Source organism: Alosa sapidissima, chromosome 3 (assembly GCF_018492685.1).
Source record: "Alosa sapidissima isolate fAloSap1 chromosome 3, fAloSap1.pri, whole genome shotgun sequence".
Taxonomy (NCBI): domain Eukaryota; kingdom Metazoa; phylum Chordata; class Actinopteri; order Clupeiformes; family Clupeidae; genus Alosa; species Alosa sapidissima.
Window position 1 is genome coordinate 7,238,788 of NC_055959.1, and position 72,089 is coordinate 7,310,876.

At 41.3% G+C, this 72,089-nt stretch overlaps 1 protein-coding gene and 1 long non-coding RNA gene across 5 annotated transcripts; both read right to left on the bottom strand.

Annotated features, from left to right (window-relative positions):
• Positions 1 to 14,031: 14,031 nt before the first annotated feature.
• Positions 14,032 to 57,427, bottom strand: LOC121705904 (transmembrane protein 114). Of its 4 annotated transcripts, none has more exons than XR_006030916.1 (5): positions 27,689 to 27,710; positions 25,713 to 25,850; positions 19,252 to 19,669; positions 14,195 to 14,234; positions 14,032 to 14,117 (listed from the first exon to the last, which is right to left on the bottom strand). XR_006030916.1 is itself a non-coding variant. In XM_042087230.1 (5 exons), the coding sequence occupies exons 1-5, from the start codon at positions 56,991 to 56,993 to the stop codon at positions 19,661 to 19,663; spliced, it is 435 nt and encodes a 144-aa protein (XP_041943164.1). In that variant the 5' UTR covers positions 56,994 to 57,427; the 3' UTR covers positions 19,537 to 19,660. The 4 variants fall into 4 exon arrangements, 3 of the variants coding, with proteins under 3 accessions (XP_041943166.1, XP_041943165.1, XP_041943164.1); XM_042087230.1 differs by lacking the exons at positions 14,032 to 14,117; positions 14,195 to 14,234; positions 27,689 to 27,710 and adding exons at positions 25,534 to 25,555; positions 56,118 to 56,238; positions 56,849 to 57,427 and having other exon boundaries at positions 19,537 to 19,669; XM_042087232.1 differs by lacking the exons at positions 14,032 to 14,117; positions 14,195 to 14,234; positions 27,689 to 27,710 and adding an exon at positions 56,111 to 56,224 and having other exon boundaries at positions 18,565 to 19,669.
• LOC121705905 lies at positions 51,215 to 51,628 on the bottom strand. Its single transcript, XR_006030917.1, has 2 exons — positions 51,568 to 51,628; positions 51,215 to 51,353 (listed from the first exon to the last, which is right to left on the bottom strand). It is a non-coding gene; the product is annotated as an uncharacterized LOC121705905 (long non-coding RNA).
• Positions 57,428 to 72,089: the final 14,662 nt, after the last annotated feature.

Below are 72,089 nucleotides of genomic sequence, written 5' to 3' on the forward strand. Positions count from 1 at the left end.
TATCACAGTTTAGTTCTGAGCAAAAGCAAAAGATTATTCAGCTCCTTCATAAACATGAAAAGGTCTTTTCAAAACATGATGAGGATTATGGGTATACTGATAAGGTCTTGCATGTAACCCCAACAGGAGATTCAGCTCCAATCAGGGATCGTTATAGTCGAATTTCACCAAAACTTTATCAAGAAGTGAGGGGGCTTTTGAGTAACATGCTTGAGGGTGGAATCATTAGTGAGAGTTGCAGTCCATGGGCAGCTCCTGTAGTACTCGTAAGAAAGAAGGACGGCACCCTTCGTTTTTGCGTGGACTACAGGAAGCTTAATAGTGTCACTCATAAAGATGCCTACCCCCTTCCTAGAATTGAGGAATCATTAGCATCACTAAAGAAATCTCAAGTCTTCTCCACATTAGATTTGGCACACGGCTATTGGCAGGTGGGGGTGCACCCAGCTGATAAAGAAAAAACTGCTTTTGTGACCCCAATGGGCCTATATGAATTTAATCGGATGCCCATGGGTTTATGTAATGCACCTGGAACATTTCAGAGACTAGTTGAAAGTTGCCTACTGTAGGTGATCAGAACTTTGAGACTTTATTACTGTACTTGGACGACATAATTGTTTTTTCCCCTACATTTGAGGCCCACATTTCCCATCTGGACTTGGTTTTTAGTCGCCTTGGAACCTATGGATTAAAGGTAAAGCCTAATAAGTGTTGCCTTTTTCAGAGCAAAGTCCACTACTTGGGGCATGTAATTACAGAAGGGGGTGTGTCACCAGACCCGGGAAAACTACAAGCAGTGGAGGCCTGGCCAGCTCCTAAGAATATTACCCAGCTCCGTGCATTTCTTGGCCTGGCTGGATATTACAGACGGTTCATAAAAGACTTCGCCAGCCTTGCAGCCCCATTGAATTCCTTGCTGTGGGGTACATCAAAGCGGCGCACCCAAGCTGGCTCAGGTAACAACTTGTGGGCATGGGGGGAGGCACAAGAGACCGCATTCCGGAAACTGAAAGACTCCCTAATGGAAGCACCGGTGTTGGCGTACATGCAGATTTTCAGCTGCCATTCCTTTTGTACACTGATGCGGTGTCCTACGGATTACACTGTAAATGGGGAAGAACAAGAGACGGCTGCTCCTGCAGATGGGCTGGTGAGTGTGAAACCTGAGGTGGTCCAGGCGTGTATGCATGCTTTTGTTCCAGAGAGAGGTGAGCTGAAGGAGGATTTAAGTGCGGGAACACCAGTGCAGATAGAGCGGGGCGACTGGCTTGGTCCTAGCCTGCTCTTAAACTGGAGGAGGGCCCAGCGTGCTGACCCGGCTCTACCAGGACCGAGGAAAAGCACCCTCTCCAAAAGAGAGAGCAGCAGAAAGTCGGGGGACCCAAGCCCTGCTACAAGAATGGGATCGCCTCTGCCAGGAACGAGTACTGCTATGCAGAGGGATATGGGATGCTAAGACCTGAAAAAGTGAAGCAGGAGGTTGTACCTCAATGTCTGCAGAAGCAGGTCTTGGAGTGGCTGCATGACCAAGCAGGCCACTTGGGAGCAGAGAAGGTGCTGGGCGCTTTTTCTGGCGGGGTGTGGCCATGGACGTAAAGGAGTACTGCGCCAAATGCATGAGGTGTAATCTTCACAAGACTCCCAGCACCAAAGTCAGTGCCCCTCTTGTGTCCATACAAATTGTGTAAGTTGACTTTTTATCCCTAGAGGCTGCCCGAAGTGGAATGAGCATTGTGCTGGTCATAGTTGACCACTTCACCCGATACGCAGTTGCTGCACCCACAGTAGACCAGACTGCAGCGACAACTGCCGAGGTGCTTTGGAAGCACTTTATTCAGCCATATGGGGGCTTTGATCAGCTACATTCAGACCAGGGTCCCAATTTTGAATCTAGTGTCATCAAGGAATTATGCACATTGTATGGTATCAATAAGTCTCACACAACCCCTTACCATCCAGCTGGGAATGGCCAGTGTGAACGTTTTAACCGGACACTCTTGGGCATGTTGGGCACATTAAGCAATGTCCAGAAAGAAGATTGGGACAATCATGTGGCTGAATTAGTGCAGGCGTATAATAACACCCCCCACCCTTCTACGGGCTACAGCCCTTACTACTTGATGTTTGGTCGACATGCTAAACTGCCATTAGATGTAATGTTGGGCAATGGGGATGGGTTTGCAGGGACTACTGGCAGCTGGGTGCATCACCACCATAAGAGGTTGGCTACTGGTTATAAGCATGCCCAAGAACAGATTACTAAAGCCCAGGCCTCTCAGAAGAGAGGTTTTGATCGTAGGGTTGGAGGGGAGCCCTTGTTGCCAGGTCAGAGGGTGATTGTGTTGAATAAGAGATCTAGAGCACAGAGGAAATTGGAGGATGAATGGGAGCATGTCACATATGTGGTTGTTTCACAGCCTAGTTGATATACCTGTCTATGTGGTCAAGTCAGAGCGGGCTAAAGGGGAGGAAAGAGTTTTACATCGTAACAGGGCTGGAGCATGTGGGGATGGCAGTTGCAAACCCTGATGTCAATAAGGACAATAACTGGTGCATGTATCCGTTTGTCTGGGGTTGTCATTCAGGTCCAGTAGCTCCACCACAGGCAGAGGGAGAACTGTAGAACTGTTTTAGGTGCAATGTCAGTGTTGCCATAAACAAGCACAGGAGGTGTTTTTTTGTCAGCTGGGGCCTGTACTACGAAGGGAGCTTAACCTACCCAGATGTAACCCAGGGTTACTTTGTTAAACCAGGGTTGACAAAACCTGGTTATCTTAAGTGGTGTTAATCGGTACTACGACGCTGATTATGAAGTTGATTTGTTGAGCCGGGGTTAACCTGTGCGCATTCACATAAAAGGGGCGGGTTGCAGCGCAAGTCACCACTTTCAATGATGACGTGATCACCTTATTTTACGGATGAGGAATGCACAATTATTATGACAAGTTATGAGGAATTAAAACCCACTCTACGACAAAAATCAAATACGTCGGCAGTGAGCAAAGCAAGGCTGTTGGCAACGTATTACAGATCGGGTAGCCTAAATGCCTAAAAGTAAAGTTTTATTCCCACATGTTCTTCAAATATGTGTTACGGAGGATTAGTAGCTTGCGGAATGTTTGAAATGAGTTGAAATAATTAAATGGCCTAATTTGAGTTCATAGAAAGGCCTACAGATGCACACAATTCAGAAGTGGGCATATAGATTACAGTAATAAGGATAATTGAATGTTTAAGTAGCCCCCATTGACTGATTTAGTGTATGCCTAATCCTGTGAACATTTCAGATGCAACACCATTGCCAAACGCACATGGCAGCAGGTGAAAATGAAACACAAAAACATTATTCAGGCCATCCTTAAAAATATTTTTGTTTGCAGTAACAGCCAAAAAAAAATAAAAATGGGTCGGTAGGTAGGTCAATATTTTTTTTTTTCAAGATTCAAAGTAAAAAAAAAAGTACAATTTTGGTCATGGTGATTACGTAGGAATGAATTTACACAAATGTGTATATCGTGACGTAACTGACTGGGTCTTCAACCCGTGCCTTCAGGCGCACCATTGCAAACCTCATTCTGATGCAGGTTATATAGACCAGCCTTTCTCAAACTTCTTTGACCTGAGGCCCGGTCATGGCAGACTTTTGGGTCATAAGGCTCATCTACATGTACCCAGAAAGAAGGCTACAATAGCTCTTGGCCACGTTATATTGAAATTTGACTATACAATACTCAATGCTATACAGTGTATTATACAGTCTCTGCTCTGTTTCTAAGGAAGTTCCAAAAAACAACGTCGTTCTATTAAGTTTCGTTAAATAAATAAATAGCCTTCCAACAGGTTGAAGCGGAGCTTTGATACCAACGTTATCGATTAGTTTCAGTTTCTCTCGCGCAGACGCGCATTGAATGAATGCTCATACCACCACTTAATTGTAGGGCTCCATGTTTAATGACATCGATAGCAGAAACGTTTGTTTTCTTTTTTCGTCGATCCGCGGTTTCTTGATCAACTGCGCAGCAAATTATCAGATGAAGCACCGGGCCTAATTTCACTCCACGACTCCGCGGACCAGCAGTCTCCATGTTGTGGACCCATATTTTGAGAAATGCTGAATAGACCACAACCAATTTCAATACTCCGACACGGTCACCGTTAGACTAGGGGGAGAAGGGATGAGAAAAGATCTGGCCACAGTTCTTCCAGAACTTCGTGCCAAGTAAAAGCGTTATCAGTTTGTGTGAATGAAACGAAGCGTAGGCCATAGTGTGACATGCGTAAAACCAATGGTGTAGAGATGACGCCACAGGTTTTTTTTTTTAAGTGAGCCACGTTTGCATGTAGGCAATTTATATTCACAATACTTGGGCCTACTAAAATAAATATTATTTTATTGCATTTGTATTTGTTGTTTAGAGTAAAAAAAACAATCGGTCGGTATTAACGCAAGTTTACAACCGGCAAGTCGGTCGGACTAAAAGGGGGAAAAAAATAATATTTGGGTCGGTTCTAAATTGACAGGGTCGGTCGGGTTACGGCAAACGAAAATATTTTTAAGGATGGCCTCAGAATAGTAGGTTTATATAGGCCTAGTTATAGCTAATTATGAAATCATGTAGGCCTAGCTTATAGCCTTCACTTGGCCTCTGTTTTACAGCTAACAAGAAACAGGTGTCTTCGAACACTACTGTAGGAGGAAAGGCACCAGAGTGTTTTACAGTAGCAGAGGAGTTGGCCATAGCAAATAATAGTGGAAGGCCGATTATGGAGGGGGTTGAGGGAGGCATTCGGTCGGATTCTGGTGCTGTGGAAATGTGTAGCCTTTATGTGCAGGGTACAGTAATATGACATTCAATTCAACAAGTTTGTTAAAATGGTGATTTTTATTTATTAGGCCTACTGTAGGCTATGTCCGATTTATTTTAGGCTATTCTTGTTCAGATGTTCAGCATACTGTAGGCCTATGTCCGATTTATTTTCGGACATACAGTATTCTTGCATCACCGATTGAATACATGAATGTCCACGTACGGGCATTGCTATGAGACGTCTTCCTAGATCATCTGACAAAGATAACGAATTCCCTCGGCTGACAATCTATATCTTCATAGAGAATATCGTCCGGGTAGGCTATATATATTATCTGGCGGTCTCTAAAACCCCTCGCCCTGCGAAGAGAGTCCCTCACGATTTGTGCTCCAATGTCGTATGGATCATCCAGGTACGCCGACATGTCTCGGGAGAAATTGTTAGTGGAGGGGTGGTATAAAGGGTGTGGTTAACGGAAACCTCGGGTTAACCAAGAACATAACCTGGTCGGAGCAGGTTTGAGATGCAGCGTAAATTGCCATGGCAGCATACCTCGGTTAAAACCTATCCACCTTTCGTAGTACGGGTTAATCGGGAAGTTACGCCACACGTGATCAAGTTACTCTCGAAGTTACCCAGATAAGCCAGAAACCCTGCTTCGTAGTACAGGCCCCTGCTCTCCACAGAAAGACTTGCAGCCATGCATGCTTGATGTGTTCCGCTGCATATTCTCTTGTTGGAGGAAGACTCTTTTATTTTAAGGAGGGTCTCTTTTCTTGGTGAATAGCATGCATCTCAAGTTACTGAGGCTTTCAACAGTCTTTCCATAGTAGAGGCAAGAAAGGAAATCCATTCCTGCCTTCATGCTCATCAGCTTCTACAGTACATCTGTAAAATTCTTCAAATCAAGATTCCTCTTGCGCATCAAATTGATTGCTGAGGTTTTCCCTTTGCCATATGGATATGACGGTCACAACCAAACAATACTAGCCTGCGTGCCATTCCGAACTTAGTCCCAACCACAACATTTGAGGTCGGGAAGTTCGGTCTGGCATTGCTTCATTGTGGTGGAAGTATGCTCGCCCTATATCGGGCGGACCGATCAAATCAGGCTTTACGATGATGGACAGGTGAGCAACAGCGCCTGGTCTATCACGTCATCTGAGCACGCTTAGATTAGGCTTATGTTTGAAACAAAAACGCTGTGGCTAGAAGGATACAGGGCTTTTAAGACCCCATATTGAAAATTCATATTATTTAATGAGATTGTATCACTGAAAATGATTATTTCTGAAAACTTTGGCCAAAAAACTTTCATCAAGGGAAAACAGCGCTGTTGCATTGCGACATGTTCCCTTGTTCGTTTGAAATCTCTGATTGACCACCTGTTCGAGGGATTTGCGACAGCCTTTCCCAGCTGTTTAACATGTTTGTAGCATATCACTGTTCAACAGAATTATTTTTAAAAACGGAGGGGATATAGGAGAAGGATGGTTCGTGTGTTTTCTTCCTACACCTCACGGTAAGCTATTTTGTTGCTCTGATTGGTTAGGTCTATCCAATTGAGTGCAGAGGCATTCCCCCCCTGTATCAGTTGAAAAACGCCCCATAATTACGTCCCAATGGAGCAGTATCAGACTCATATTCAGACTAGAATTGAGTATGACTACGTCAGGCTAAAACGATACATGAACAGCCAACAAATCATAACATTTGTCTCCTAATTTGTCAGCCATAGCATTAATGTCAATTACTCTGGGCATCCATGGCCTACTGGTTAGGGAATTGGACTTGTGACTGAAGGGTGGCCAGCGATCCCCGACTGGTAGGAAAAATAAAGGTGGGGGGAGTGACTTAACAGCGCTCTCCCACATCCATATCCATGGATGAGGTGCCCTTGAGCCCTGCTCCCTGTGTGCCGGATCAAGGGCTGCCCACTGCTCCGGGTGTGTATGTGTACTCCTAGTGTGCTCACTGCTCTAGGGTGTGTGTTTGAATGGGTGTACACTGTTTGTGTGGGTGTGTTGTACACTACCCCTGAATGGGTAAAATGCAGAGCACAAAATCCAAATTTCTAGGATTAGGGTTAGGGTTAGGCCTGAGGTGTGGGTTAGGGGAAATAGGGCTGTGGGAACATAGGCATGCTCCCGTACTGGTATATGTAAGCAGCCGTGGCCTACTGGTTAGGGCTTTGGGCCTGAAACCAAAGGGTTGCCAGTTCTATCCCTGACCAGTAGGAGAAATGTTGGGGGGGGTTGAAGAGCACTGCTCTCCCATGCCCACAACCACAGTTGAAGTGCCCTTGAGCAAGGCACCTTTACTCTTATAAACAAGGGTACACTTTGAAATTGGTCTTACATTTTCCTTTTTTGGGGGTGACTCTGCACTGACTCTGCCGTGATACACTGAACTGATTTAGTTTGGGAGAAAAGAGATTAAAAGCCCGCCTACACTGAAAACTGATTGGTTGATTTAGCGAAACAGGCCAATCAGGATGCTCTATGTCTTGGATGCGCTCAGACACACACGCGCCACCCCTCTCTCTCTCCCCTGTCGTGTGCGCGCTACACTCAGATGCACACGCGATTTTAGGTCTCCCTCTCGCGTGCGCGCTCTTGATCGCTCGCTCTAGATTCCGGGAGATTTTATCTAATTTGCGGGCGTCAGGGAGCCGCTATCGATATGCGGGAGACTTGGAATGTCTGTATGCACTATATGTGTACATTTAGTGACTGTACTGTAGACTATGGATGCACACACACACAATCATGAACAAACACAAACACACACATAAAGATACATGTACATGCAGGCACACACACACAAATAAATGTGCACACACATAAACACACACAAAAGCACAGACACACACACACAGAGGTATGCACACACACACGCATAAACACACATACATGCATACTAAACACACATTAGTTTTCTTATCTTTCTTATCTTCTACTGTCTTTATTGTACAGTGGAGTTTAGTTATATGTTTATACTTATATTTATGTTTACCATTTCTGCTGTAAGTGCATGTTGTGTGTGATGTCTATATGCTACTGAGACCCTTGAATTTCCCCTTGGGGATCAATAAAGTATCTATCTATCTATCTATCTACATACACACACAGTAGATTTGTAGGCATCTGTAGGCATGTGTGCTGCTGTGGGGATGTGTCAGCGTACCATTAAAGACCTCAAGCATAAATGGAGAGATCTGCGGACCGCCGTGAAGAACAGGCTCTTCAGATACTACAAACACATACAAGAGACTGAAGGTGGGTCAGCATCGTCTCCGCTAAATCTCACATCGTTGAAGAAGGAAGTGGCATCCACGCTCTCCATAGTGGACATGCTTGACGCTTGGAGGTGACACAGATGCATGTATGTACAGTGGGCATCGCTTTCAAATGGCCACTTCAGTCGCGCATTACGAGGCGTGAAGCTGCGTGAAGCTTTAGTACCACTTTCAGCCACTGTACATCGCTCTGCCTGCCGCCCCTTCTGAAAAAGCTTGATTTACCTCGATTTAGGCTACTTGGGTATGGCATAAGGCTTGACTACACGGTGGTAACGAAAATCGAAATCTAAATTTGCTGTCTACATTATTGTCAGTGTTGGGGTAACGCAACTACGCAAATCAAAACAGTGGTGTGATAATTGAGCCAGTAGAGAAATAACTGTTCAGAATTAATCTGTAGCCTTGGGTAGGCTTCTGCGACGTTTTTTTAACAGGCTACTCTATAGAGGCTTAGACAACTACTGTATTACCCACGTTTTGGTTTCGTAAATTAATTTGCCCTACTTCTTGACTGCAATGTAGTCAATTGACTGTTTGACATGTCATTTTTATTTTTCTGTACAATAAACAAATACATCTGCTTTATGCCGCAGAATTACATTCATATTTGGAACTTACATAGTCCAATGCATCGTTACACTACATTAGTGTTTCACAAAACCATAGTAGGAACGAACGTTCGCAACCACTATCGTAAAGTTGTGTAGTTACAACTACACCTCTCGACCTGTGGTAGAATGCTAGTAGAAGCATAGTTCCAGGGATCTTCATGTCAAAGACGTCACTGACGCCAGTTATTTGTTTGCAAATTAATAATTATAAATATATTTAGGTTTCTAATTGATATTTACACTTCTAACTACCATACATCCATATTTTAAAATGCCCAAGGCAGAAAATATATAAATTAAAAGTAAATTTGCAGCCATGTGCACGTAAGTAAAAGTCACACACCTGCAGATAATAATAAGGTGGTGCGCACTTTTTGACGAGTCAGCTGAGAATATGTAGCCTTTGATTTTCATGGAGAGGGGGGGGTCCTTGTTAGTTTACGCAAACCAAGCCAAGAAGGCTGATTCTGGTTTTGATAATATGATCTGCACAAAAGATAAACTTAGGTAAACAACGATGTCAATATTGTTGTCAAAATCTTAACCCAGATTTGAACTCTTGGACAGGGGACTGGTAACTGCTGTGCAACGGCGGCTGTCATCTGCCGGCCTCAACGCAATGCGCCACAGAAGTGCCCATTTACGTGCTACTAAACGTCATTAACTACCTTAGTCCAGACTACTGAAGTTTGGAAACTATCATGGTCCAAACTTACAGTACTATGTAAGTACGACAGTTTTGGGAAACAGTCGTAACTTACATGTTGGTTAGTTGAACGATGCATCCTGTTAGTAAAAAGCTAACCTCCGTAGTACGGGAAACGCACCCCAGATCAGCTTGTAGGCCATTAGCAATCTGTTTATTTTATTTTATGAAGCCTACACAGTAGATCACATGCCACATTTTCACTTTCAATGGACAGATGCAATAGCCATTGGTCAAGTATTGAGTATAAAGCAATTAAGATAGTACCCTATACAAAAAGTACTTCATACTATCATAAAAATTCGTTAAAACGAATAGCATTTTGCAACTTGACAAAACACTGGATTAAATATCGTAGGCACAGAAGAAAACTTGTACATCCATTGGCCCGTGGGGAGATCACATGCCAGTTGCCTCTCCCATCAGTGCTATGACTCGTTCGGCTGTGAGCTTGTTTCGCCAAAATCAACTCTATTGCAGATATCAGTGCATCTTTGTTCATGGGTTTGGCCTCACAGCAGAGGCTTAGACAACTATGACCCACGTTTTGGTTTCGTAATTTGCCCTACTTATTGACTGCAATGTAGTCAATTGACTGCTTGACAGGTTATTTTTATTTTTCTGTACAATAAACAAATACATCTGCTTTATGCCGCAGAATTACGCACTTGGCCAGTCTATAGAACGGGCACATTTTGGAGAGAATAGAGAATGTACGCACGCAAGAATCTGTAGGCTAGTTGTGGCTGGTTACCAGCAAACAATGTTTAATGCATTAACTCAAGACGTCAAACATTTTCTAAACAATACAAACAGAAAGGATGCAGCAGGCAGCAAATGTAGAAGAGTCATTTCCAGTGGAAGAACAAAATGCTGAATGAAGCCCAAAGATATGAAGGCATATCTGGCAAGTTGTTATTTTTTGGAGACGTAAATGGTTGGGCTATAGGCCTAGTTTGCAAGGAGACATAAAGCGTGAACATGCCACACTATCCACAGCTGTGGTAGCGGGGGTATGAGGATTACTGTTAGCGCAGGATTTATATAAAATTCTTCAACAGCCTGCCTCGAACGCAGGCTTGCCCAAAAAAAAGGCCTGTGGTTTGCGCAGCCTAAGTCTTAGTGAGTTAGGAGTCCTCTAGACTTCTTTTAAGCTGTCTCAGAGGTGGAAAGTTGCGTTTGTTGGGGGCAGGGCCGGATTAACAATTCATAGACCCTTGGGAACAAATGTCTGATGGCCCCCCCTGCCCCCCAGCCAACGTGAATCGGGCGGTCAGTTAATAGGCCCATTTAAGGCACGAGCGCATCTGTGAGGCCAAGCCTCACCAAGTAGCCCGTTTGTTTACAACTAACATTGCATTTAATTAGGGTGATCAGATGTCCTCTTTTGCCCGGACATGTCCACATCAGTCCCCATCAACAAAACTGTTTTCATAGGTCAGGACTATTAAGCTCTAAAACAGATTGTTCAAAATTATAGAGCTACTGTAAAAGATTCATGTATTTTCAGAAACACCTTGGATCAAATTTAGAGATAGGCTTATCCAAATGTATCTTGCGAGTATAGAGCTCAACAGCCCCGCTGTTATTGTAATTATTGTTTTTGCACCCCCCCCGGTAGTCGCTCAGACAAGGAGTTATAAGATAAAGGCAATACCATTTGTGTCACCTAATGCAGTTCAGTGAATTAGCAAGATACCATCAGAAGCTAGATTTGCGTGAGTTCTTTCTATCTGCTTTACTTTTGTGAGTTGCGACCACCTAGGCTATGTTATAGACGTTCTATGAGGTACCAGTGTTTAGCTGTGTCACAAAACGATAAGCTTTGTTAGACTACTTTTAAAATGATATTCATACATTTTAAACATTGTAGCTGATGGGACTGTAAGCTGGCACATGTGTGTGCTCGATGTTTTCAGTGGGTGCCCGAGAGACGGAGCACCCACAGTATCGGCGCCTATGACAAGCGTATCTCGCGGTTGCATCCATTACAAACAAACATGCAATGTGAATGTCTGGGATTGGGGAGAGCACTAAATGCTCTTCTGAATAAGCACGAAGTCAAGCCTTTAAATGAAAAACACTCTTTAATAATCAAAAAAATAAACGCTAATGAAGTAAACTTGTGACCATCAAAAATCGTTTATCGCCTGTAACTCCGTGATAACAGGACGTAACAGGAAGGCATTTGGCTGAGCAACGGAGGTTAATATGCTCTATATGTTGTCCAAATGATGTCTGTCTATCATCGTTGCACTCTGAGAAAACCAGAATGTTTAATTTGTCCTGCGTTTCTTCTATACGGCTGCAAACGGGATTCACTCGCCGTTAACCAAATATTTCTTTATTAGGGCAGGGCAGGCATATTTCTGGCTATTACATTATTTCTAAACCAGTCTGCTAAAGTCTATAGTGAAGTCTGTGTAGGGTTTTCCAGCTCCATTTCTTTTTACGAGACACCCTGCTCACTTGAGACCTCTGCCGGTTGTTGCAGCAGCGTCACTGGAAAAATACAAATTAAAGTCGCGTGATGTCGCGTGATCCCGCGCGCGGACCGCGAGGGAAGCTGGCCAAGTCGAAGCACTGCCCACTGTAAATAGCACTTCGGCAACTTCTAATTCTGTAGTAAAATGTATAATAAACAACCTCAACTTGACAGTTGACAGTTTATGAAGTGACTTGACAGTTGACAGTTTATGAAGTTTCTCTGTCAAAGGTAGAACGGTTGGAAAAAATGATAGTCTCCGAGCCATTTTCTGACAAAGGAGTTGGAGTCGAACGCTGCTTAAGCAGTGTAGCCTTGTATGGGAAGGGCATTGTAGAGTTGCCAATATCAAGTCTGACAGAGGAATTTAAGTGCGCTAAGGCTAGATTGGAAATTACTGATCCTCAGTCCAAGGACCCAGTGGTGAGGAGAGTTGCACCCACAGTTAATGCAGGGAGGAAGTGAAACCCAGAACAGGCAGTTAAGCAAGCTCAATCAGCATTGAGGCATAGGGATATCATGGGCCATGTGCAGCATGGGTGGGGGGGTCTAGGGGTGGGCGTAAGTAAACCCTTGTGGAGCAAGGCTTCTGCAGGAGAAAAGAGGATAATGGTAGTGGAGGAAATGCATAGACAGGAGGAGACTGTAAGATGTACTAAGGCAGTGTCGCAGGCAAAACAAGGGCAGTGGGTGAACTGGGAAGGGGTGGAAAAAAGACTGATTAGATGGAAAAAGATCTATGGGACATGAAAGCAGGTAGGATCAGATTTATGTTAGGTTAGGTGTTCGATGCTAGGTGCAGTCTCACCCAGGGGCGGTATACGTGGCGTCACAACCAGGTATTGAAATGTTTGGCAGCGGCAATTGAGGATAAAAAGAGAGAAGTCAATTCATTAGCAGCTAGTAAAGGGGTTAGGCAAATTAACTTTGTACGTCAGGGGGATAAACCTCGTTCCGCGAAGGCCAGGTGTAAAACTGGGCAGCTGGAAAATGGAGTGGGCTGGGAAATGAAGGTTGATCTTGGCCAGCAGATGGCTGTACCTCCACATATTGTGAGTACTAGATTAAGACCCGATTTACTTCTGTGGTCGGATTCAGAGTAGATAGTTTATTTCATTGAACTTACTGTTCCTTGGGAAGACAGAGTGGAAGAGGCCAAGAGTACACTGAAATAGCAGAGGAGGCAGCCCAGCAAGGTTGGAGTGTGCGATTTAAGGCCTATTGAAATCATGGAGAAACATGGGGCGTAAGCTAAGGTAAGCTAACTGGCTCATTTGTTTTGTGTTTGTGACGGACTGTGCCTAGGTTGATAGTGGTTGGTTAGGGTTTTTAGGGTTATGGTTCAGTCCACATCAACGGGACGGACCAACCTAGACCATGCCTAGGCTAATTAGGAGTATCTTGCAATCTATCAGTATCTATCAATGTGGTAATATGGTGGCAGCATGGAGGGGAGTGTCTCCAGGACGCTGGTTTCACTGTTAAGCCTTCATGAGGTGTCGTGGGCCTAACTTAACGAAACATCGGTGAATGAGGGTGCCCACTTGATAAACCCAATGACTTGCTGCACTCTGTAGTTAGATGGGCCATTTGTCTTGTGTTTGTGACCATTGGTTGGCAGATTGGTGGTTAGCCTGCTTTTTTAAGTTAATTTGGGTAGGGGCTTCTGAATGTGTTTTCACCTTGGACTTTGGCACAAGGGATTATAACATATAATCCTGTGTATTAATGTAATAATTGAAACCAAAATCGTTTAGGAAATATTTATTGTATTTTTTTGTTTTAAACAGTGCCAGGACCAAGCCATGCGATGCCAGGCCGTGTAGTGTCCTCTCCACAGTTCACCAGAGGTGACCATACGATGTTGATTGCAGTGCTCAGTCTGTGGAGAACAAAATGCAGATAACCCTTATTATTTAATTGTATTACAGAGCTACACTCTGTAGATTTGTCTCGGGGGACTGGGATGACCCAGGAGGGGAGCACAACTGCTGAGGAATCTGTTGCAGCACACAACCTTTTCTAGCCTTAAAAGCATGCAGCCATTAGATTCATCCAGACATCTGAACCGACTCTTTAGAAGGCCAAACGTGCGCTCGATGACACTTCTGGTGACTGCGTGCGCATGATTACCATCCCTGGCTAACGGTGTTTGGGTTGTGTACAGGGTCATCAGCCAGGGTAGGAGAGGGTATCCCCAGTCTCCTGTGTAGAGGTAATATTGGGGTTAGTATGTTGCACAGGGAAATACATGAACATAAATCGTTGTTGCCTGTACTTACCAACCAGCCAGGTATGTTCATCAGCCAACTGGGTCATTTTCTGCCACAGAGAAGAATTTCGCAATATAAATGCATCATGGGCTAAACCAGGTCACACAAGACTTTAATATTCATACTGTGATTCTGTCTTCTGTCTCTGTACACGTTCTCGTTGATGGATGGAGTGTGTTTTGTGACGTGAACTTTGAAATTAATTCATTGCCTCTGAAGCCCACTCATGCAACTGATGATTTAATATTCACTCTAGTATGGTAAGAAATAATCAATAGTTTGTCCCCAGTTTGATTTTAAACTTCTACTGACTGTCTACAAATCCCTCCATGGTTTGGCCCCCACGTACCTATCTGATCTTCTCCACCACATCCCCTCCAGAGCACTACGGTCAGCTGACCAATTGCTGTTGGAAGTGCCCAGGTCAAAGATGGTTGATTACGAAGATACTTCCTGAGAGGCCATTTCCTGTCCCTGGAAATGTATGCAAATAGGGTAGCAGTAGTACACGCCCCGCACGAGGGGGGGCCACTATCCCCCATTTATGCAGTGATCGGGCTCCCTTTTAACATTGAGGTCTATGACAGAATCCAAGAATTTCCCAGAATTTGTCAAAGCCTTATTTTTCTAAGCAATGGATGCACATTTTGGACATGTTATCATGATCTCCAAACCCTCCTCCCCATTTCAGGAGAATGTCGTGACAGTATGACCCTCCAGTCGGGAGAAAATCAACATTAATGAAGGTGTACACCAAGTTTGTTTTGTACTCCGGCTTTTGTCTGGCGTGGAACCGAGGCGTTCAAACGTCAGCCATACGTCAGTGACACGCCCCTGTGCAGGCGGGGACTGAACCAGAGCCCGTCTCTGACTGAACTCCTTTGCCCTCATAGACATGAACTAGGACGACCCATCTTGATACGCATTAATTATCTTTGCCCAGGTCCAGGGACAGAGCCTTTGCAGTAGCAGCCCCCAGACTCTGGAACTAGAAAGTATATTATTTTTCTTGTTTGTTAAGCAATTCTATTATGTTTACATTCTTGTCTTTTCATAGTCATACTGTAGTTAATATTTAATAACAAGCAAAGTTGTGTGTATGTGTGTTTGTTGTGTTATGGTTGTATAAGCTTTACTGGATACCTAATATTTCCTTCAGGATGAATAAAGTATCTATCTATATATCTATTAGAGTATTCAACCTCTACAGCACTAAAACTGTGGAAATCAAGGGTCAATTGTATTATCTACCTGAAGCTGGAAGAGGTAGACAATTAAGCGATTAATGTTGAAACAGCTGTTGCCCTGGTTTGTTTTTCATTTGATGTGTACGTGCCCATATTAGCCACGTCATCTTTTTCATTATACCTTCAAAGGGTTGTCCGAGCTGTGACGTCTATGGAACCAAATGTGTGCTTAATCGCTATTCTTTGGACTGCTCCACGACTGTAGGCTTTTTGATAAGAACAAGTCAGGTAACCAAAGGTGCGTCACTCAGAAACTCCTGCAACAGGTGGTGATTATCCTTGTCAGACGGTTTCTCAATCAGCCTGATGTGTAGCCTAAGTATTGATCCCCCCCCCTGCCCCCTGCGAAATCATACTTATAGGCTACACATCAGGCTGACAAGGATAATCACCACCTGTTGCATTAGTAGTACAATACCAATGCATGCAGCACAGATAGAATCCGTTGTAATTATGAAGCTCCTCAATTTGTTAAATTAGGTGTGCTCTGTCAATCGTGTGAAGCGAGGCTGTGTGTGAGAGAGAGAGTGAGTGTGTGTGTGTGTATTCCCTAGAGTAGGTTCAACCTTTGTGCCTCACAAGCCTTGAATATTAATTGAAGCTTGTGCACGCATCACCTTTTTCAAGTCGATTATTTTTTTTCTTAGAGCTCACAAAATGTAACTGGATTCATTATTTGAATCCTGGTGTTTCCTATGAGAGGTGGAACTGAAATGTGTTAAATATTTAAAAAGGACCAACAGCAACTTCCGGAAAGAAACCTCCCTGGAGGCAATCTCTGCAGCCAAAGGGATCGCAGACAAAGCAATCACTTGTAGTCATATTAAGGCTTTCTTATCTCAAAGAAAATATTTGTTTCTTCTACCGTCTCTACCACATGTAACGGTTGATCCTTGGAGACACTGGGGCCTGAATTTATTCTATGGTGATATGATGGGCTGCTCTGAGGTGTCTGATTTAATGTTGATGTCTTGGTCCTAAAAGACTGCCAGAAAGCATATATTATTATGCTGAGGCTATGCAAAGGGCATAGACACACGTCAAAAAGAAACTCTATTTTACACCACTGACAATGTTTAAAATAGAATGACACATCTGAGGTAGTGTGGTGAGGTTCTGTACAGAAAAATCAAAGTATTGTAAACTTTGTAAGGGTTTCGAAAGGTTATAAAAATGTTATTTTCGGAGGGGTGTGTTTTTTAGCCTACTTTAGCTGTCTTCCTGTTGCTGCCATCTTGAAGGAAAGGCCTAACAAGTCGATTAACGAATGCAGTGCAAACCACAGTCGATGAATGCTATAGAGAAGAGTAGCCATCTGCGTTCAAACAAATGCATGCGTTCGTTCAAACAAACTAATCTGTGACATAGGCTAGTATCAATATTAACATTGATAAGGAGACCCAAACACACCCTTCAGAAAATAACATTTTTATAACCTTTCAAAACACTTTCAGTGTTTACAATACTTCGATTTGTCTGTAGACATAGTTTGTTTTTGAAGTGTCTATGCCCTTTGTACTTGCATTGTAAGACAATTTAGTGTTAATGCAAACGACAGCCTTGCTCAAAACTGCACCAATTAACGTAATTATGTTCTCAAACAACTGTTTGAACCTTTTAGCTTCTGGAAATAGACCCTAGGTTGTCGAAATACTAGACTCTAACGAAGACGTGGCAGAACGTCAAAACGTTAGTCCCTTATGTTGGCACTTTAAAATAAAATCTGAAGTTTATACATCTGTGTTGCTCTGGTAAAAGTCCTCTCTCAGACCCTCGGTTGTTTTTGCTCCGGAACATTCCTTTAAGGGTTATAATGTTAAGGGTTGTTTTAAGGACATGTTTATGCATGCCTGTAGCCAGCCACTCTGAAGCAGTCAAAGGCGATTCTAAACGAGTCAAAAAGTCAAGACAGGTTACAAGTCCGAAGCGCTAACCAGTAGGCCACGGCTGCCCAATGATTATTTTGACTTCAAGAAGAAATGGGAATACATTTCACATGAAAATCATCCTACCATGAATACACAAGCCACAAAGCTATAAAACCATAAGCTATACTGGAAAGGCAGCCTAAATGAAGGATCAATATGCAGGGTTTCCTTTACTGAATTTAAAATTATTCATCGGCCATTATATTTGGGGACCAAACTAAATTTTACCGTAAAAGTCTAGTGGGGCTACATGCCCACCAAGTTTCATGTGCCCCGGTGTTTCGGTGTCCTGGGAATCGTTGACCAAAAATTCAGGGATTCAGCCCATTCCAAACTCCTGATCCATTTGGTAGACCTCTCTAATTCAAGAGGCACTCATCTTATTAAACTTTAATTAACATTCCAGAAATATCATAATCTGTTGTTTTTGTATTACACTAATGTGACATGAACATCAAGTACATCCTGATCCATTTGGTAGACCTCTCTAATTCAAGAGGCACTCATCTTATTAAACTTTAATTAACATTCCAGAAATATCATAATCTGTTGTTTTTGTATTACACTAATGTGACATGAACATCAAGTACATCCTGATCCATTTGGTAGACCTCTCTAATTCAAGAGGCACTCATCTTATTAACTCATTGAGTGCCAAAAACGTAATATTACGTTTTTAGCTTTTTTTAAAAAAAATTACGAAACTAGACACTCTAACACACCTTATATGTGATTTTGGGAACTCTGTGATGAATGGAAATTAAATATATGACGATCAAAAACTCATGAAAACGCACAATCTGGACATTTTATCTGGACATTTTATGATAACTCGGTTGCCGCTTTGGGTCGAATCAGTGACGCTTGCACGTCAGCTCAAAACCAGGCCATTTTCGTGGGTCTATCACTAGGTGGCAGTCTCACCAGGTCTCGCTGATCACTTCCCGGAAAGTTTACAGGCAACACTTCATATTTCATGAAAGACGTTTTATCTCCATTTCTAGAAAAAAAACAGCGATTTTGATGAAAACTAGCCACTGTTTAGCTTGGGATTTCTCAGGGGGCGTGTAGAAATACACAGTTTGCACCCACTGAGAGCTTAAAGTCTCACCTTTTAAACAAGCCATTGTATGTGTTCATAGCTATAACACAGAATATGCTGTGGCTGTACAAAGATCATCAACAATGGTCTAGATTGCTGGCACTCTAGGACAAAGCTTCCGAAAACAGCTTGGCATTCAATGAGTTAAACTGTAATTAACATTCCAGAAATATCACAATCTGTTGTTTTTTGTATTACACTAATGTGACATGAACATCAAGTACATCCTGATCCATTTGGTAGACCTCTCTAATTCAAGAGGCACTCATCTTATTAAACTGTAATTAACATTCCAGAAATATCACAATCTGTTGTTTTTGTATTACACTAATGTGACATGAACATCAAGTACATTTTAGGGTACCGGTGACATGTCATGAATATTACATATTTGAAAGTCGTGAATGTATTGTCATAAAAAGGAATACATATGTATGTACATATGGGTGCATGTGTGAATATATGAGTATGCGTGTGATGTGTCTATGTGTAAGTGTGTGTGTGTGTGCCTGTGTCTGTTTAAGTGTGTGTGTCTGTGTTTGTGTGTGTGTTTGTATTCATGTGTCTGTGTAACACCATGTGACTGCATGTGCATGCACTGACAGAATGTGTGTTTGTGTTTGAGTGATTACACCTCTCCCAACACCCATATAATTAATCTCTGTAGCCTCCTTGGAGCTGCGCTAACAGATACATGAAATGCCTAAGAGCTATGACGCCGGAGTTGCTATATCCAGAAAAAGTTCAGAATCTATTTACAGTATGTGACCCAGGGCTTCATTTGTGTACCTTGCTGAAATCCCACATAATGGAGTTTCTTCTTTGCTGTCCTTGGGGTTGCCTTTAGGGCTGAGGTCCGTATCTGGCATTGCCAGACAGTCAGGAGCCATTTGGTCTAATCGAATGTTCAGATGATGGCGTGTCATCTTTGATTTGATTGGTGGTTATTTGATTTCGATGCCCTGGTCCTCTCCCGTCCTCTGGTGGCTCAGCATCCAGGCAGTGGCCAGGAAGGCGACACCGGTGAGGGCTTCACCCACCAGAGACACGCAGGCCAGGGCCAGAGACCAGCCGAAGCGGATTTCAATGCCATCCTCGAGGGACTTGGAGCCGTCGGCGCCGGTGGACAGGAGGAGCCTAATCGCCTCCCTGTAGGCCGCGGCGCAGTAGGCCACATAGACGCACACGCCGCACATGGTCACCAGGGCTACAACACAAACATGGACGCAGGTAAAGAAAGAGTAATGTAACCATTACACCATTACAGTCCCTTTGAGATCAAGCCATTAATGCTTTCCAGGGCTGTAGTCAAGACCACCTTTGTCGAGTCCAAGACAAGTCCAAGACCAGGACTAGTCGAGACCGAGTCCAAAGAGGTTCGAGTCCAAGACAAGACCGAGTCCAAAAAGGTTCGAGTCCGAGTCAAGACCGAGTCCAGGATAGGAAAAAAAGTCTTGTGCATGACAGTATCAAGACAATCATTTTGGTTTATTATTATTATTATTATCTAAAAGCAAAAACAGTGTGAACACACCCAGGATTTGTAAGTGTAGCCATTCCCCTTCTCCAATATTATTATAGGGCTGTCAAACGATTCAAAATATATATTTTGAAATGAATTAATCTCGATTAACCGCAATTAAAAAGTTCCTAAAGACTAAAGCTTCAACATAAATCACAAAATTAATGAGTAACCACAAAGGTAAAAGTAAAACACTTTTATATTATTTAAATGATAATACTGACACAGTAATTGTGTTTTAAAGTATTCATTTCTTAAGAAATACTACACATATGATGCTGTTTAACTCATTTGTAAATGGTGCACTGTTACTTTAAGCCCATTGTGGCCACGTTCTCATAATGATCTTTTTTTTACCAGCTCCATTGAAATATAGCCTATAGCTAGTCCACAAGCTCTAATATTGTTTGTACCACATGTATTGTACAATATTAACAATGATAAGCATGATATTAAGTTGGTATAAACAGTTTTCATTCCTTTGGAAATAGAAGCATGTAATGACATGATGCTAGCTAGACATTTTCTGTTTGCAATTAAAAGTGAATGATGAGCCTGAGCCAGTCACCTAGCTATCTGAATGGAATGTGTTTCAATCGGCATAATATGTGCTTCATGTAAACAAATTATTGAAGACTTCAAGACTCACCAGTTCCATTACACAAAGGCAAAGACAACTCTTCATATTTTTGTCCATTTTTCAAATCACAGTGAGTGCAGCCTACATACATGTTTATAACTGGTCAGTAGTGGAAATCGGATAAATCGGCAATCTCCTCTAACCTCGTCTTTGTTGCCTTCCTTTTATAAGTTTCTTATATTAAAAAGGAGATATCAATTATCATCAACAACGACAAGCCAGCTGGAGCCTGCCAATCGTTTTCTCTCCTTCTCGTGTGCGTTCAGACGCGCTCTTAATTAAATGGAGTAGCATACGTTCAAGTTGGATCTTAATGGAGAGGAGCCGAAAAGTATCATCTTTATGTAACTGTTGCAGTTGGTGCATTTTGACATTGTAAACGTTATCTAACAAGAGTGAAAAGCAGTTTGCAGTAAAGCTACTATTTGGCTAAATGTTGGTTCCTCTTTATCTTCAGCTAACTCCACAGACAGTAAAATAAACTCTCAGGCTTGCGGTTTTAGGTTTTGCGGCTTCTGTTACGTGACATCAGCCCCCCACAAAGGTAAACACTATTGAGTTAATATTTTGTAACGCATTATGTATTTCAATGAATCGCGGCGATTAACACGTTAATTTTGATGGCCCTAAAGACACCTGGACTCGGTCGAGACCAAAAGCCATATTTGGCAAGACCAGTGGCCGAGACCGAGACAAGATCAAGTCCAAATACTAGCGAGTCCGAGACAAGTCCGAGACCATAGAAAAACGGTCTCGAGTCCGGACTCGAGTCCAAGACTGGACTCGAGTACTACAGCCCTGATGCTTTCATTAGCAGTGGCCAGGTCAGAAGTCACCTATGGCTTTTAAGGCTTAATGCTCCTTAATGGACCAATAGCTTCCTCCACTAGGAACCGTGCTTGGCATTTCCAACTCACTGCAGCAGAAGAGGGCTTTTTTTTTTTACTTTTTTTTTATTGGTAACAACAAATACATACATAGAGAAAGAACAAAAAGCAAATAAACAGACACAAAAAAAATAAAAATAAAAAAAATATAAGGGGGCCTATAACAAGAGGGTACATTCATACTCTACATTTTTGTTTTAACTTATGTCTACCTTCAATTCATTTTGTAACCACTTTCCCCAGTTCTTTTCATATGATTCTTCTTTCATTTTTAATTTGTATGTTAACATTTCCATCCCTTGGATTTCCTCAATGATAGTACACCACTATTTACGATTTGGTATGTTTGCTTTCAGCCAGTTCTTAGTGATAGCCTTCTTACTCGCTGTAAGCAAAATCTTTACTAGATATTGGTCATCTTTGGATACATATTCTTCCAAATCATGTATAGGACCTTACATGTAAATGGAATTGCATAACCCAAGATCTCACTTAAAGCGACGTGTACCTCTCTCCAAAAAGGCTCTATATTCTTACAGCTCCAAAAAATGTGTGTATGGTTTGGTGCCATATCGCCACATTGTCTCCAGCATGTTTGTTGCGTTGATAGTTGTTTACTTTTAATTAAAGGGGTGATAAAGTAGCGGATCTGGTTCTTCCAAGCAAACTCTCTCCACCTTTGGTCTGCTGACATCTCCACATGTCATAACAGGTCTCGACTTTCTCACCTAGCTCTTTCTCCCATTTGGTCTTTATATATAGTGTTGAATATTGTTTGGATTCCATTAAACAAGAATAAAGAATTGAAATTGCTCTAGGGATTTCTCTATAGTAAGACATCGCAAATACTTTGATGAGGGGATGCACCTCTCCCTCCTTCTTTTTAACTTTTTTTTCATAGTAGTCCCTCATCTGTAAATATCTGAATAAATCTGTGTTTCTTAAACTAAAAGTATCTTTTATTTCTTGGAAACTCCTAATTTCTCCTTCCTTGATAATTGTACATATAGCAGTTATGCCTGCAGCTACCCAATTTCTGTATGTAGTGTCGATTTTCCCTGGTTTGAATTCTCCGTCAAATGCAATCCATCTTAGAAGACTGAGCTCCCTCCCTATCCTCAGCTGTTTAACTACAGACTGCCATGTGTCTAGCGTAAAAGATGTTACTGGGTCAACTTGATCCTTGATCTTTAAAGGAGTTTCCCTTTCGCCAATGTATGTTTGGATCGGGTAGGAACAGGTATTCATTTCTATATCTTTCCAGCGGGTTACAGCGTCATTACTACACCAACACAGAAGCGGACGAATTTGTGCTGCATAGAAGTATTCCCTCAAACTTGGGAGTGCCTTTATCTTTAGGTAGTTGGAGAGTAGTAAATCGCACTCTAGGTCTTTTACCCTCCCATATAAATCTTGATATTAATTTCTCCCATTTTGTGAACTGTGCTGAAGGCACCTCTACTGGGAGCGACTGGAATAAATACAAGAGCCTAGGTTGTATATTCATCTTAAATGCATTTATCCTGTCTGTAAAATCGATGGAATAGGTAGACCATCTTTCAATATCTGCTCTTATCATATTATCCACTTCTTCATAATTACTGCTATATAGTTCAGAAAGATTTTTGGTTATGTTTAATCCCAAATATTTAAGAGATTTTGCTTCCCATTTTAGTTTGTACTCTGTCAACCCCTGCGTCGGTACCGCATGGAACATGATTGTCTGAGTCTTTGATATGTTTAGTTTATATCCAGAGTATTGACTGTATTTTGCCAGGGTCTGCGTTAATCTATCAAAAGATTTCATTGGATCATTTAAGTAGATCATCACGTCATCTGCAAAAAGGCTTATTATATGTTTTTTGTTGTTCATGTCTACTCCATTTAAAAGAGAATCTTGTCTGATCATTTGGGCCAAAGGTTCAATATATATGGCAAATAAGATGGGACTTAAGCAGCATCCTTGTCTAGTTCCTCTCTCTAATATGAATTTGTCAGATAGAGAACCATTTACGTTTACTCTTGCTGTAGGTTCATTGTAAATAGATTTAATACACTGTATAGTTTTCTTTTTAAAACCAAATTTCTCCAATGTCATACATAAATACTCCCAATTAACCATGTCAAATGCTTTTTCGGCGTCAAGACTAATCAATGCTGTTGGTGACTTGCTTTTTTGAATTCTATTTATAATAAGCAACGTTCTTCTAATATTATCTTGGGTTTGACGTCCTCTAACAAAACCTGTTTGGTCCTCATCTATAATATCCGGTATAATCGTCTGTAATCTACTAGCTATAATTGAAGTATAAATCTTATAGTCAACATTTAAAATTGATATAGGCCTATAATTGTGACATAATTCCTTATTTTTTTGTGGTTTGGGGAGCACTGTGATGATCGCTTCCTTCTATGATGGGGGGTATACAGCTTTTTTCCAAAATCCAGTTGAAGGTAGTGAGAAGAAGTGGAGTCAACTCTTGGTTGAGTTTTTTATACCACTCAGGTGGAAATCCATCACTACCTGGTGCCTTAGATGTTTTTAATTTCCCTAATTTCCCTATAGCTGTGTATATATATGTTTTTTTTTTTTTTTTTAAACGGCGACGAAATTGTGAATTTCCAGAGCACACTTTGCAATCGACTCCTACGGACTTTCCCCTAAAGATGGCAGCAAAGATGGCAACATTTCCGGAAAGGTACTGGCTTGATGAAATTCATTCTGGACTCTCTATCCGACCACATAAAGACCTCGAGATACTTCGGTTTGGCTTTAGGGACCCTCTACTCACTACCACGTAAGTGCAATGTTGTTTGGAACTGTAGAAGAGGTATAAAAATAGCGTTTTGTAGCGGCGAAATAATATGCCCTTCTCACTTCCACGCTAATGAGCTTTGACTACTTGACCACTAGATGGCGCATCGTTGCAGTGAGACGTAATTTTGTTGGAAGTTAAAAGTGGGTTGGAAAAACAATGGACGCTTCCTACAAGGACTGTAGTTTACCGGATGATGGTCACATGAAATGTAATTAGAGGGCATGAAAATGCACTCTACTGTTATCCGATTTCTTCTTATATTTGTGCGTTTAATTCAGCTTCAACCGTTTGAGGTAGAAACTTTCAGCTATGTATTTTTCAATTTTGTAACATTTATACTTTTTGAACTATTAATTAAAAACTACTAAAAATGTCCCCATAGACTTAACATTGGCGATTATGACATCACAGTAGGGCACTTAGAATCCTATGCCAAGTGTTCCGGCCACCTCCAGCAACTGTCTGTCTCAGGCTTTAAGCATACAACCTGGCTCTATTAAGACTACAGATCCTGTTTAACTGCTTCCTCTGCCCACAACTGTTTTAAAATAAAAGTCTCCACTACAATAATTCCCTATTAAATAATTTGACCATTTAAACTATCCAACTATTTAACTTTTCAACTATTCCAACTGTCATTTATCATCAACTATGCCTCTAGCCCATAGACTGTTCTATATATACAGTCTATGGTGTGTAGCATATATTTCCACTCACATACCCAACAACTGCTGAACAGCACTCTCTCGCCTGTACTACTGTAACTGAAGTTCTCAAACTTGCGAAGAGACCAGCGGATCCTCTAATGTGTGTCGCCACCTTAGTGCTACTATCTCTGACTGACTGACTCGACCAACGACCTGACAAAAAAAACATAGGCGCCAATCAGAGCTAATGCGAGGCTACAGATTAGCGTTAGGTGTCGCTAAAGAACTCCCGTAACTCTCGCTACTTAACAGTAATTGCGCATGACATTAATTAATACGCACACGAGTTTTATGTTTTTTTTATACCGTGTATTCTCCGTGTAAATTCATGCACCGAACCGTGACCCCCGTACCGTTTCGGTTCAATACGAATACATGAACCGTTACACCCCTAGTAGGCCTAGTATTGAACTACAAGCATAGCTGGTCCCTGCTATTGACAAATAAGTGTGCGCTTGACATACCAGATTGATTGAAAGCTCAAAATAATACCAACCTTCAGAGTGTGGCAGTCCTTCCTGCAGAACAAAAATATAGGGAAGATATTGATTGCCGCACTGGGTACCAGTCACTGACCCCTCTCTAATGTGAACACTAGCTCAGTAAGATTTGTGGAGCCATTAGATCTGTGGATGGGGAGGAGGAGGGGTAGTGTCAGAGGTGAGGAAAGCTTACCACCAAACATTAGCAAGATCCCGGTCACCACCAGGAGCCATTGTGCCCGTGCCAACAGGTTGACGATCCCCAGCACGGCGCTCACCATCATGATGATAACACTCAGAGGCAGCAGCACCAGGAACGTGACGTGCAGGTCTGCAGGAAGAGAGAGAGAGAGAGACGATCATGGCCACATTTTCGATTCCCCTCGTTAGCACCGCTGCTTTCTTCATGCCTTCTACAACACTAGAGTTTTAGCTTGTCTGCACTCAAACTATTGTTATTTTTCTATCAATCTTATTAAATAATACAGCTTAGATGACATACCCATATAATAGTGAAGTTCAGTTAAAAGAGGTATTTTAAAATCACCATTTGGTTATTTATCACAATGATAAATGGCCAAATTACAAATATTTAGCAATAGAATAGAATATAATATACTTTATTATTATCATGCCTGCATGAAAATTATCTTTGGTTTCAGGTATTATCTTTGGTCACTGGTAAGAGTAGTATAAAACACATAGGAAACATAGAGTAGACACATTAATTCCATTACACATAGACATATATCCACAGGATTGACACAGCACATCACATGTACCTCCTCTCTCTAGACCACACACACATGCATACACATCAGAAACAAGGCAGAAAGCACCAGTTTCAGCCTATTTAGTGCTCTTGGCTACTTCTGTCTAGCTTTTCCATTGTTTGTTGACCATGGTAATTGCATTTGGAATAAAATAGTTTTTGTATATATTTTTTAGAGTGGAGGGGGTGGGTATCATCATTTAGTATGTTCATGGTTTTTCTGTGTACTGCAGTGCTGTGTAGATTATCTGGTGTTTTGTTGAGGTCGCCCTATGATTTTCCCTGCCATTTTAACAATTCTGGACAGCTTGTTCTTATTGTGTAAAGCCAAGTGACCATACCAGACAGAAATGTTATAGGTAAGGGCGCTCTCTATTAAACTGACATATGTCCTCTCAAGAATATTACAGCTGACTCCAAATCCCTTTAATTTCCTAATTAAAAGTCTTTGGCTGGTCTTTTTGCATATAGCATCAGCATTTTCAGTGAAGTTCAGCTTATCATCAATGTATGTTCTCAAATACTTAAAACAGTTAACAATTTCAACAGTTTGATTGGTTAATATCAGTGGTGTTGGAGCACCTGTTTGATTAAGAATTAGTTCCTTTGTTTTACCTGCATTGAGTAAAAGTGAGCTGGTCTTACACCACTGTTCTAGCTTAAAAACATGTTTAACATAGTCAGATACTGTCATCCTTGTGAAACAGTCCCGCTAGTGCCATATCATCTGCATAATTTGAATCATTTTAAAGTACTATGATGACCTTTGCTGCACATCTGAAAGTATTTGGTAAGAGTTTAATTTCACTGCTAGTAACGCCCATGCTGGAAGTTGTATTTTTCCAGACCCACTCTCAATCTCAATTGGTGTCACCGAGGCTATAACGTGCGATGAAATGTGATGGCTTTATTGTCTGTTCAGAGAGGTAGGTCACTTTAAAGTGAATATTTTAAAAATGATCACCAATACCCAAACTCCTCATTCATGTTAATTGCCTGGACATGTGTAGGTGGATTGTACTTGACTTGACTTTCTCTCTCTCAAATTCAAATTCAAAAAGAGCTTTATTGGCATGACCATGTGGTATAGTGTTGCCAAAGCAGACACACAAACAAAAACAACACCATCTAAGAAAAGTTATGACTGCTAAACTTCAACAATAAGACTTTTTGTCCTTTTTTTCTTTTTTTCACAGAGGAAGGAAATATATCTATAAACATATTTATCTATGTATCTATAAGCATATTTCATATCATATTTCATTTCATTTTCATTTTAATTAATAAATAAATTGTTAACACTTTACTTGACGGGTGATTCATAACACATTCATAGCAGCTGTCATAAACTGCACATAAAGCATTCATGACTGTTTCATGAGACATTCATACCAAACCTTTCATGAGTGTGGAAGACAGAATGACGACAACTTGTCAAAATAAAAGTCCAACAATCGCAAAGGTAAACTAGCCATTCAGCTGACCCGTATTAGTGTAACCTAGATACCATTAATTTAATCTCTCCAGCCTTTGTAAATATTTCATGAATATCTTATGAAGTCTACATCGAATGTCACTTTACTATACAAGTTGTGAAGTATTCGTAATCACTGAGTTTAACGCTGGGAGGTAAACTACTGTAGCCTACATTAAGCTGACCCGTATTTGTGTATCCTGGAACGGTTAGACCAAAGATCCTTGATTACTAGCAAGATAGAGCAACGTAATTCGTTACTATGGGAGCAAAACGGGACAGTTCCGGTCTGCATAAGTGGGAGTGTCACCCTACGTCACTAAATAAACTTTCTCTCTTAATAAGCAATAACAACAGATAAACATAATTGTGTTCACAGTATTATTGTCCATAATCATGTATGATACCAATGAATCATTCTTAAGGAAATGATATGAATAATTTAATTAGTCATGTGAACCGAGCTAGCTAGCTAGCTAACGCTAGCTTAAAATGCTATACAAGTGGATGGGAGTAGCTATGGCAATACAGCTATGCGCTAACAAGTGACTAGTAGTTGAAGGACTTCGCTTAAACTTAATATACTGTTGCAAATTCACTTGAGTATAAACTATCCACTTTAACTAATGTCAGTAATGTTATTCAGCTAGTTGTCATTTCAAAGAAATTACACTTCTCCGTTTAAAATGTTACCTTAGCTAAGAGGCTAGCTAGCATGCTAACAACCGGACAGTAACTGGCAGCAGCATGGTCTGATATTAAGTTATTTTATTACAAATCCGAATCACTAAAAATTACACTTTTAGGCTTGAAATGATCCCAAACACTTACAGATTATGACAACATTTTCCAAAGAAACCTCAACAAATCCAAAAAGACATAATGACCAATTTATTGGTAAAATTCCACAAGTCTCCATTGACATTAGTGCAGCGAGGGTTTACTCTGGTCTGCATAAAGGGGGATTCCCCCCCCTCCCCCTTGCAATAATCGAACGCGGAAATTGTCGAACGTTTGCGCCTCTCGCTCCGCTTTAACCCTCTCTGGTTAGACATTCCCAGTAGCAAAAGATGAGAAATCATCTGCAAAGGTTACATCATAAAACAAATACATTTTTATGAAATAAAAATTATTTGCTTGACCATGTTCTGTCTTTTTGGCACTGGAGTGGAGTTTGGCACTCCCTGCTCTACAAGATATCTATTCCAGAAGAGTACTCCTAAGAGCCCAAAAGATTCTGAAGGACTCCTCTCATCCTAACAATGGATTATTCCTACCGCTGAAATCAATAAGACGCCTATGTAGTCACAAAGCCAGAACTGAGAGACTCAGGAGAAGTTTTTATCCCCAGGCCATCCGAACTCTGAACTAACACTATACTGACTTTGCACTCATTCACTCCTCAGCACTCATGCCACCCCCCACACACACACACACCACACACACCACACACACACACCTACATGACTTTTAGCACTTTTACATCCCTCTCCCTATGCTACAGACCTTTTATTTATTTTCTTATTTCATCACACGTCAAAACACACACACACACACACACACACACACACACACACATCTGACTTTCTCCAACTTTTGCACATCTCCATAGAACTTTTTTTCCATCCTCCATCTATCTACCCATGTCCTTGATTGCCTAGCCTTTCTGCCCCCCCACCCCCATCCCCAACACACACACAGAAAACACACACACTTACATCATCACTGTCATCACCTCACATACATACAGCACACTGCTTGCTACAGTAAGGGTTTCTACATACTCGATGCACCCGACTGGTAGCGCGACACCGTGACCACCACAGGTAGTGCACCACTCATTTTTTTTCAGACGAGCGCGACAAAGCGGAAACAGGAAGATGGACTAGTTCGAGGGCAAGCGAGAGTTGCAGTGTTTTGATACAGTCGTGAATTTTTAATAGTTTGCTGGTTAAGTTAACAAAGTAACCAGCGAGAGTTGCAACACATGGAATTAAGAGGAAAGAATAGAAGCGATTTATTTTCAAACAAAGGATATCTATTAAGGCCTGAACAAAATCTCTTTCCACTTCAGGAAATTACACAAACTCAGCCAGCTGCTAGCTAGCTAGCCAGCTAACTAAACTGTTTAAATTATTACAATTTCCCTCGGGATGACTAAAGTATCTATCCATATATATATCCATCTATCTATCTACCTGTGCGCACACCTTGGAAACTAAATGATAAGTCTGAAGTACCATCACAGAGGCTAGCTAATAGCAGAGCCCGTTTACATTCTCTGCTACTAGTGTTTCTTAATGCAGCTTCTTCTGCTGTGTAACGTAGTTAGCGTTCATCTTTTCACAACAGCGACACCTCTGTTCAGGAGAATATTGCAACTAGTGTCGTGACTACGACGCGCGAGTATAAATGGTTACGGCGCTTCTGTGACGTCACATTGTCGCGCTACCGGTTGGGTGCGTCGAGTATGTGGAACGTTTAAGCCTCCTCTACATACTTTCTGCACACTGCCCCCCCCCCCCCCTCCCTACATACACAGCACATTGTCTTCAGGATCTTCTCCAACACACATCCTCTACATTCTTACAGCACACTGCCCCCACCTACCCACACACACACTACACACACACAGTCACTGCTCCACTCCCCTCCCGCCCACACACACATCCCCCCCCAATACACAGCACAGTGTCTCATGAGGAAGCTTCTCCAACACACATATTGCACACTGCCCTCTCCCCACATACACAGCACACTATCCCATCTCCCCTGTCATCCCCCCAACACACACACCAAGACCCCTGGCAGTTGGGTTAGCCCCTTGAGCCGTGGATCTGCCCAAGGTTTCTTCCTTGGTAAGGGAGTTTTTTAGCCTAGAAATCTAGACGCACCCTAGCGGCGGCAAATTAATTTGCTCAGCCTGTACGTCTAGTATCAAACCATAGGGATTTCTATTGGCTGACGCCGTGGACCTCATCCAATCACAGCGCTCTATTTTGTTAGAGAGTCTTAAGGCGCGCTTAACAGGATAACGACAGTCCTGCGACAGTGAACAACAAGGAAGGTGGCTATGGCGAACGAAGAGCGGTTGTTTGAATCGGCGTTGGCGTCAACTTTGGAGAAGTTGGACTTGTGCTTTTCTTTGAAAGTTGAGCAACACAATGCACTTAAGTCATTCCTTTCGAAGAAGGATGTATTTGCCGTTTTGCCGACCGGATACGGATATGGTCGTAGCGCTGGCCTATTGCATGCCTAGGCAGTTTGAAAGACAATTCTCTGCCCGCCCCTTGGATTAAGCGAGGTGAATGGTTCGATGCCAGACTATACATTTCAATGATATAGAATGGCCCGCCAGGCTAGGAGTTTTTCCTTGCGCCTGTTGCTCTTGGGTGCTCCTTGTTGGTGCCCCCCCCCATCCCAATTCTCCCCCCCCTTTCTTATGTAGCCCTTGCCACTTAATCTAAACCCGTCTTCTACTGCACTTTTTACCCCCCCCCCCCCCCCCCCCCCCCCCGCCCATAAATGCGCAAATAGGCTGACACCAGACATAATTTCACTGCATTTTTTACTTCCAGTAATTATATGCATGTGACAATAAGCTTCCTTGTATCCTTGAGTAGCCCATTGACTCAGATGTGACGTGATCAAGTAAGAGGTTTGGAACAAAAACGCCAATGCTGCTTTGCAATTGTTGGACTTTTATTTTGACAAATTGTCGTCGTTCTGTCTTCCATATTCATGAAAGGTTTGGTATGAATGTTGAGACATGTCTCATGAAACATGCTTTATGTGCAGTTTATGACAGCTGCTATGAATGTGTTATGAACTCACCCGTCAAGTAAAGTGTTACCAATAAATTCATACATAAAATGAAACTAGTAACTAAGATTCACCATTTTTTTGTTAATATCAAAATGAAAAGGAAACATACATTTGTATGTCAAAATTGAGCTATGATAAAAAAAAAGTAAACTTATTAATGTACCTAAATAAAACAGAAAACTATAAATAAATTAACCTACATTATCTCTCTCTCTGTGTTTCCTTTAATTTAGCTACTGACAATGGATTGCTTCTGAAACAACAGGCTTGGCTCTATCAAGCTAAGCTGCACAAAATCCACCTGAGGCTCTGCTTTACAAATGTTACAATTAGAACTGGGAGGCCATGGGCTGAAAGTCCAATTTTGTGCCTCAGGAATAGCATATTTTTAACTAGAAATGCAATTCCAAGGAATTACCAGTGCATGAAAATGCAAAAGTTGTGATGTAAAATATCATGTATAGTTAAAATAGATAATACAGAGATAGTTACTATGGTGATGCTAGGATAGACATGATGGTTGCATAGCTTAATAAAAGTTGATAGTTTAAGTTGAAGTCTAACTATGCTAACCATGTTACTTAGCTATCTTAGCTAATCATTTTTAGCAGTTTTGCTAAAAATGCTAACTAGCATGCTAACTATGTTACTTAGCTAACTTAGCTAATAATTTTTAACAGTTTTGCTAAAAATGCTAACAATGCTAGCAATGTTAACTATGCTAACCATGCTAACTATCTACAGTGGGTAGGAGTCATAGTTGATGACAAGTAACAGTTACAATGGCTGAACAGTTAAAAAGTTCAGTAGTTTAAAGGGTTACATTGTTTAACAGTGAAACATTGTAGTGAGGACTTTTATTTTGAAACAGTTTTTGGCAGAGGAAACAGTTGAACAGGATGTGTAGTCTTAATAGGGCCAGTTTGTATGCTTAAAGCCTGAGACTGGCAGTTGATCCAGGTGGCCTGAACACCTGCCATAGGATTCTAATTGCTTAACGGCTGTATTATGATGTCACAATCGGCAATGTTAAGTCTATGGGGATTTTTTTCTTTAACCCTTAAAGGAGTACCAAATGTTGAGAAATGAACGTTCTAAAGAATATCTGGGTTCACTGAATTCAACATAGAATTTTAGAACCTTCAATTGTTGCGGAACTTAGAACGTTCAAAAACCTACACCTTTAAGGGTTAATAGTTTAAAAAGTATAAAAGTTTCAAAGTTGAAAAGACATAGCAGCTTGGTCCGTTTGAATACCTACGTTACAAAGTTTGAATAAAGTTTCTAAGTTAAACTGTTCAAGAGAAATTGCGTACGGAAAAAGTGGTAAGCGGAATAATAATAAGAAGTTGCCTAGGAAGAACAGTACAGTGCATTTTCATGCACTGTAACTAGAAAACGCAATTCCAGGGAATTACCAGTGCATGAAAATGCAAAACATATGGTGTGAAATATATTGTTAAAACAGATGATGTGCTAATTGGCAACCAACATGATGAGGTTTAATATAGTTGGAATGACTGAACTAGGTAGATGAGGTTTAATATAGTTGGAATGACTGAACAGTTAAATAGGTGGATAGTTTAAAAGGTTAAATTATTTGCTAGGTAGATGAGGTTTAATGTAGTTGGATTGACTGAACTAGGTAGATGATGTTTAATATAGTTGGAATGACTGAACTAGGTAGATGAGATTTAATATAGTTGGAATGACTGAACAGTAAGTGGATAGTTTAAAAGGTTAAATTATTTGCTAGGTAGATGATGTTTAATATAGTTGGAATGACTGAACTAGGTAGATGAGGTTTAATATAGTTGGAATGACTGAAAAGTTAAATAGATGGATGGTTTAAAAGGTTAAATTATTTGCTAGGTAGATGAGGTTTAATATAGTTGGAATGACTGAACTAGGTAGATGAGGTTTAATATAGTTGGAATGACTGAACAGTTAAATAGGTGGATGGTTTAAATGGTTAAATGATTTGCTAGGTAAATGAGGTTTAATATAGTTGGAATGACTGAACAGTTAAATAGGTGGATAGTTTAAATGGTTAAATTATGTTGTGGACAGAGGAAACAGTTGAACAAGATGTGTAGTCTTATTAAGAGAATGAGACTGTATGCTTAAAGCCTGAGAAACTGACAGTTGATGCAGGTGGCCGGAACACCTGGCCTAGGATTCTAATTGCTTAAGTGCTCTATTATCATCAGCCCATGTTAAGTCTATGGGGAAATTTTGAATAGTTTTTAATTAATAGTTTAAAAAGTATAAAAGTTACAAAGATGAAAAATACAAAGCCCCCATGTCCTAAGTAAGACCTACGTAACATAGTTTAAATGAACGGTTGAAGCTGCATTAAATGCGTTAGTGGAAGAATAAGAATAAAATGCCTAGGAAGAACAGTACAGTGCATTTTCATGCACTGTAATAAGCTCCTATTTGTTGGAGATGGCTGCCTTACCCCATTCTTCAAAAATGTTATGGAAGCAGGGTGTACTTTTCCTTAACAATGGAAGGGAACACTTTGATGGCAATTAGAGGTGACCTGAGTTCAGCAAAAAGCACTCTCCTCACTCTCACTCTCAGACTCCACTACTTTCACGATGTAACAGCAGTCCTCAAAAGATCTGCCGAATTAAAAGACCTCTCCTACGACGGGCAGAAAATTCGCATTTTCCCGGATTTTACTCCTGAAGTGGCAAAGCGTAGAGCTGCATTTAATAAAACCAGGGAGATGCTTCGAGATCAACAAGGAGTCCGATACGGAATGCTGTACCCAGCGAAGTTGAGAGTGACATTTAAAGATGAACTGAACTTAAATAATCAACATTGATAATGTGTTGATTATGACAATTAAAAATAAATGATGCTAAAAAATGTAATTAAAAAAATCAATACGTAGCCTTTTTTAAGCAACACCAAAATTGCGTTTGTTAGTATTAGAACGCTGCCCGTTTCAATGATGTCACTGGCATGGTAGGACCTGAGAAGTTCTATAGGCAACAGCTGAACAATGGAAAGACTCCAGGTCCTGACGGATATCCCTGTGAGTTCTACAAAGAATTCAGTGACCTTCTCTCACCGTATCTACTAAAAATTTATGTACAAGCAAGCAAGGATGGCAGCCTACCCCCCTCTTTAAATGAAGCTATTATAACTGTACTTCCCAAAAAAGGAAAGAATCCAATAGAAGTGAGTAGTTATAGACCAATCTCATTATTGACATCTGATCAAAAAATACTTGCCAAAACACTGTCTCTCGGACTTAACTCTTTAGTTAGTAAATTCATTCATCCTGACCAGACAGGTTTTATACCAAACAGACACTCCTTTTTTAATATTAGACGTCTCTTCAATATAACCTTTTCCCAGAGCAAGAACTCAGATGACCTAGCTATCCTCTCCTTAGATGCTGAGAAAGCCTTTGATCAATTGGAATGGCCTTATTTATTTTCAACTTTGAAGAGATACAATGTTGGTGACCGTTTTGAAAACTGGTTGAAGGTTCTTTATAACAAATCCTGTGCCAGAATCTTAACCAATAGGATGCTCTCTCCACCTTTCATATTACACAGAGGCACTAGACAGGGTTGTCCCTTGTCCCCGCTACTTTTTGCCTTAGCCCTTGAACCGCTGGCACAGACCATTCGCTCTGATGAGCCCATACATGGATGCGGTTTAAATGACACCTTAAGTAAGATTTCTCTGTATGCGGACAACATTTTGCTGTATGTTACCAAACCTTTGTCTACAATTCCAGCCGTACTGGACATAATATCTAAATTTGGAACATTTTCAGGTTAGAGGATCAACTGGCCAAAAAGCGAACTTCTGCCTGTAAAGATCCAAAACATCTCAGCTTTGCAGAGATTTCCCTTCAAAATAGTATTACAGGAATTTACATATTTAGGCATTAATGTCCCTAAAGACTTTCAGTCGTTGTATTAAGCTAACTTCCCCCCTTTGGTATCTAAATTACAGAAGAGTTAATGCAATAAAAATGGTTTTCCTACCTGTATCTTTTTCAGAACATTCCCATATTCCTTTTCATTTTCATCTCCTTAGACTTTTTTTAAACAATTGGATTCAATTATAGTTCCTTTTTTGTGGGATTATAAGACCCCTAGAATCAGGAAAGCCCATCTTTGCAAACCTAAGTCAGATGGTGGACTGGCCCTCCCAGATTTTTTTCTTTATTACCAGGCTTGTGCTCTTCGCACAGTGATAATGTGGCTAGATCATACTTTTACTGATCCAGTTTGGATCAAAATGGAGAGAGAGGAGTGTGTTCCACATGACATTGGCGCTTTGGTGCTTGCACCGACACGAGTTGATAAGTCATGCTACAATCATAACTGTATAATTCATAGCATAATCCGCACCTGGAAACAGATTAAAGCTAAATTCAATCTGAAGTCCTTATCCTTTGCCCTACCGGTCGTAGGAAATCCATCCTTTGTCCCATCATAATTTTTTCAGATACCTACAGATCAGAGACTTTGTGAGAAAACACACACACAAACTTGATAATGTGGAACCTGCCACATTTGATGGACTTCTTGGACTTGGAGGCAGGGTTAGACATTTAATATCTCTACTTTATACCTCACTGTTAAATACATCGTTACCGTCTACACAAGGTATTAAAACACTCTGGGAACAGGAATTGGGGGTGGAGATTAGAGCCGAGCTCTGGGATGATGTTTATTCAGTTTAAGGTGATCCATAGACCACCTTGAAAACGAAACTACACAGAATTTTCCCAGACATCTCCCCCATGTGTGATAAATGTAGGATTGAAGAGGCCTCTCTTATTCATAGCTATGTTTTATGCCCTAAATTGATTTTGTTTTGGTCTGGGATATTCAGAACCATATCAGATATGCTGGAGACAATACTGGATCCAGACCCACTCCTGGTGGTGCTTGGAGTCTCTGATAAAGTGTATATGCTATCACCTTGTCAACAGAAACTGTTGACATATGCTTTGGTTGTGGCAAAGAAACTTATTTTGCAGTTTTGGAAAAAAACTGAGATCCCATCAGAAATGGTTGAACTCTTACACTTGGAAAGGATACGGTTTGTCCTGTCAGACAGATTGGAATACTTTAATAAGAGCTGGTCTCCCCTTCTTCAATATCTTGACCGAGTAGGCTAAGTTTTATTATGATACTAATTGTATGCCTCAGTGCCATTACATATCGGGAAGTCCCAGGAGGGGTGGGATGTGATATTTGTGTTGTTGTTTATTTTTGTGTATTTTGTTTGTCTTTCTCTGTATTCAAACTTGAGAATGTTTTGAAAAATGTATGAATACGGATGATTCCTCAATAAAAAAAGATTTGAAATATTAACATAATGTGAAAAAACACTCCCAAGCTTTTTCTCATAATGCTTATAATTTTTTTTATTGAAATGGTGACACCTGTTAAACTCCTAAGCATGACACGTGTGTGTGTGTGTGTGTGTGTGAAATAGACTGCATAGCTTTCGCAAAAGAGACTACAGCTACATGACTACATGCAGATACTATATATTCCCATTAGCATATTAGCTGGTTTGATGCTTATTGAGCTCAATGCAAATCAAACCAGGCTAACTGAAATAAAATCATGCCAATCTCTAGGTATGGTGAAGGGTATGTGATGATGTGGGGCTATTTTAATTCCAAAAGCCAAGGGAACTTTATCAGGATGCATAGTATCCTGGATCCATGAAATAACTTGGAAAGAAGAGTAGTTGTCCGCACACTGCAATCTCCCAGAAGAACTAAATTTACATAATGTTTTTAACGTTTTGACCTACCAAGGTCTTCATCAGGCATCAAGGCCTCAGTGAGGTGGGACGTGCATACAACCACTTTGAAGAAAACTCCATGAAATAACTGGCCTTTAAAAATAAAAATCTGCCTGCCTCTATTGGAATTTAACATAGGGGTGCCAATCCTTATGACCCCTGTATTTTAAGGAAGAACATTTATTTATTATGACCGCCGCGCAGCGAAGCGGCGGTCATATAGGTTTAGTCAGATTTTTTTCTTTTTTTTTTTCTCTTTTTCGCATGTCCAAATTTCCGTCAAGGATTCCCGGGACACTGAAAGACCGGGGTAGACGAAACTTGGTGGGCATGTAACCCCACATGGATAGCATGGAACCATCGTTTTTCGTTTTGATCTGTAGCCCCCCCGCTGGACTGCACCCCCCCGAAAGGAGGGTAGGGCAGACACAGTTTTCTGTGAATATCTCGAGAACCGTAAGGTTTTTTTTTTTCCTCAAGGGGCCATGTCAACCCATTCCATAACCACTCATTTCATGTACAGTATAGCGCCACCTAGTTAAACACAAAAAAGTAAAAATGATAAGTGTTGTAATCGCAGGTATCTGTGACCTAACATAGTCAAAACTGCACGAAATTGGAAGTGTAGGATCATTATGACACCCTCTGAATGCACGTCAATTTTCGTGGAATTCCGTTCATGGGGGGCAGCACAATAAATGAATTTATGTTACTATACACCAACTGGCCTGTAGGTGGCCGGAGACAGTTTTCTGTGAATATCACGAGAACCGTAGGGCCTAGGAGGTCCACCTTTTTTTTGTATGTTGGTCTTAAGGGGGCATGTCAACCCCATCCCATTACCACTTATTTCATCTATAGCGCCACCTAGTTAAAAATTAAAAAGCAAAAAATTAGGTGTTTTCATTACAATATCTCTGGCTGACATGGTCAAAACTGCACGAAATTGAAAGTGTAGGATCATTATGACACCCTCCGAATGCATGCCAAGTTTTGTGAACTTTCGTTCATGGGGGGCCTTACAATAAAATAATGTATGTGTACATTTAGCGACCGTACACCAACAAGAATTCGCGGGACACTGAAAGACCGGGATACACGAAACTTGGTGGGCATGTAACCCCACATGGATAGCATGGAACCATCGTTTTTCGTTTTGATCTGTAGCCCCCCCCCCCGCTGTACTGGACCCCCCCCCCCGAAAGGAGGGTAGGGCAGATACAGTTTTCTGTGAATATCTTGAGAACCGTAGGGCCTAGGATGACCAATTTTTTCCATGTTTGCCTCCAGGGGTCATGTTAACCCATTCCATGTGCACACATGTGCATAAACAGATACACACGCACACACATACATTCACAGTAATCATACGTATGACACATACTCACACAGTAGACATATGTACGCATGCATGCACATGTCCAAACACACATACGCAGGCAAACACACAAGCACGCACACACACACACCCACACACATAAACATAAACATGTACACGCACACATGCACACAATTCAAGAATTTCTCAGAATTATGAACAGGCAAGATGGGGGTGGGGTTGTATAAAATCAATTTTACATGTGAAATCTATGAACTAATCATGTTTTGGTACTTGTTGTCTAGCAGATACCAGTGAGAATTGAGTGTGAATAATGCAATTTAGTGAGACAGTTAGAATCATATAGGCCTTTCAGCGTGATTTATTTTTGTGGAAAAAATGTGCTGGACTGGGCGGCGGTCATATTTTGTACCGCTCTGTGGTACACCTAGTTTATTATACATTATTCATTCACAAAGAAAATTGGTGTTCTTAAAGGTTGGATATTTTCCTCTTTTTTTACTTTAGGCATTAAGATCAATTTCCAAAAGATGATTTTATATTCCTCTTTTGAGTCAACTTTAGCAGAGGTGCCAATAATTCTGGAGAGTATATAATCCTCGCCACATTTACACTTGCAAATAGACAAAATACAAGCAACTTAAAAAAACATCTTCATCAATTTGACAACAATAAAAAGTGAATAGCCTACCTATCATCCTGCAGGCGGAATAAACCATTTTGCGCTTTAGCAAGGGGTGAGTGTGACCTTTACAAAATTCAGTCAGTCAATCAATCAACCAAGTTATTCAGCAAATACACTCTTACATTCAAAATGGCATTTAATTTTGAAATGAAAATATTCAGGAAAAATAAAATATATTTTTGAGACTTTTCAAGGGCAATGCCCCTGCACACACATGCGTGCGCACGCACACATACAAAAACACACTCAGAGGCATGCACACACACAAGCACGCATATGAACACACACACACACACACACCCCATTATCCCCCCACACACTCACAAGTGAACACACACACTATGCGGTAGCACTAGTTTTTTAATGGACAACTTCAAAACCCACCGCTTCTGTAACAACAGGCTTGGCTCAAGCAACCAAGCTGCACATACAGTAATCCACCTGAGGCTCTGCTTCTGCACATTACTCATCTCATCGATCGAGCACATGTTACAATTAGGACTGGGAGGCAATGGACTGAAAGCTCCTATTTTGTGCTTCAGGAATAGCATACATTTCTAATAAGCTCCTATTTGTTAAAGCCATCAGGTAGGAAAAAAGAGCAAAGGAGAGGAGAAACAAGCAAAAGATGCATCTATTGCGTCTGTTTATGAGTAGGCCTAATATATTAGTCTATATACAGTAGGCCTACATGTAATGAAATAGGCTAACATTAATTATATGGTTGTTAGCCTCTCGCTATGTCACAGTGCTATTATAGAACAGTAGTTTTATGTCGACCATAATTTGCGGTGTACATTGCAACCGGAACGTTTTCAGACCCTTTCAAGTTTTCCACATTTTGTTTTGTTTCAGACTCATCTTAAAATAGATTCAATTCATTTTTTTCCTCATCAGTCTACACACAATACCCCAACACTCCACAAAAAGCAGGTGTTTGGAGTATTTTGTAACACTGGACATTGAAGAGAGTTGCTTAATCACTCTCAAGTCCACTACCATCTCCTTACTCCTTAGTCTTAGTCACATTTAAGGTGGTTAGTTATTTCCACACCTCACCACAAAGCTGTCCACCAGTTTAACATCCCACAACTGCAGTCACCTGAAAAATTCTGGCAGATGACAGGTCTGCATAGTGTAAAGAGAAGAGGTCAGTGCTCCTGACGACCCCCCTCAGCATGGACAGAGGTGGGCAATGCTTTGTAGAATCGACCACATCACTTTTATTCTGCCTTTTGAAACTGCCACATCAATTGTGAATTCCGGTTCGAACCCCGACCAGTAGGCACGGCTGAAGTGCCCTTGAGCAAGGCACCTAACCCCACACTGCTCCCCGAGCGCCGCTGTTGATGCAGGCAGCTCACTGCACCGGGATTAGTGTGTGCTTCACCTCACTGTGTGTACACTGTGTGCTTACAGCCCGTCCGGCCGCAACGACAGCACCCCACATTTCTGGAACCGGCAATCAGCGGAAGCGGAGAGAGAGCGAGAGAGCTTGAAGCAGGCTCCCGGGACCCGCTTATATTCTGCCCTAATCGCTGGCGCAATTAGCCCACACCATTCTGCAGAGCTCCCCCTGTAGGCCACACACAGAACAGCAGCAGAGCCAACACAAACAAAGAGCAAGAAGTGCGACAAGACCCAGCACTGACCAGCTGGGGCGTCACACCTCCCCCCTAAGAGAACCGAGGCCCACATTTATGGGACCGGTTACCCATAATATCCAAAAATCAACAATAAATCAGTAATCAATAACAAACTCAATAAAGAAATTTCAAATAATAATGAACTCATTCACTCTGGAAGACCACGCACACCCACAACCCAAACACCCACGCTCACACCTGTGACCAGGCACTCATGGTGGCACTACCATAAACCAAGACTGGACTTGCACCCCCAGCCTCCTCCATATTCCACTCTCCAGCAGATCCTGGCGCCTGGACAGCAAATTAAGGACAGACAGAAATAGAGAAGACAACAGGGAGAGATGTTACAAATCACACAGACTCATCCGGAGCCCGTGATAGCGCATCGGCCATCACGTTCTCAACACCGCGGATGTGTCGGATAGACAGTCGGTAAGGTTGTAAAAAGAGTGCCCAACGCATGAGACGTTGGTTAGAATTCTGAAGTGACTGAAGAAATGTTAAAGGGTTGTGGTCAGAAAAGACCACCACAGGATGATACCCACCCCCAACATAGACATCAAAGTGCTGGAGGGCCCAAATTAATGCCAGGGCCTCCTCAATTGTTGAGTAATTCAACTGGTGTTTATTGAATTTGCGTGAGAAATACCCAACAGGACGATCCACCCCACTCTCGTCACCTTGAAGAAGAACAGCCCCAGCCCCCACGTGGCTTGCATCCACCTGCAATTTAAACGCCTGGTCCAAACGCGGTGCAGCTAGAACTGGAGCAGAACTTAACAAGAGTTTAGCATTTTCAAATACCTGTTGGCATGATTCAGACCACACAAACTTCACTGAATTCTTCAGTAAATTGGTTAGAGGAGCAACAACGGTGGAGAAATTACAACAAAAATTCCTATAGAACCCAATCATCCCTAAAAATCTCATCAACTCTTTCTTCGTAGATGGCGGTGGAAATGCGTCGATGGCCAAAACCTTAGCTCTTACTGGTTTAACCTGGCCCTGACCAACCACTTTGCCTAAATAGACAACAGTGGCCTTGGCGAACTCGCATTTCGCCAAATTAACTGTTAAGTTTGCTGCCACCAAACTTTCAAACAAGGCGCGAATGCGAGCCAGATGTTGTTCCCAGGTATCCGCGTAAGACACCACATCATCAATGTACACTGCACACCCCTCCAACCCTGCAACAACCCGATTCATTAGCCGTTGAAATGTGGAGGGGGCGTTGCGTAACCCAAAACTCATTCTCCTGTATGAGTAGAGACCTGAAGGTGTGATAAAAGCAGAGATCTCTTGGGCTCTTACCGTAAGGGGCACTTGGTAGTAGCCCTTTAATAAATCAAAAGTGCTTACAAAATGAGCAGAACCAACTTGGTCCACACAGTCTTCGATCCTAGGTAAAGGGAAACAGTCTGCCTTTGTAACCGTGTTCACCTTCCTGTAATCTGTACAAAACCTATAGGTGTCGTCAGGTTTCTTAACCAACAAGCATGGCGACGCCCAACTGGAGTAAGATGGTGTAGCTAAACCATTATCAACAAGGTACTGAACGCTTGCCTCCAAGCTCTTACGTTTATCTGGAGAAACGCGATAAAACCTCTGTCGAATAGGCTGAGCATCCCCCACGTCTATGTCATGCTCAATCAGTGTGGTACACGTCGGTGTGTCTGAAAATAAAGCAGGATATTCCAAAATTAAAGACTTAAGCTGTTCTCGTTGCTCCCCTCCCAAATGACCCAACAAACTGTCCAAGTCAGCTAATGTCTCAGTGTTGTTCAACCGCCCATGCAAGACTGCATCATCCGGACAACGTACCCCATCTTCAGCTGCCACCTGAGATGTGGCCACACCAACCTCAGAGACAGACAGCCCCACCGGTTTAACTTCACCCTTACCTCCCTCCCCCTGAGAGGCTGAGGAGTAGTAAGGTTTGAGCAGATTGACATGACACCGCTGTACAGACCTCCTACGCTCAGGCGTAGACACCAAATAATTAGTGTCTGAGACCTGCCGCACAACAGAATAGGGACCTGAAAACCTAGCCCCAAATGGTGAACCGGGGATGGGCAATAAGGCTACTACCTGATCCCCTGGGCTAAACACCCTCTCTTCTGTCTTACGATCATAGAGTCGTTTCATCTTCTTTTGAGCTGCGGTTAGATTCTCACTGGCCATCTTCCAGGCCAGGAACAGCCTCCTGCGAAAACCAAGCACATAATCAGACAGATTCTCAGGTGGCTCTGAGACATCCAAGTCACCTTTCAAAACAGACAAGGGAGTGCGCACTTCATGTGCAAACACCAGCTCATTGGGTGAAAACCCTGTACTTTCTTGGACAACAGCCCTAGCTGCCAACAACAACCATGGTAGCCCCTCTTCCCAGTCTTCCTTTAACGCCACACAATATGCCCGTAACAACGCTTTCAATGATGAATGGAAACGTTCAAGCGCCCCCTGGGACTGCGCATGATAGGCACTACTCAGATTGTGCTTTATACGTAGCTGCCTCAATGCCTCGGCAAAAGCCGTGGATGTAAAGTTGGACCCACGGTCGCTTTGGATTACCTTCGGAATACCAAAGATGGATATAAATTGAGCTAATGACTTCACAACAGACTTTGTGTTAATGCTCCTTAAAGCATACGCAGCTGGATAGCGTGTAGCCTGGCACATGATGGTAACCATATACAAACAGCCAGATTTGGAGGGCGTCAATGGACCAACACGATTAATGATTAAATGGTCAAAAGGAGTACCTACAGATTGAATCGGATGTAGGGGTGCCGGTTTAAGAGATGTGTTTGGTTTACCTGCAATTTGACACACATGACAAGCTTTAACAAAACTCGCTACATCCCTTTTGATTCGCGGCCAATAGAAATGTTCAAGTAGCCGATTGTAGGTCTTCTTTACACCAAAATGTCCATCCACCTCCCCATGAGCAGTTTTTAATACCACACCACGATATTCTTCAGGCACTACAACCTGCAACACTGAATCTGCCACCTCCGTGCATGCATGTGGCAGCCACCTGCGAAGCAATAAGCCATCTCGAACACGGTAATTACTAGACTCATCTGAGGCCAAATCAAAATACTTTGCAAGATCTTTATCTTTACTCTGGGCATGCACCACTTCACTACGAGAAAGAGGAGTTGGTAGTTTTGGAACAAACAATTTCACGCTAGACTTGGATACTTTAGATGTGTCCTCAGCCTGTGTACGAGCCATGGCCCGCGTCACAGCACAGGCCGTGAACACTTCTGGAAACTGTTTGAGACACTCGTCAGGCTCAGCCAATGGCTTAACCTCCATTTTAACCACAGGAGGCGGTGCTGGCGCCCCCTCTGGCCAAACACAATGACCCGCAATATTGTTTCCCACAATAATGTCCACACCATCTACGGGCAAAGATGGACGAACAGCAATGGTGACCTCCCCATTAACAAACCCAGAGTACAAGCAGATTTTATGCAATGGCACCGACAAAGATTGAAGCCCAATACCACGGATTAACACAACACTCCCTGTATCTGAGACCGATGAAAAAGGCAGAACAGACTGGCTAATGAAAGACTCTGAAGCCCCTGTGTCGCGGAGAATTTTCACTGAAGTCCTCTGAGCATCGCCTAACAGGGAGACAAAACCATCAGAAACAAATGGACTGTAATCAACATCTGATACACCTGTTCCCACCATCTCCACTGGTACATTTGGACGCTCAGAATCCAAAGCCTTGGACACAGACTTAGAATCAGGAGACACATCAGCTTTAACAGACTCAACATGCTTATCAACAGCAGGCCTACTTTTAGCCACACAACCAGCAAATTTCCCACTTGCCCTTGACTTGTTGCGTGCTTTTAACAACGGGCAGTCCCTCTTCCAATGCCCTTGCTCAAAACAATAATTGCAATTATCTTGTACATCACAATCACGAGCCCTGCTCGACTTACCTGGTTGAGACTTGAAATTACCAGGTTGAGACATTGAATGACCAGGTGAAAAGCGATGAGGCGGGCGATCCTGCCGACTATACGCGTTATTACGCGGAACAAAACCACGCAGATGAGTCTTGTGTATTAACGCATATCCATCGGCAAGCGCAGCTGCGTCTGACACGGTTTTCACTCTATGTTCATTGACATATACAGCTACCTGCTCTGGCAAGATGTTTTTGAACTGTTCAATGACCAGAAGCTCAGTTAAAGCTTCAAAAGTATCAACCCCTTCAGATGACAGCCAGCGCTGAAAAAATGTAACAAGTTCCCTAGCCACCTCTGCGTGCGTTTGCTTGTCAGTTTTTTTCCAACTACGAAAACGTTGGCGATACGCTTCGGGGACTAACTCATAACACTTTAAGACTGCCTCTTTAACACACCGATAAACTTTCCTCTCACCAGGAGACAAAGCAACAAAGGCCTCCTGCGCTTTACCAACCAAAACTGTTTGTAAAAGGAGAGTCTTATCTTCATCAGACCAACTTTTATCCGCAGCAACATTCTCGAACAGGGAGAAAAAGACGTCTGGGTCACGCTCGTTAAATTTTGGGAGAAACTTAATCATTGACGATAACCTAGAAGACGGAGATAAATTTCCACCATTGCCACTAGCAGACATTTTACCGTCAGCAATCAACCTAAGCCGCTTATTTTCAGTTTCCCTTTCCAGCTCTTTATGCTTAAGCTTTTCAAGTTCTAAAAGCTCATTGCTTTTCAGTTTTTCCATTTCTAATAATTCACTGTGTTTAAGCTTTTCCCTTTCCAATAAACAATCTTTTTCCCTTTCTTGAAGTTCTAATTTCTTTTGTTCAAGCTGAGCTTCCAGTCTTTTTTGTTCGAGTTGGGTTTGCATTTTTATTTCCTGCGCTTCTAACTTCTTTTGCTCGAGCTGCATTTTCAGCAACTCTGCTTGTTGTTCGAACGTCAGATGGCTAGAAAGCTGCGTGCTTGAATCCAATGATGTATTTAACTGTGTTGCCGTCTGATGTTCGTCTGATGTTACTAACGTTACAGGAGATACGGATTTCTCGGTGTCGCTTGGTGAAGCAGGCAACACCCGACTCCCTTTCAACTTGTTAAGGATGAAAACAAACACTTGCTCTTTTTTAGTTTTAGCAATCGTAATTTCCCATTCATAATGCTCTGCTACGCTGAACAGCTGATCTTTTGTCAATTTAGACAACAACTCCTCCGACGGAGCTTGTAAAAATTCTTCCAACACATTCATGATACCGTTACATGTAGGCTACTTTCACATAAACCATAACGTTTAACCAACACTCATTAAAAAAAAAACAGATCTTCCAAACTGCCATAACTTATATCCAAATAACTAAATCATGATGCACAAAGTTCATGAAACCGGACAAACTACGGAGCTTCCTCGTTTCTAAACATTTACCCACCATATACTAACCTATCTTCACACTGTGCCCAAGAACCGAGTTCTTTACTCACCAAATACCGCTGGAGTCGAGCTGCCCCGACCGAAGTCAATTCAACCCGGATCTCCACGGCGATGTCCTCGGCCCAGACACAGTGGCACACCAGCCTAAGGCCCCAGCGCACAGGCGCTCTAAGCCGAGGAAAGACGACAGCTCCAAACTCGTTTAATCCAGCCACATGAATTGCTCAAACACATCACGACAAAACAAAAGGAAACAAATAAACACAACTGAAAGTAAATTACCGGTAACTAGGTCTCCTTACCAATTACGTTCACAAAAGCCCCAAACAAAAGAAGCAACATGCGGTTTCCCCCAACCACTACCACTCTTACACCTGTGCGTTTCATTAGGCTACTCCAACGTCATAGGCCCACATATCGTTAACCCACTGTAAACGCCGCAGCTTACTTACCCATAGGCGCATCAAAAACGCACGGAAAAAGGGTCCAGATTGTAATTATAGGACGAAGCCCCCATATGTTGTGCCTGCCCGGCTCAAGGCAAACACAACATAAAAGGGGAGACCACACGCTGCTCAAAATTAAGAAAATATTTATTAAATAAATGAACTATGTACAAAAGTCAGTGAATGAAGAGTAAAGCAAGACTGTAGTGTATGTCAGCATAGTGAGGTGAAGTGCAAAACCAAAAGAAACGAACAGGGCGCAGCCCGTCCGGCCGCAACGACAGCACCCTGCAACTCTGGAACCGGCAATCAGCGGAAGCGGAGAGAGAGCGAGAGAGCTTGAAGCAGGCTCCCGGGACCCGCTTATATTCTGCCCTAATCGCTGGCGCAATTAGCCCACGCCATTCTGCAGAGCTCCCCCTGTAGGCCACACACAGAACAGCAGCAGAGCCAACACAAACAAAGAGCAAGAAGTGCGACAAGACCCAGCACTGACCAGCTGGGGCGTCACACCGGTCATACAAACTGTGGTAAAAGCACTCTAAAAGCAGGAGTTTCAAGAGATTTCGGATTTCTAACCTAAAACATATATTAGATTTATCAGCGAGGAAGCAGACTATTTCCATAAATAATTTGCAACAACAGGCTTGGCTCTATCAAGCAACCAAGCTGCACATACAGTAATCCACCTGAGGCTCTGTTTCTGCACATTACTCATCTCATCGATCGAGCACATGTTACAATTAGGACTGGGAGGCAATGGACTGAAAGCTCCTATTTTGTGCTTCAGGAATAGCATACATTTCTAATAAGCTCCTATTTGTTAAAGCCATCAGGTAGGAAAAAAGAGCAATGCCCCTGCACACACATGCGTGCGCACGCACACACACATACAAAAACACACTCAGAGGCATGCACACACACAAGCACGCACATGAACACATGAACACACACACACACACACACACACCCCATTATCCCCCCACACACTCACAAGTGAACACACACACTATGCGGTAGCACTAGTTTTTTAATGGACAACTTCAAAACCCACCGCTTCTGTAACAACAGGCTTGGCTCTATCAAGCAACCAAGCTGCACATACAGTAATCCACCTGAGGCTCTGCTTCTGCACATTACTCATCTCATCGATCGAGCACATGTTACAATTAGGACTGGGAGGCAATGGACTGAAAGCTCCTATTTTGTGCTTCAGGAATAGCATACATTTCTAATAAGCTCCTATTTGTTAAAGCCATCAGGTAGGAAAAAAGAGCAAAGGAGAGGAGAAACAAGCAAAAGATGCATCTATTGCGTCTGTTTATGAGTAGGCCTAATATATTAGTCTATATACAGTAGGCCTACATGTAATGAAATAGGCTAACATTAATTATATGGTTGTTAGCCTCTAACAATTTCGAGCAAAAACTCAAAATAGGTGGGTAAGTGTAAAGATTAAAATTGAGCATAACATCCTCTTTTTCGGATTCCATCGGCCAACTCTGACTGGCTTTCATACGGATTATCTGAGTGAGAATCCATGTGTGCAACTCTATTTAGTTACTGAATAAAGATATTGTGCTCATAACAACCACTACCACTTTGGTGACACACACACACACACACACATACACACACACACACGCACGCGCACACACACACACTTGAATGCCTCTGAAAATATTCCCACCAAGCCAAGTCACATTCAGATAACATCTGTGAGAACCTTAAATGACGGAGTACACATGAATGCACAGGAAGAGGCAGTGGCATATGAGCCAACTGCCTATGACTGAACGCAAACATTAGCTTTTGAACTGCACTGATGTAACTATTCTGACAGACCTGCATTTAAACTGACATTCAATAGGAAAGAGTCAGTGATACCAGCTGACAATTCTCATTCACACCAACTCCTGAAGGCACAGCAGGGTGCTTTAGGACTCAATTACAGCGGGTGATGTTCAGTATCCTCTGATTCTACCCAAGACCCACCGCTGGCAACACCCTGCTGCTCTTCACATTTCAATCAACACCTTACCCTTACTTAAATCTATTCTTAAAGCCTACAGTACCCTCCAGAATTATTGGCACCTTTGCTAAAGTTGACTGAAGGGAAGCACCTCTGCTAAAGTTGACTGAAGGGAAGCAAATTTATTTTGAGAAAAAGGAAAATCTCATAAAAAATACAAATTTTTAACTAAAACAAACTCATTGTGAGATTACAATAAATCACCAACATATTCCTTTTTATACCGGTTTATAGTCAACTTTAGCAGAGGTGCGAATAATTATGGAGGGTATACTGTACATAATTGATCTATTATGAAGTTATGAAGATATTTTAAAGTTACCTTGTGTAAGAACTTCTCCCATCTAGCGGTGAAATTCTGCGGTGAAATATGACAACCAACTGAATATTACTTTCTAGCCCCTCCCATAGAGTGTCCCAGTGACTTCCGTTTTACTGCCGCTACAAGGGACCTACTGTATCTTTCAAAAAAATATGAACGGGAGTTAATAGACCTCTCCAGAATAAGTCCCGCCTCCGTAACTTCCGTATCCATCCAACTTCCGGGCGTCGATTGTCTATGGGAAATAACATGGCGTTTCGAAATATCACACCGGTAAAACATCTGTAGGTAGCGAAGTAGAAAAAGCTGGTGGGCAGATTAGCCTACACACTTCTGCCATCTAGTTTCCACTGGATTTTTTGATTGTCGGTGCCGTTTAAGTATAGACTATACTACTTAAACGGCACCGAAAATAAAAAAATCCAGTTGAAACTAGATGGCAGAAGTGTGTAGGCCAATCTGTCCAGCAGCTTTTTCTACTTTGTCACCTATACAGAGTTTGACAGGTACGATCTTTCAAAACGCCATGTTATTTCCCATAGACATTTGACGACCGAAGGTTGGATGGATACAGAAGTTAGGAGGCGGGACTTATTCTGGAGAGGTCTATGGAGAGCAGGGCTCCGAACCGGTTCAAGGAACGAAAACCGAAAACTAACGGAATTTTACGAGGAGCGGAAACGGAAACGAAAACAAAATGGTCTTCAACTGTTCCGGAACAGAAACGTTATTCTGAAATCCACGAAACCGGTTAATAACGTTTTTTTTTCTCGTTCTCTATATATTTTATAAAATTTCACAAAAGCATATCCTAAGTGTTCTACTCATTTGATTGTAGGCGAACAGCCTAATAATTTGATTTCTGCAGTTTGAAAAAAAAAAAAAAAAACGAATAAATGGACCTTTGGTCCAAATTATATTTTGTCTTGCTGTTGTAATGTAACCTATCCGTCTGCCACTTCGGATCTTAGGCCAGCTCGTAGCGTAGGCTACTGAAACTGATTTGGAAATTGTTTGTAGCCTATGCGTACTAGCCTATTTTGCCTGTCCACGCCTTGTCGTTTTAAAGTCGGGATTTGAAATGTTGTATAATTGAAATGTTGAAATGTTGTATAATTGCGCAATTATAGCCTATTCTATGTAGAAGAGTTAAACGGGAAATTTGAGATAGGCCTTGTCAGCAACAGACAAGTTCGTTTATGAACAGGGTTGGAATTATAGCGCAAGCCTTTGAAGATCTCCATATGGATAAAACTTAGGCTACAACCAGGTAAGGAGTTTAGCACGTATCCAGAAATATTTTTAATAAGAAATTATTTATAGGCATAGGTTAGGCCTACAGTAAGTCTGTAGGCTATGGGATGGATAGCCCATCTTAATGTTTTTGGATGCCGTCTGTGATTTATTATTTTTGGGCATAGCTACGGTATAGGCTAAATCAAGGGGAAATAATGAGTAGCCTACGTCTATTCTAAGGTAAAGTCCACAAAAATAGACTTGATAGGCCCGTCAAACACTGCCGGAACTTTAAGAACGAACGATATTTTGCGTTCCGAACCGGTTCAGTACCGATATGTTGGTGGCGGAACGCATGCAAGAACGAAAACGTTAAACATAGGCCTACCTGAACCGTTCGGAACGGAACGTTTGAAAAATAATTTCGTTTTCAAGCCCTGATGGAGAGGTAACAATTATTTTTGGTCCAGTTTGAATTGTGCCACGAATTTCACATATGATGTGTCTGAATTTAAAAGATAATTTTTCACGCCAAGAAAGTACTGTTGTTCGATAGACTTAAAAAGTTATGTTGAAAATAACAACTTTTAGAATTGATAAGAGACTGTTCATGCGGTACCTCTTATACATTACATCCACAAACTTATAATTAAAGAAGGAGTTGTAATTTATCATTTTGACAGCAAATGACAAGTAACATGGTCAACAATGTTATTTGCAATATATTTATTTACAGAAATTAACAAATTATGGTATTTACACATGAACCCTTCCTTTTTGTATGGTGCCTTTGAAGCAACATGGGCCATCATTCTAAATTTGCAGTCTCCTGGAAAGCTGATCCTTTGCCTAGACTGAGTTACAGGCAAGGTTACAATGAAGGCATGCACGCGTATCACATAACAAGACCATTGAATTTCGTCCCCATCCTCCTCCACGATGCTCATGTCATGTAGGCTTTGTAAAAAATATATATAAATGCTTATATCATGAAAATATACAATAGAGAATGTCATGTAGGGTTAGGGTATAGACATTATGAGCATTGATGGGTTACCTCTGTTCAAGGTTCTCAATTTCAGGGGCTTCTGCAATTGCGCCAAGATGCTCATCCGCAATGAATAAGCAGGGCGTTTCACAACATATAACAGTACATAAAATGGTAAACACCAAGAAATTAAAAATATACTTTCAGTTATTATCAAACAACAATCACATAGAATCAACAATTGTTTTCATGCAGTGACTGACTTGTCTGTCCCACTAGAAATGCTGGACACTTCTGGAGTAGTTAATACTAGGGCTTTCCCTTCACTGGTGTTGATGTGACTGCTCTCAGTTCTCTCTCATAGCTGGACAAAAAAGAGCAGTACATGTTAGAATGTCTCACTTTAACCACAAACAAAGTACATTCGTTTTATGACCGTGAGTAAAGATGTATTTTGGTAGATGCATTGACTAAAGTTCAATCAAAGCAGTTCTGTCCGTATTTTATTGTTCTGCATGATAATGACCCTCAATAAACAGTCTCAATGGGCTGGCTGGTCTAACTTGCTCCATTCACAAGTGTAATGGACTAGGCTAGTCTACCCTTCCCCCATTCTGAGGTGTAGGCTACACTCATATGGTGAAAAACTTTCAGACAATTTAGTAATTAGCAGAGGTGGAAAGTAACGAAATACATTTACTCACGTTACTGTATTGAGTCGTTTTTCTGTGTATTTTGCATTTTTTAAGTAGTTTATAAAATCGGTATTTTAAATTTTACTTGATTACATTTTGAGTGAAGTATTGTACTTCGCTACATCAAAAATCCCATCCGTTACTTGAGTAAAAAAAAAGTTAAGACTAATGAAAACGGAAAGGGAGAGAAAAAAATTGCGCCCTAAACCACTCGCCTAGTGATAATGATCAGCATGTAGCCTACAACAGGACATGAATCAAGCTGGCGCCATGCAGTCTTTCTGAAAGTGATGGAGACTGGATCACGAAATGCATCAGATTAGCCTAACCTATGAAAGTGTATATTCGCTATTCCAATCGGTTGTCTCAGTTCGTTTTAGCACTAATGATTGAGGAGATATTTAAGCAAACACCATGGGATTTCGTGTTTTGACGTTTGTGCTCACCTTTCTTTGGAAAGAAGTTTATTAGCAGTTGTTTCCCCTCATTTTGATGTCTCTCTTTTTCCTGTTTTGGCCTTTGTTTTTAGTAACCTGACTTGGCTTTCTTGGAGAAAGACATTGCACCAGCAGCAAAACAATTAGCGGTCCACTACTAGCGATGCTCAACTAAATAAACAAAAGAGACTACTTTATGAATCGTGCAGGCGGACTAAACCATTTAGCTCTTTAGCAAGGGAGAGTGAGAGTGACCTTACACAGTTTTCACCATGTTTTGTATACAAAATCCAGTCAGTCAAACTTTAAATTTCATCTGACATTCATTTTGACATTTAATTTGGAAGTTAAAATATTCAGGTAAAATAAATATATGGTGGAAATAAGTATTGAACGCTTAATTTTCTTTTCAGTAATTAGCCTGAACTTCCAGTGAGTCTATTCGAAATTTTCACCACACATTATATTAACACACATATAAAAAATCCAAACATAAGAGTTTTGAGTTGGAATGACACAGGAAAAAAGTATTGAACGTGCCTACTGAAATTTCTTCAATACTTTGTGGAAAAGCCTTTGTTTGTAAAGACAGCTTCAAGACATTTCCTGTATGACAAAACTTATTGGTCGCAGTATCAGGTCTGATTTTGGCCCATTGTTGCAAAGGTCTTGGGAGAGCTTTTTGCTTTTATCCATCATGAAATGTTTCTTGTGTGACACCTTGGTAATGAAAAACCTTTTTATAGCCCATCAATATGTAGGCTACTAACCAAGCTTATATTAATTTGCACAGATAGAAAGGATAACTACTCTCTATACAGATTCCAGCTCGTTCCTTCCCTTTCCTTGCCTTAGTGCTTTTTCTTAGCGTGTTCAATACTTTTCCCCTGTGTTATTCCACTTTATTACATGACTCTACTTATGGAGTTGTTTGGATTTTTTATGTGTGGATTACCTGAGTTATTACTAATGCCTGGTGAAAATGTTGTGCCCCCTGTATTCCACTTTTCACGGGCCCTCTCCTCCATTGGGGCCCTATACTTCCCACTTTCCCCCCCAGTACGACGCCCTTTAATCTGCTGAACCTTCTGCTCGTTTCCAAATATTAAAAAAACTCTCTGCAACTCAATATTGGCCTGCCTGCCTCAGCTGCCTGTGAGGGGCTTTTCAGTTGTGCTGGATTACTGTTCACTGCAAAGCGACCCAAGGATGAGTGCAACTAACTTTGAAAATCAACTACTGCTCAAACTTAAAGGAGAACTCCGGTGATTTTTCACATAGATCTCCATTTCTCAATGTCCTTTTCAGGCAAGTACCTCCACTCGGCGGCCATATTGCAACACTTTTTGGGCACTTATCGTGCATCTATTCCAGCAGAAATGCGTGTGCGTAAGGCTTCACGACACCAATCTTGCTCCAGCAGCGAGATCACAACAGATGATTGCCACGATGTCTTCACAGCACACCACATGATTGGCTCAATGTATTTTACAACACACCACATGATTGGCTCAATGTATTCACATGTCGACGTTTTGTCGCGGAAGGGTTGTAATATGTGTAGACAACTGCCATATTGGCGTTACAAACTAACCCCATGCATTACTATGGAGGATTTTTTGAGTGCTGTATCTCCTCATTAGAAAGTCTTTGGTAAAACTGGTTGTTCTGGTCCCCCCCCCCCAAAAAAAAAAAAAAAAAGTAACTAAGTAACTTTTACTTAAAGTACATTTTAGATTAACTACTTTTTACTTTTACTTGAGTACATTTTCAGATCGGTATTTTAACTTGTACTTGAGTAATATTTTATCAAGGTATTGGTACTTTTTCCACCTCTGGTAATTAGTAGGCTACGTCTGCAATTAATACGACTACAGGACAGGCCTCAGGATGTGAACGTCACCCTTGGAATTGGCTACCCTAGCATTATCAGATTAGGATACATTTAGGCTACAAAGCAAAAGCAATGAAAAATAACTACAATTTACAGTGCTCTTTGCCCGTGATCCGTCATAGCAGATTTATGTTACAACATAGGACAGACAATCCTTTTTCATCGACGCGAGGAAAAGTATCCCAGACGTCATTCTAGCGTTATGGACAACCATGCTATAGTAAGCCAAGCAACTAAAACTTCGAATTTACACCATAGACTGTATATGTTTACACGAATAGGCCGAATTACCTGTCGAGGAGAAAGCAGGCAACTTCGGCGTCCCTTTTTAAATCCTTGCTCCTCACGAGCTCTTTCCATCTTAGAAAAGCCACTCCAATATTGACCTTGGTCTGTTGTTTTTCCGGTCGCGTTGGCGTTTTAATGATCTTTTTCGCTTCCTGGGCGACTCCTTTTCATGTCCTCGAGAATAGGTGTAATCCTCCATCTTCAACAGACTTTCAAATCTGCCGGTGTTGTGCCCCTTCTGGTTTTTCCACCTACTGGTTTCCGAGCCTGTCCAGATGTCATGTATACCTGAAGAGTTCAGATGCAAAACCCCCTAACTCCACTTGACCACTTTTTGAGAAAAAGGACATTTTTTTTATCAGGCCTTTGTATTTAAGTAGAGAAACCTAGATTTATTTGAAATCACAAGGATATTAGTTAGGGAAAACACTGTGTAAATTTCACAAATGTTACTTCAGCCAAATTACTGTTTTTAACAAATATTTTCTTTCTTTGGCGTCAAAACCAGCTAAATCCATTAATGCTTTGTGTGCAAAACCCTCTAAATCAATTTTTTTCCATACAGACATGGGTAAGTGTTACAAAACCACCAAAGATACAACTGGAAACATTGAAAATTATTATGCCACACATTTGGGGTGGTTATGATAGTGCTGGTGTTGTGGTTGGCACATTCGTATCTAATTTAATGGACCCATGATCATCAGATAATCGCGCCATATTGTAGCCAATACCCAAAGAAATACTAACACTCATCTTCATAAATGAAGGCAGAAGCCGGTCATGTCAACATTTAAGAAATAGAAATCCACACTGTTTAAACAACGCCAATAGGTTTATTTTCTTCACATCTGCAGACTTTATGCTTTATGCTTTAAGCAATGTTCTGCCAAGAAGTATAAATAAATAAATATATAAATAAATTAATTTAATTTACATTATGAACAAAAGATTGTTTGAGACGACAAACCTGTTTTAGGTGTGTGTGTGTGTGTGTGCCATTATGAGTTTGTGCCTGCACTTGTGTGTCTGTGTGTAAACAGACATGCATACATTTTTGTCATTATCGTGACTTATGTGTGCATGTGTGTATGAGTTTGTGTCTGCCTAAGAGTGCATTGACTTAATGGTAGGTGTGTGTGTGTGTGTATGTGTGCGTCTGCGTGCGTGTGTGTGCATGTGTGTGAGTGAGAGAGCAAGAGAGCATGCATGTATTTGTGTGTGCGTGTGTGTGAGTGAGAGCAAGAGAGCATGCATGTATTTGTGTGTGTGTGTGTGTGTGTGAGAGAGAGAGAGACCATTTACTCATCCTCCAGATCTTGTTCAATGTCCCTGTCACCTGCACTTGACAACACCTCTTCATAAAATGCCTGCACAGCAATGGCAGGCATTTTGGCAATGCCCTGGACTCTGTCTTTCTTGACACCTATAATGACAATAAATGGGAGAGAGAGTTGAGAATTAAAAAAAAGAAGCTGACTGGCTGTTCATTCTTACTGTGAAAAATCAGGAGGAATTGGAAGAAAATTTTTCCTTCATTCATTCATTCATGCAAATGATGTCAAAATATTTGAAATCACATGCTTTGTCTTTTTTTCCCATTTTTATAAGTATACAATGAATGCACAAGATAAATAACATGCCTTGATTATTGACAGTTTTAAATTTACTGTTTTGTCTTTTATTTCATAATGGTGATGTGTATGCAAGGTTATGGTGGGATGGGTGAGTGTTAGTCACTGAATAATGATACTGTCTCCCATCTTATTATTACCCTACTCTTTTGCTAAGGTGTGCTTATCTGTCATCAAAAACGACTGAGTTAAACTCATATCATTACTGTAGGCTGTAGCCTAAATACAGGCCAATAGCCATAGGGAATAGCAGAATAGCAAAGCCTTGACTCACATCAGAAAGATACATCAGTTTGAGTTGGACTAACAACATGATCAGGGCTCTCTCTCTCTCTCTGTGTGTGTGTGTGTGTGCACAACAGACAGCACAAACTCGTGAAGGAAGACACTGTGTTGACTTACAGAAAATGCTGAGGAAAGACGCCTGGCAGACAGGAACCCTTGTTTTGTCCTCCTTTAAAACGGAGTATTTGATGGTCACGTCCCTCTGTCGTTGTCTCGTCCCCTCGTCAACCTCCCTCCTCCGTTTAACAGGCATGATGTCCATGTGGGACAGAAGTATGGCATCCTGTGCCACTTTGTCTTTGGCTGTGTACAGCTGTTTTTTTGAAGTAAGCAAGGTCGATCGCTGTTAAGTTTGCCGCGGTGCATATCAGTCGGTTATGGTTGCAGGCTATTGCATTTTCGCCACTATATCGCTGTAATATTCGCTTAATACCGACCATTATTTTCTACAACACGGCGTTTCCTCCGCCCATTCACTGTCTGGAGGACAGGCTCACTCATTCCATCGTAATCGATGTCAGTATTAGGCCTCCAAGTAGCTGCCATTTCGCAGAAACTCACTGGATAAAGTTAGCTTTCCTGAGGAGACTTTGGCTGCGGCTCCGTCTTTGTTTACAAGCGTTATCGCACGTGACGCGAGTCCAGGTCACGTTCTGATTGGTTGTTGAAAGTAGGGGCTTTTGCTGTTAAAAGTGAAGTGGCGTTTAGCGGGTTTTGATTTTAACCCTTAAAGGTGTAGGTTTTTGAACGTTCTAAGTTCCGCAACAATTGAAGGTTCTAAACTTCTATGTTGAATTCTATTTTTTACAGTCTATGGTTGAATTCAATGAACCCAGATATTCTTTAGAACGTTCATTTCTCAACATTCCCGTCACACCAGTGTGACGGTACTCCTTTAAGGGTTAGATATTTTAGACACAGCTGGGAGCGTTTTTTTTTGTTTTTTTTTACAAAAACATTTACATATTCTAGATTTAGACAGGATTCACACAATATCATTAACTCAGTTTTAAAAAAAATGGCGTTTAGGGGGTTTTGCATCTGAACTCTTCACCTATCAACAGCAACTGACTGCTACCCATGTCGACAGATTCGCTACATATTCATAAACATTTTACTGGCCTTTGCATGTCGCACCTCAATAAAAACTGCACTGAACTGAACTGAATACCTGAGCACTACATTACTATAACATTTTCCAGCGGGAAAATGTTTTTTTTTTTTTTAAAGTAACCTAATTTCGATTCTCTGTGTCGCGCTGGATTCGAACCCTCATCAGCAAACGTTTACGGAGAGCCTCACCAGAGCCCGTTTACGGAGAGCCGGATCACTCCCTATTAACTCCATTATACCTGCAATCTGCTGCAGTTCCGATAGGGGCGATCACGAATAAGTGCAAAAACAATGGGGGACTATGGAGCTAGACGGCTAAATGTGTCTCTTTAACCTGGTTGTCCTTGAAAAATCGAAGATTGGATTGTGGTTTTTGCAAGATCAATATGGATTATAGGTCAAAAGTTGAATGAACGAGTACTTACGTCCTTTCGATTTCTTACAGGTTAGGTCGTTGTTGCCCACAACTCACTAGCTTTCTGCTAATGAATGACATCATTGACACATTTGAAAGGCTTTTTAAAACAAATAAATGACTCAAAAAATATAATACTCAGCGGTGTGTATTTTCTCTGCCCTCTCTTTCGCATTCAACATTCAAATTTCTGGCCAAAAAATTATATCCAGAGAAAAGTGGATTTGAGGGGTACAGCTCCATAGCCCTCCATTCATTCAGCACTTATTCGTGAGTGCCCTCAAGTGGAACCAGAATTGGAACTGCAACCAGTTCAGAAACCGGAAGCTTCCCGAGAGTGGCGGTTCTCCCCTTATAGAGTGGCGAAGTCCCGCCCCTTCTACTTCCGGTCCATGGGACCTATCTTTCAAAAAATTATGAACGGGAGTTAATGGAGAGATAATTATTTTTTGGTCCAGTTTGAATTGTGCCACAAATTTCACATATGATGTGTGTGAATTTAAAAGATAAATTTTCACGTCAAGAAAGTACTGTTGTTCGATAGACTTCAAAAGTTATGTTGGTTTTGTGCGAATCCACTCAGTGGACTACATCTCTCGTCTCGAACGATGTACGTCACCAACGTAATGAAACGATAAGAGCTGTTATGCTAGTTAACGGTTGCATCTTGCTGCCTGCTATGTCACTTAACAGTATGTAATGTACAGTCTATGGACGAATACAACTTACCTGATGTGTTTAATCCTCTGAGTCATGGTATTTTCTTCGGCAAGGAAAGCCCAATTACGACCTGTTGCTGGTATGCTTGTACAATCTAGTGTGGCTGTGAATGAGCTAACGTCACTAGCGCGACTGATGGGTTTGTAGTCGTCGGAATTACGATCTTTCACAATGTTGTAATTCAATAGTTCCGAAACAAACTGCAAATGTCTTTACATGAAAAATTGTCTTTAAAATTGACAAACATCATATGGGTAATTCAAGGCACAAGTCAACCGGGACCAGAAAATAATTTATTTTTCGCCATAGACTGCCGTTCAAATTTTTTTGAAAGATAGGTCCCATGGAGGCAAACGGAAGGGGCGGGACTTCACCAGTCTATTAGACATTCTCTGGTATCACCATGCGAGACCGCCTCGCTCTCCACTAAACTATCAACATCTACATAACTTCCAGAACATAACGCTGTCTTCACTCAGTAGGCCACGATTCACCGTTTATCTGAATATTTTGAAACAACTGGTTACCTTGATTTAGGCTTTAAAAACATAACTGTATCATGCACTCTACCTTCTGTTACACCTCTGCGCTATCCATGTGCAAGGATTTGTCATAAATTCTACCAGGCAACGCATGGATTATGAAACAATGGGTCTAAAACAACTGGTTACCCTGGACTGAAAACGCATGATCTCACTCTCAAACAGCTAGGCTGCAATAGCCTACGTTCCTTGGATGCATAGGCCTACACATTTTACTGGCCTTTGCGTGTCGCACCTTAATATAATCTGTACTAAACTGAACAGCTGAGCACTATAACATTCTCCAGCGAGAAAATGATTTTTTTAGAAGTCGCCTAATGACCATGACCATGATCCGTGTCGCACTAGATTCGAACTCTCTTCAGGAAAACAAATTACATGCGTGACCACACCGCTCCCCACTACACTATCAACACTGTGTCAATGGTCGTTTAACTATTTTCTATCAGGTCATACATCACTGTTTGTCTGAATATTCCGAAACAACTGGTTACCTTAATTTAGGCTTAAAACATGCACTCTGCTACACCGCTGCGCCATCTGTGTGCAATGATTTGTCAAAAATTCTACCAGGCAGCATATGGATTCTGAAACAATGGGTCTGAAACAACTGGTTACCCTGGCCTGGAAACGCATGAATTTGAGACTGTGAAAAACAGCTACAATAGCCAGTTCCTTTGGTTTAGGACAAGCAGATTTCTATGGCCATGGCGTCTCGTTTCCAAAGTTATAGCCTATGCTATCCTACAACGTTATGTTTACGACGGAAGATAAGTATTTGCAACCCCTACAATGCTTTTCATTTCAGGTTTTTAATTTTAAAAGGTTAACCTCATATCCCTGTTATCACATGCAGCTTGTTCTAAATTGGGATGAAACTGGTTACCTTGCCTCAATTAGGCTACAGATGATCCCCACAAGCTGCTTGCGTATATACCAACATTATGTGCTAGTTAATTTGCACCAAAAGCTCTCCAGCTCCAGCTGTTGAGTGTTTGACAGCGAGATCATGCGTTTTCAGTCCAGGGTAACCAGTTGTTTTAGGCCCATTGTTTCATGATCCGTGCGCTGCCTGGCAGAATGTATGACAAATCCTTGCACATGAATAGCGCAGAGGTGTAACAGAAGGTATAGAGTGCATGATACAGTTATGTTTTTAAAGCCTAAATCAAGGTAACCAGTTGTTTCAAAATATTCAGATGAACGGTAAATCATGGCCTACTGAGTGAAAACAACGTCATGTCCTGAAAGTTTTGTAGTTGTTGTAGTGGAGAGCGAGACGATCTCGCATGGTGTTACTTTTGCTGAGGAGGGTTCGAATCTAGCGCGACAGATCATCGAAATTAGGTTACTTTAAAAAAAAAAAAGCATTTTTCCCGCTGGAGAATATGTTATAGTGATGTAGCGCTCAGATGTTCAGTTCAGTACAGTTTATATTGAGGTGCGACACGCAAAGGCCCGTGAACTGTGTATGAATCCAAGGAACGTTATGCAACCTAGCTGTTTGAGAGCGAGATCATGCATTTCCAGGGCAGGGTAACCAGTTGTTTTACACCAATTGTTTCATGATCCGTGCGTTGCCTGGTAGAATTTATGACAAATCCTTGCACATGGACAGCGCAGAGGCAGTGGCGGAACAAGTCAGAGCCGGGCCGGGGGCGGGGCACATGACCGGGCCCTTTATTAAACTCATCATAACATAATTTTACAACATAGGCTACACATGCCCGCACGGGTCTTACAAGCGTCAGCGCCACGGAGAGCAATTATGTAATTTTGAAGTCCATCGAACTTACATGAAGTGTAACCAAGAGAACAACAACAAAAACATTAGGCTACATGACCCCTAATAATAAAACAACAATAATACGCAGCACTATTTGAAGGGCATACGACGAGCCTTGCGCTCCGCGAACCTGTCCACGATGCTCTGTGTATGTCCATTTTCTTTGCTCTCTCATTCTCTATGGTGGTTTTTAATGATCTTTAACTTGGAGAATGAGCGCTCAGAGGTTGCAACGGTGACGGGAAGAGTCAAAAATAAAATTAGGGCGGTGCAAATCACTGAATGCAGAAGTTACTGCTGGGTGGTTGCATCCCCTTGGTTTCTCTGTAAATGTTACAAAATGTAGCCTACTATTACTGAGCAAATATCCCTTACTTTCAAAGCCCAATATTGACAGATAATCTGATTTCCCACACGATGAGTTTAGGCAATGCCAGATCCGAGATGCGGTTTACGTCATAAACCTGGCAGGAAAGTTCAGAGCGGCGCAGTCAGTTTAAACAGCAAGCCGGTAAGAAAAACTATTGTCAAGACATTATGCAATTAGGCTACTGTACCCCGGAATACAAAAATAAACTTCAGAAAGACAGAAAGTTTGTTGTACTGTATTCTGTAGTCTGTAGTCTCAATGACCGAATCAGTAGATATCTGTTGTCAGTTGAGTTCGTTCAATTTATTGTAGGCTAGTAGCCTAGGCAAATATGAAACGGAGATGTAACGTGGCTACCAGCGGGATTTTGAACTTGCATGTTTCATGCATTTTAGGGCAAAAAATACCATGGGATTGATGTGTTCTCCATTTGAGCAACGTAATTAATTGCGGACGTGCACAGACAGCTCAGACACAGAGCGCATATAGGCCTAGGTTAGGCTACTTTCACTTTCTAGAGCGCATTCATTAGGCTACGTAAAAGATGCTTCATACCAAAACAACGATCAAACATTATCAAATGTATCATGATGACGTGTTGTCACAAAGACTTACTCCAATTAGAAAATCGAAACCAAAATCATGTAGGCCTAAGTGTAAGTGTTCTCTCATTGACGCCTGTAGGAGACAATATCGTTGATCCAATTTTGTAAATTTGCACGTCGTAAAGTTCAATATGAGAGTTAAAATAAAGCCAGTCATACAGCAGAACATTTTATTCAATATTTTACACCTACTAAATCATCAAAGTAAATATCAAAACTTTTCAGCAACCATAGTCATAACTCATCCTGACTGGGGCAACCTATAAGCCTAATACGTCCCACTCTGATGAAAATGATTGAAAAGAAACCGTTTGCATGATCTTAGCTCCTCCGGCCTTGTGCCGTGGGAGAGGCCCGTCCCACCTTACCCGGAGGTGGGGGAGGGGCGCCCTCGCACCGGGCTCCTGCGGGTCCCGAGCCGGAGGCGTGCCGCACCCCCTCAAGCTCCGCCCCTGCGCAGAGGTGTAACAGAAGGTAGTCGTGCATGATACAGTTATGTTTTTGAAGCCTAAATCAAGGGGCTAGTTTGTCACGCCAATATGGCCGTTGTCTACACATATCCCACCCCTTCCTCGGCAAAACGTCGACATGTGAATACATTGAGCCAATCATGTGGTGTGATGTGAATACATTGAGCCAATCATATGGTGTGTTGTGAAGACATCGTGCCAATCATGTGTTGTGATCTCGCCGCTGGAGCAAGATTGGTGTCGTGAAGCCTTGCGCACGCACAGTTCGACCCAAAGACTGTGCCCGATGAGTGCCCATAAAACGTTGGTATATGGCCGCCGAGTGGAGGGACTTGCCTAAAAGGACTTTGGTTCAGTTCAGTGCAGTTTTTATTGAGGTGCGACATGCAAAGGCCAGTAAAATGTTTATTAATATGTAGCGAATCTGTTGACGTGGGTAGCTGTCAGCTGCTGTTGATAGGTATACATGACATCGGACAGGCTCGGGAACAGCTCGGAAACCAGTAGGTGGAAAAACCAGAAGGGGCACAACACCGGCAGTCGCGAGTAGACTAATCATGCAATGAGTGTTGCCTACAAGCGCGAAAGGCGGAGCTGAATTTCCAGGAATGTCCCTTGTTGGCGAATGTATTTCAAAGATGGATGCGCAACATGGATTCAGCCCAAGGGGGCAGGCGAATTCCCGGAAGTAGAAGAATCGACGTAGGCTGGAGGGACCACCTCTCTGCTAACTCCCATAGAAGCCCATTCATTCTAGGATTTTTTTTGAAATACCATAACTTCATATAACATATATCCTGTGCTGATATTGTAGCTTCTGTGTAATCCACATAAACACTACAAAGGCAAAACAGACTCTACTACCTCGTCCGTAACGTTGGTTACCCGTAAGAAGAATGGTTAGCTTGTTCGGTTGGAGGGAAGCTAGCTTTGACGTAATCTCTCTTTCGCGCCGTAGGGAGATAACCGTATTGTTTGGATAAGAAGCTCAGTCCACCTTACTGTCTATGACGGTAACTCATAAGCAAAACCTAGCATACACGACCGTATGTTAAGGTAAAGCATTACACAGAGGCAACCTACTAATAATAAAAAAGTAAACCTAATTTTTTTAAAAAACGGCAGTAATCATTTCAGAGGTTTTCGATGGATTGACCGTAGGTCGGAAAAGTGGAAAGAAGATTAGCTTCAAGGCTATAACTTTGTTTTGTTTTAGCATTACTGTTTTTGAAGATGATGTATGGTAGCTTCAACATTAACACGACCTTGGTGAGGATGATATTAATAATAATACATAAATAAATGTTTAACTTTGATGACTTTGAAGGCGAAGGAAGTGTGAGAAGAACTTCTGTGTATCGATCATATGAGTTACAAGATTCAGTTCTATGGCTAACGTCACGAAGTTAAGTGTGAGTCTGCGCAGTACTGGGGGGACCAACTGAAAAATTGTTCTATTTGACTCAGTGCCCTCCCATTGAAAACGACGGAGTCTGTTCGTCCATTTCTTTTACTGTCTATGATTCAGCCAGAGCAGAGAATGTCTAATAAGGGGAGAACTGCTGTCATTCCCCGATGTGAGTCGCTACCGGATGTGAGTCGCGCATGCGTCACTTTGCTACTTTGTGACTACCTGTGCTGTTAGCCACAGAATAATGACATTAGCCTACACAGCAGTAATGTATTATTTAGCGTAAGGCATCACATTTTCACGGCATGATCTGTAATGTCAGTTCTAGATTAGAGGCTGAAGTAGCCTGCTAGCGAGAGACTTCTGTAATATCAATAAAAAATGACCTACATAACGAAGTTTGTTCACTGCTGGCAAGTAAGTAAGCAATCAAGCACAACAACGGCTGTCACTTGAATGGCGTTTGCTAACGTTAGCAATCAAACAATCTTAGATAGCTAAAACGTTTTTGAAACAGAAAAGTGAATTATTTTATGGATTTCAGTCGGATCCCTTGACGTTATGGCGTAAAACCTAAATCTGAGCAGGCGTGACTCACATCAGGTAGCGACTCACATCGGGAAGTGACACTTGCCACTCTCGGAAAACTTCCGGTTTCTGAACTGGTTGCAGTTCCTTCTGTGGTTCCACATTAGGGCGCTCGTCCACGAGTGCAGAATGCATGGAGGTCTATGGAGCTGTACCCCTCAAAATCCACTTTTCTCGGGATATCATTTTTTTCAAGTCATTTGAATATTGTGTTTGAAAGAGGAGGCAAAGAAAATACACTTGGTTGAGTATTATATTTTTTAAAGTCACTTAATTGTTCTAAAAAGCCTTTCAAACGTGTCGATGACGTCATTCATTAGCACAATGCTAGCGTGTTATGGGCAACAACGACCCAACCTGTAAGAAATCAAAAGGACATAAGTACTTGTTCATTCAACTTTTGACCTATAACCCATGTTGAAGTTATACAAACTACAATCAAATCTGAGATTTATCAACGACAATCAGGTGAAAGAGACAAATTTAGCCGTCTAGCTCCATTGACTCCCATTCATTTTGCACTCATGGTGATCGCCCCCAGTGGAAGTCTGGTGGAACTGCAACCAAAATTCGGTACAATGGGACTTAATACGGAGTGGCCAGGTTCTCCGTAGACAGGCTCTGGTGAAACTCAGTAAAGGGCAAACTCCAAAATGACATCTAAAATGTCAGGAAATCGTACACGTCGTATTTTTCATCAGAAATAATTTCTATATTCAAAGAACGACATGAACCGACACAAAATTTTTCCAGTTGTAGAATTATATCCATGAAGTACGAAGAACATCATCATTCTGCTCACAGGCATAGGTCAAGGCGAACTGGATGACCAAACTGTGTAAGATGCTGAATTATTTGTGTGCAAGGTATATCGCGCACCCAATGTAACCAGCATGAACAAGGCAAGGGAACTCCTGTTTGTACAGTCCCAAGCTTCAGAAAGTCTACCGCCAACCAGTGATGCACTGTCATTTCAAATCCATCGAACACATTACCAAACTGCTTTGTGGCTCAAAGCAAACAAGTGGTATCCTGTCCTTCCTCCGCCAGAGACAATGTGGAGACTGGAAGATTCTATGCTGCTGCCCATGTTGATGTCACTTCCTCCAGTCCCAGACTACTGTTTGGAATTGATCAGCTGCAGCTGTGCCTCAAGATGTATGAGTGCACGATGTAAATGTAAAAAGTCTCGTCTGTGCTGCTTTTCTGCATGCAAGTGCAAGACAAGTGATGCAGAATGTAGCAATTGCTAAACTGTACAAGAACATTGCTCTGTATTGTTATGATCATATTGGAGAATCTTGTCGTACCATTATTTAAATAACATTCACTTTTATATGCCATGCAGTTAATGTTTAAGTTATTATTCAGCTATAATGTTATGTCCAACTTCATAAGGTAATTTAAGGCCAGGTTTACTGTGTTTATTTCTTTTATCTGTTCAAAGCTAATAATGTAAGTGGTGTGACACATTACCGTGATAAGTGCTGCGCCGGGATTAGTGTGTGCTTCACCTCACTGTGTGTTCACTGTGTGCTGAGTGTGTTTCACTAATTCACGGATTGGGATAAATGCAGAGACCAAATTTCCCTCACGGGATCAAAGAGTATACTTATACTTATTTACAACCAAAGATTGGTGAAATCTCAGTCCTTAAACTTGTTTACATGGACATGTAAATGTTGAAATTTGAAAAGTAATAAATACTCTTAACATAATGTAATACTGTAGGATGATGGTTTAAGATTTAGGCCTTTTGCCAGCAGCATGATGTTGATGTTCTTACATGGACATACTCAAATACACAAAATAACAGGTCAGTGTTTACCAGAAATATTGTAAGACAGAATGACTAACTTGACCTGACTATTTAGTTTGTTTCCTTTACTCAATAAATACTCAATGAATAAATTAGCTCATTTTGGTGTATGAGGTGGTCATCTTGGATTTTACACTCTACTAAGTTTCACGTAAGAGATACAGCTTGACAATCAGCAAAAATGGATTCAGCATAAAAAAATACCCCTAGAATAGTCTAGTTTAGCCTAGAAATCTAGATGCACCCTAGCTTCAGCAAATTTTTAATTTAATTTGCTGCCTGGGCTAAGTCTCTTTGCCAACTTACTCAAAAATGCCTGAGGATTTTTATTTAGGCACATTTTTGTGATTTCAACCTGGTCTACATTTGAATGAAGGCATCTAATCTATTTTGCATAGTGTCTTCTGGGTAAAACATTAAGTACAAAGCAAATAAATTGATTGAAGTCAACCTCATGTACAGTAACTCAATTATAGTTTATAATTACCTTTCGGTATGTCATTAACCTTTGTCTTCCAATTTTTGTTTTACCATAAAAAGTGCAAAGTTCTCCTATCTGAAGTCTCAGGAGTAATAGGTTTAAAGTATTGCGGTGAACTTCCAATCAAGATTACAATCATGTGACATGACCTTTATCAAAACATAATAACAGTAGAGATTTTATATTTTGATTAACCACTACTTTTGTTTTTTTGGTTTACTGTGAACCTTGACATTAAATCAATTGATTGCATACCCTCAGCAACGCACAGTGTTTCCTCCATGTCCATAAGTTAATAATTAATATTAATGGCTCATTCATTTTTTTTAATTATCCTCACTTCTAAGTCTAAATTATTTTTGCCCTTGGTCTGTCATGATGAACTATAACCATGTTTATTCATTGTTTCTTTATTTTATAATTCACTAAACCTTATCGCAAACATGCAAGTAAAATAACTCTAGCTGTCATTTGAGTTTGTGATTGCATTCATTATTAAGTACTGCCATTTCTGAACCCATACCCTAAGTCATTGAGCCATACTCTGAAATATTAATTGCTAATAAAAATGAATTTTCAACACCCATGTGCAATCAGCCCCTGATGTTTAAGACTCAGTTGCTGTCAGGGCTCCGAACTAGTTCAAGGAACGAAAACCGAAAACGAACAGAATTTTACGAGGAGCGGAAACGAAAACAAAATGGTCTTCAACTGTTCCGGAACAGAAACGTTATTCTGAAATCCACAAAACCGGTTAATAACGTTTTTTTTTCGTTCTCTATATATTTTATAAAATTTCACAAAAGCATATCCTAAGTGTTCTACTCGTTTGATTGTAAGCGAACAGCCTAATAATTTGATTTCTGCAGTTTGAAAAAAAAAACGAATAAATGGACCTTTGGTCCAAATGTGTATATTTTGTCTTGCTGTTGTAATGTAACCTATCCGTCTGCCACTTCGGATCTTAGGCCAGCTCGTAGCGTAGGCTACTGAAACTGATTTGGAAATTGTTTGTAGCCTATGCGTAATAGCCTATTTTGCCTGTCCACGCCTTATCGTTTTCAAGTCGGGATTTGAAATGTTTGCGCAATTATAGCCTATTCTATGTAGAAGAGTTAAGCGGGAAATTTGAGATAGGCCTTGTCAGCAACAGACAGGTTCGTTTATAAACAGGGATGGAATTATAGCGCAAGCCTTTGAAGATCTCCATATGGATAAAACTTCCAGGTAAGGAGTTTAGCACGTATCCAGAAATATTTTTGATAAGAAATTATTTATTAGCATAGGTTAGGCCTACAGTAAGTCTGTAGGCTATGGGATGGATAGCCCATCTGAATGTTTTTGGATGCCGCCTGTGATTTATTATTTTTGGGCATAGCTACGGTATAGGCTAAATCAAGGGGAAATAATGAGTACGTCTATTCTAAGGTAAAGTCCACAAAAATAGACTTGATAGGCCCGCCAAACACTGCCGGAACCTTAAGAACGAACGATATTTTGCGTTCCGAACCGGTTCAGGACCGATATGTTGGTGGCGGAACGCATGCAAGAACGAAAACGTTAAACATAGGCCTACCTGAACCGTTCGGAACGGAACGTTTGAAAAAATAATTTAGTTTTCAAGCCCTGGTTGCTGTATCAGTGTGATGATGATGCTGGTGCTCCAGGACAATGGACCGTGCATGGTTCCTTCGCATTGCAAACACACCCGGTGACGAGAGACTTTTCCGACAGGCTAATATTGTTACAGCTGCATCTGGGCTTCATTAGCTATAAATGATCAGCTGCGTGTGGGCAGGTCTCTCTGCTGAGCTCTGCTAGAGGGGTCTCAAGACACAGAGGTAGAGGAGGCAGAGCGCAGGGAGGGTTTAGACACACTTCATCTCATGGCTCAGTAAGTAACTGTCTGGCCCCCCATGTCATTTACCCACATATTCTCATTTTGCCATTATGTTGAATTTTATGTTAAGACATCATTATGAGGAGACAGCTCAGATTCATGTGTCTTATTTGGCAATGGCAATTGTCAGCAATTTGTATGAAATATTTCATCTCATTTCCTCCTCCCAGGATGCATTAAGGTTGTGCTGTCTATGTGCTATCAACAATCTTAGAATAACTTTACTGCATTAGTGGGATCTTCTCTATCTAATGCACGCACTGTGCCAAGGTTTGACCAGACATAATTTGACATACATATCCTCATCTTTAAAGAAAAGCTTTACTTTGAAATTACAGTCACATTGTTACAACATACATAACTGATACTAATATCTGAAAATAGATTTATGGGATTTTATATGGATTCTTCCCTCTACCTCTATTCCATAGTATTGTTCCAGCTCACTGTTATGAGTAAGGTATTATGATAAACTGAGTGTGATCATGTGTTTGAAAAAGTGGACTGAGGAATGCTATTTCTGACTGAGAGTAAAAGAAGACTTGTACCAGTAATCACAAGAGTGCTATGTCGTTTGAATGCTTAATTATATTCAGTATAGCTAGTCCTCATAATGTTCTGAACAAAATAATTACACTTTAAAGGCACCACTATTTTCACTATTTAATAACATTTCATAGGCATTTGAATATTTTTACAATGGCATTGTTGTGCTTCCAGTTATTATAAAGAACATAACTACAATGTAATCCACATAGCAGTTCTATAGCCATATTCATTTTAACATTATTTTACATTGATAACAGAAAAAAGGGTAATACTTACTTAATATCTCTCTCTCTGAATATGTGAAGTTTCCAGTATTTTTAAAGGGATTGACCAATGATGAACATTGGCTTTGAACTGCAAAAAAATGAAGAATTCCCTGAATTCAACTTTGTACTGAACAGAAAAAACACAGTTTTGAATGAGAAAGAGATAGAATGTGAACTTACAGTTACAAGTCCTCCACAGTCCAGTGTGAGAGCTTAGAGACACAGAGGAGTTGTGCCTCTGTTCGGAGACATGGATTATATACCAAAAATTTGTTCCAATGGCCACCAGAAGACATACAAAGCTCAGGAGTCCGACACTTCCTACAAATCTGATGAGAGATCTCAGGGACAGCCTCATCGCTCTGTGTTTTCTGCACTGGCGTGCAGGAGATGGAGGTGACAGTGAGGATCTGAAGGAGCACTTGCTGTACATCTCTGCATTTACTCTGGTCTCAGCCTATCTGGTAGTCCCTCCCTGGATGAGCGGCGACAATATCTAGGAACGCTCGCAGTCACCAATCAAAACCAGGAGATGGCAATGTGATCCACTCATCTCTCTCTCTCTCTCTCTCTCTCGCTTCCTCTCTCACTCTGCCTCTTGCACACACACACACACTAGGCTACTCACAATTGATTGAATGTTCATTGCGTACATCACCTTATTTCAACTGAATTTCACTGTTAGTGAATATGATTCTGTGCGTGTCCAATAATTAGTGGCATATCCAGGATTTTATACAGGGTGTCAAAAGGGTTTAGAGCACAAGACCATAATAAATGCTGCCATAATTATAACCGCCGCGCAGTGAAGCTGACTGCCATAATTATGACCGCCGCGTTTTGATCCGTCACTCCCCTGCTGGACTGGACCCCCGATTAGGGGGTAGGCGGACACAGTTTTCTGTGAATTGTAGGGCCTAGGAGGACCACCTTTTTTTGTATGTTGGTCTTAAGGGGCCATGTCAACCCATCTCATAACCACTCATTTCATGTATAGTGCCACCTAGTTAAAAATGAAAAAGCAAAAATGAGATGTTGTAATCACAGGTATCTCTGACCTGACATGGTCAAAACTGCACGCAATTGGAAGTGTAGGATCATTATGACAACCTCTGAATGCACGCCAAGTTTCATGGACTTTCGTTCATGGGGGGCCATATAATAAATTAATTTATGTATACATTTAATGACTGTACACCAACAGAGTTTTCTGTGAATATCTTGAGGAACTGTAGGGCCTAGGATGACCAATTTCATATGTTTGCCTCCAGGGGTCATGTTAACCCATTCCATATACACACACATGTGCATAAACAGATACACACGCACACACATACATTCACAGTAATCATACGTATGACATTTACACACACAGTACAGTGCACCCAGAAAGTATTCAGACCCTTTCAAGTTTTCCACATTTTGTTATGTTTCAGGCTCATCTTAAAATGGATTCAGTTCATTTTTTCTCTCATCAATCTACACACAATACTCCAACACTCAAAAAATCAGGTCTTTAGAGTTTTTTTTTTCATTTATAAAAAATAAAAGTCTGAAATATTCAATTTACATAAGTATTCAGACCCTTTGTTATGACACTTGCAATTGATCTACATTGATTTACAATTTGTCCTTCTCTATGCTTCTCTCGTCTTCTCAAAGGAACTCTGAATCTCATTCATAGTGACCATTGGGTCCTTAGTTACCAGTCTGACCAAAGCCCTTTGTCTTTGTTTACTCAGTTTGGCTGAGCGGCTAGATCAAGGAAGACTGTTAGTTGTTCCAAACTTTTCTAGTTGAGAATAATGGAGGCTACCGTGCTCTTGGACACTTTCAATGCTGCAGAATTTTTTTTGTATCCTTCCCCAGATCTGTGTCTTCACACAACCCTGTCTCGCAGGTCTACGGACAATTCTCTTGACCTTGTGGCTTGGTTTTCACTCTGAAATACACCATCAACTGTGAGACTGTATATAAAGAGATGTCTGCCTCTCCTAATAATGGCCAATTAATTAATTTAGGCACAGGTGGACTCTAATCAAGTTGTAGAAGCATCTCAAGGACCATTGATAAAAGTAGGATGCACCAGAGCTCAATTGCAGTGTGAATTATGTAAATAGAATATTTCAGACTTATTTTTTATAAATGTACAAAACACTCCGAAAACACCTGATTTTTTGTTAAGTGTTGGAGTATTGTGTGTAGATTGATGAGAAAAAACCCCGAATTAAATCCATTTCAAGATGAGTGAAATATAACAAAATTTGGAAAACTCGAAAGGGTCTGAATACTTTCCGGTTGCACTGTATGTACGCATACATGC

Bases quoted from the DNA above. Each gene is read 5' to 3' on its own strand.
- LOC121705904 (XM_042087230.1), bottom strand. From the start codon at position 56,993: ATGGACATCATGCCTGTTAAACGGAGGAGGGAGGTTGACGAGGGGACG. The intron at 25,851-56,117 runs GTAAATGGTCTC...CTCTTCCTGCAG, and splicing joins GAACAAGATCTGGAGGATGA to ACCTGCACGTCACGTTCCTG. The intron at 25,556-25,712 runs GTAAGCTTTCCT...TTTGTTCTGCAG, and splicing joins GATCTTGCTAATGTTTGGTG to GAAGGACTGCCACACTCTGA.